Source organism: Diadema setosum, chromosome 17, assembly GCF_964275005.1.
Source record: "Diadema setosum chromosome 17, eeDiaSeto1, whole genome shotgun sequence".
NCBI classification, from domain to species: domain Eukaryota; kingdom Metazoa; phylum Echinodermata; class Echinoidea; order Diadematoida; family Diadematidae; genus Diadema; species Diadema setosum.
This window is the reverse complement of record NC_092701.1, coordinates 19,601,440-19,673,528: the sequence shown is the minus strand read 5'-3', so window position 1 is coordinate 19,673,528 and position 72,089 is coordinate 19,601,440. Positions and strand designations below refer to the sequence as shown.

Here is a 72,089-nt window from a genome sequence, read left to right as displayed (position 1 = left end):
AGATGTAAACTATTAAAAGATATACCCTGCATTGTTCTTCAGTGTCTCTTCAAATGTTTTGTTTCTCCTAATTTTCTTTTTTCTTGCAGGGCATAAGAGGTGATTTGGGCCATCAAGGACCATTGGTAAGTACTCCACAACTGGATTCACCATATAATTATGATTAAAAATTTTTATTCGTCGACTTTTGCAATCGACTTCCTCGGTAACAAATGCCACAGAATGAAAATCAGTATGAAGTTCGTTTATAGATGGGGTTAAATGTTCATGTATTTGTCATTTCCATTGTGGCATTTGCGTCAAAAAATGATTTGTGACAGCTGAGGGTCAGGGTGAGAAAAAAAAGAGTGCCAACTAAAACTAGTTAGCAAATGTCACCATAAAGCAGAAATTTCGAATTCGGCTCCCACTCAGCCGAATCATAATATCCAAATTGTACGAATGATGCGTCGTGACATTGAGAGAGCCTGTTTAATCATAACATCCATTTGAAGAAGGTAATACCGACTGTCAATAAATTGTGATTAGATTGTGATCTTTTTGGTTGCAGTCGCGAACTGATAACTTTGATGACACAGCAATACTGATCAAACTTCACATTTCTTTCATGTTTTTATTTTCCAGGGCGACCGTGGCTATCCGGGACCACCAGTAAGACATTTATTTCCTCTCTCTATATTTTTCCGCGTCATAGTTTTCATGGTTACAGTTCGTTATTCCGAAGGTTCGTTATTCCATGGGATCGTTATTCCGAAGGTTCGTTAATCCGAAAATGTGATAAGGTCTGTTATTCCGAAGGTTCATTAATCCGAAAATGAAATAAAGTTCGTTATTCCGAAGGTTCGTTAATCCGAAAATGAAACAAAGCTCGTTATTCCGAAGGTTCGTTACGGACCCTATTTCATTTCGGATCAACGAACCTTCAAAAAAACGAACCCTATTTCATTTTCGGATTTACGAACCTTCGGAATAACGAACCCTATTTCATTTTCGGATAAACGAGCTTTCGGAATAGCGAACCCTATTTCATTTTCGAATTAACGATCCTTCGCAATAACGAACCTTCGGAACAACGCCACAAATGTTCGGATTAACGAACCATTTCTCATTTTCGGATTAACGAACCTCTAGGTATAGGAAAGTTTAAGGTGATATTCTGGTCTCTAACTGAAGTATACAAACCCTTTAGCACAGTGATTTGATCTTCCCCTGCATACATAAGACTTGCGAAGGTTTATTCAGTCGCTGTGGAATGTGAAGATTGCATGTCCATGATTTGTTCTGTCTTTCTATGTTACTGCTTAAGAAATAAATAGAGTGCGTAATTAATTTTTGAAATAATTATAATGTAGACGGGAGCGTTACAAAGTTTCGGAAGATATGAGATATTCAGATAAGCGTGAAAAAAAAAATATAATAGATTGTATTTGTTTCTTCCTTTATAGGGTCCGCCTGGTGGTATATATGAGGTGAGTTTTACATCAAAGTTTTCAGTTTGCAATCCTTGCAAAAAAAAAATGCCCCTCTTGGTTACCGTTGCAATACTAAAAGTTTTTGTGAATTACAATCATTCTTTATTCTTGTGAGCAGATGAATACTTTATACAGAAAGTGATGTTATGGATGTATTTCTATGCTTACACCGATAATGTTACAATGTTACGTGTGCCCTGTCTGCATTTGAAATTGATGTTCTTGACAATAAGCATAGTAGCTCTTAATGTGCTGTACGTAATGCGGCAGTGATTGTCATTTAGCGCTTATGATAAACCTATGTTTGTTTATTTTTTTTTCTTTCAGGGTCAATTTGTGAATGACGCCGAAGCCGTAGCCTCGCTTCTACATTACTTCTTTGTTTTACCGCGACCTAAACATATAGGCGTAAGTTTGTTATTTCAATTTCTTCACTCAGCAGTTTAGTCTGTTCCTCTTTCTCAAAATTTTGGCTTTAGTATTCCTCTATGTAGTGAACAGATTATGATTTTAAATTCTGTTTGACAATCGTGTACGTATATAGATGTGTACTTTTCTTGATTATTGCATACTTCAAGATATGTTGATGATATCGATATTGATTTACTCAAGAATCAATTACCATTCACAGCAGAGGAACAAAAGATGAGGAGTAAAGTATCATGGGAGGCTGTAGCCCATAAACTATGGGATGTGTGTAAAGAAGTTACTGTGATTCGCAAAACGGGAGTTTGTTTAATGGTTTAATGGAGGTACATTAATGTGTGTTGACATTAAACGGGGGAAAGCGATGATACAAGAGATTTTCCTCTTGACCACATTGTGCAAGCCTCCAAGCGGAACTCAGCATTTGTATGATGATAACGTAATGCAATAAAGACAAAAGATTCCTGATAATACCGGCTTGTATTTTGCTTACAGGACGTTGACGTATTCTACATGATGAAGCACCTATACCGCTACATTGAGGGTATCAAACACCCTCTGGGTACCCAGGACCTTCCCGTCAGAACGTGTCGCGACCTGCTGGACTGCCAACCAGACATGGAAGACGGTGAGAGCAACCAAATGTTCTCACTCAAATTACCTTACACAGTACTAATAGTGTCTTCAATTTGACGTAAAGATTTAACGTTAAACAGACGGGCGAGATTTCAGTGAAGTGTTTCTTCGTTGTTCATCTAAACCGCTGATTATTAATTTCATTTTCCGTCCATTCTTGGTCTCAAATTTACGATCAAAATACTTGGATAGAAACTTTATTTTCTGAAGATATCATTTTAAACATCTTGTCCAAGTGTGGATGCACCGGCCATGATTCGAAACAAAGACTTTATGTTTACAGATCCTGAGCGGTAGCCACTATGTCGCGATACTCCACCAAATCTCGAAACTTGGGGCAATCTGTTATGCTCTCTTCACAGGTGAATATTGGATCGACCCCGACCTGGGCTGCTGTACTGACGCCGTCAAGGTGTACTGCGGTCTGGCTGCAGGTGGCTATACCTGTCTACTGTCACGTGATACAAGCACGGTATGCAAGAATGAGAATTTTGAATAATATATTAAATATATTTCAATACATTTAAATTATTCGTATACATTCAAATTATTAGTGCTACTCCAGAAGGTCATGTACCTACTACATGAACGGATCTTGATAAAAAATTTTCATGGGTTATGTAGTTCACTGTAGGGTCAATTCACAAATTCTCGTATTTGATAATAGCATGTGACAATATTTACCCAATGTGACAGCGGTTCACCCGTCTACGGTTGAATAAGTTCAGAATGTCGAATCCAAATTCTGAAACTCGCCTTTAGTTTCGCCTCCTCTCTTTCCCACCTAAATCAGCTTGACTACGACATCAGTAAGCCTCAGCTCAACTTCCTTCATCTCCTGAGCTCCACCGCCTTCCAGGAAATCACCATACACTGCCGAAACGTACCCGTCTGGCGGAATCGCCGCGGGAGCTACGACAACGCCCTCAGCTTCCGGGGCTGGAACGGCGTGTACTTCACCCATGATGGGCCTACAAGACCCGAGATCCTGGAAGACAATTGTCATGTAAGTCGCCCTTCCGTGGCAAGTCATCTTCCAGAGGAGGGATTCCCCACATTTTAGACTAACTGCATGGACTAGAATCAAACAGAGGTAAAAAATTATGGCATTTGCTCCTGTGACAAATTGCTCCCATGATTGCACGCTAAGCCAAACATAAAGTATACCCTGAAACATAACCGTAAATCTAATTCTAATCCTCACATCAGACTAAATATGAAACCCTATCACAATCCTAACTCGAACCCTATGTCCTTGGAAAAATATGACTGGAGCAAGTGTCGCAGGAGCAAACGTCGTTTCACCCAAACAGAACATTGCTAGGTTTCTTTAAAATCGGATAGGCTACAAAAAAGTAATGGAATTTGAGAGCTTTCCGCGATTTCCGGTGACAGTGATTCGCGTATCTGTCACAGTCGGACACGTAGATTAGATAATCGTATTATGTCCGTAATGTCATCGCTTCTAACTCCCCCATCCGCAAGCACTCAATGAATAATACTGTATTTTATTTCTATAATGTACACTTCGTTATGGATACGCAAAACGATTGAATTCTGTGGAATAGTCTATTCTATAGATGTGTAATGATTTGAACTTGAGTTTTATATAATATGATGTGATTTGATAACAAACTCATTTAAATCCCAACCCCCGAACAACTTGTGAATTAAAAGTAAAAAGGTATTTTTTAAACATCTTAGGGTTCAACACACTGTAGTTTAGAATTCATCTCTAGTCTGACATTTTTTGTGGCTAATTTTCCTTTTCAGATGGAAGATTCAAAATGGCGGACTACGCGCTTCATCTTTCGGGTTCAGGACGTGCACAGGTTACCCATTGTTGACGTCATCACAGACCCCGACGTACACCGGGTATCCGACAGCACTGGCTTCAAGATAGAGATTGGACACACGTGTTTCGATTGAGTTTACACGACTGACGGGCGAAAAAAAAAAGACACCGCGTTTGACTTTCATAGCCATTCTGTCACGGCCATCATTCTCCCGCGTGCTCACCAAAAGAGGTGAACTTCACACACGAGCCCCCGCAACACTGGATGCGGAGTGTTGGACAAGGATTCTACCATGCTGTGTTGTTGTGATAACAGAGTGGAGTTCGAAAGTGGTGCCGTCTTTTTTATTTCCTCATATTATTTTCTCACCTTTTGTCTTGTACATGTTTGTCAATTTTTTTGATCATTTTTTTTTTTACTATTATTATTCCGGTTGTCATTATTGCTGTTATTGTTAATTTTTATTGTAGTTATTAACATTGTTGTTATTGTTATTAACATTATTGTTATAATTATCATTGTTATTATTATTATCATCGAGTGGAAAAGTACACAATACAAGTCTTGGAAGTCCTCAAATGGGCTGCTGCGATCGATGTAAATGTCGACTTACTTGGTAAGTGGATCGAGTTCAGAACACTGGAAGACGGTCTAATCAAGTGGGTGCTATGCACTTCTGGTTCACACAGCAAAGTATTGTTTGTTGGGAATACCACACTTTTCTCATTCAGGAATGATGTTATTCAGGGGCATTTTCTGCCTGTATACTAAATGCTGGGAATCAATCGAGGAAAACTTTCCTTTTGATCAGGTGATTTATTCATGGTTGTGTATATAGATCGTTGTTTTTTATTTTTTGTTTGTTGTTTGTTTGGTTTCTCTTTTTGTACTCATAATTACCATATTAAACTTTTCAATTTAGCCGACTCCGCTGTTTTTCTTAACACTAAAACAGAAAAATTGTGAGTCGGTGATTAACGACAGTCTTAATGAACGAACAGACCCAGAGTCGGTAGTCCTGCCTCCCTGTGCAATATAACTTGCACATGATCGGACTGCATCTAAATACTGATGGCAAGCCATCGTCAGTAGCAAGAACAGGATTTCTGTGATGGCTGACATTTTGTTATGGTGCTCAGGGGCGGATCCAGGAATTCCGTAAAAAGGGGGCGCCTTTACAAAATTAAATTATCGTTTCATTTCTTTTGTTTTAACTAAATGTAAAGGGGGTGCGCTCCCGGTGCGCCCCGCGTGGATCCGCCGCTGGTGCTTGTAGTACCTAACAGTCATGCTAGAGTGACGGGTAGAATAATTTGTCAAAAAGCTCTTGCTTTACGTGAAGCATTTTTTTTTTTTCTGTTTCAGTGATGTAAAACATAGATGAACTTTGCATGGTCCAACATCAGTTCAGTTCTTATGTTTTATTTGCAACAGGGAAAAGAAAAGGAAAAGAGGCGCAACTGGTACTATGGAGTTGGATATGTGCTACATATTTTAAGACTAGTTCAAGATTATGGCAGATAATAATTTCCTTTTTTTTTTGTAATTACGACTATTTTAATGCCATTCTCACAGTTTGTGCTCCTCACAGTAGGCTTAGTCAGGGCTTGTAACTGGGGTATGCGAAATGATTTTTTTTTTTTTTTATTGAGAGTACTGTCTTGTTCCTACGAAAGAAAAGACAAAAGAATAACATACCAATACAACTTGCAAGAAGTTTTAAATGTTCGCGAGTCCAAGCGTTAGATTAATTTGCAATGCTGGTTAACAGAAACCGTCTTTAAATCGCATGTGATATAGTATTGTCTTTTGTAAAGCCTGAATTTGAGTTAAAATGACAGCCGTCAATGAAATGATTATTATCAAAATAATGCATTGTGTTGATCGAACGCTGTACGGCTTTATGAAGTATCTCCAAAGTGTGGGCATTAGGTACTTTACCATAATGTGTGCTAAGACCCGATTTTTACCAATGACGATATAAAGCCATTTTTATGCCTCCGCCACGAAGTGGTGCCGGAGGCATTATGTTTTCGGGTTGTCCGTCCGTCCTTCCGTCCGTCCTTCCGTCCGTCCGTAATGAATTTTGTGGACAAGGTAACTATCGAAACCTGTTGAGGTATCCTAATGAAACTTGGCATGTATGTGTATTAGGGGGTGAAGTTGTGCCTATCAACTTTTGGGTGCACATGCTCAAGGTCAAAGGTCAAAAGGTCAAGGTCAAATACATAAAATTTCACTATTTCCACCATATCTATTGAATGCCTGAAGATATTTTCTTGAAACGTAGTGTATACATGTATTACCCAATTAAGATTCTCTGGTGAAAGTTTGGGTCATGAGGTCAAAGGTCAAAGGTCAAAAGGTCAGGGTCAAATACATAAAATTTCACTATTTCCACCATATCTATTGAATGCCTGAAGATATATTATTGAAACTTAGTGTATACATGTATTACCCAATTAAGATTCTCTGGTGAAGGTTTGGGTCATGAGGTCAAGGGTCAAAGGTCAAAAGGTGAAGTAAAAATATTGAAACTTCTTTTTCTTCTCCGTACCTTGGAAAATTGTTCAAGGTATCTTCATGGAACATAGTATATACATTTACTGACTGGAAGTGATTATCTAGAGGATGTAGGGTTCATGGGGTCAAAGGTCAGGGGTCAAAGGTCAAGTGCAAGACTTCAAAATTTTACTATTACCCTCATATTTATGCAATGCCAGCAGGGTTATTTTTTTACACTTGGTGTATGCGTGTGTAACCTAATAGAAATTCTCTGGAAAGTTTTTTTTTTCTCTTTTTGCCTCAAAGGTCAAAAGGTCAAAGATCAAGTGAAAGTGCTGAACTAACTTTTTCCTCCATGTCTCGGAAGTGGCTCAAGTTACCTTGAAACTTAACAAACATATTATGCATGTTCTACCTGAAAGTAATTATCTTATGAATTTTAGGATCAAGGGCCAGATGAAAATGGTAACAATTTACTATTCAATTCAGAAATTGCACTTTTTCTCCACACCTGTACCTTGAAAATTACTCAATGCCTAAATGTATGAATGGGTCAAAGTCAAGTTAAAGTCCTTAAATCCCTAGATACATGCTCTCCTATTCATCCAATTAAACCTACGTCAAGGAAGGTGAACATTCAACACATTTGTGACAAACTTGTCATTCCAATATTTTGCCAATTTTGTGAAAATGTAATCACACAGTGTCCACATGTGCTATCTAGACCTATTGGGAAAATCATGCATTATGGCGGAGGCATACCAGTCGCCAAAGCGACATTTCTAGTTCTTTTCTTTCTCTTGTATCTCTCTGTGAAAGCAACGACAAAGGCATCCTATCCTATTCGGACAGAAAAGTAGAAGATGTAGTTAAAGTATTTCGAAGTGTGGGCATTAGGTACTTTACCATTATGTGTGCTAAGAACCGAATTTTACCAATGAAGATATAAAACCGTGTTTTTTTTTCTTTTTTGTATCTCTGAAAACAACGAGAAAAGCATCCTATCCTATTCAGACAGAAAAATAGAAGATGTACATCATTCCCTATTTTATCATGATATTAAAGGATAATTGAATGAAAGAAGGATATTAGATCACGCTCGGCCACAATGTCGCCTATTTTGTTTCAGTGTTGTATATATTCTGTGGCAAAGGGAGTGTATAAGATGATGGAGATTAGCAAATCGAATTCCAACAAAGAATCTTTTACAAATTTCTGATGATACTTCTTTGAGGCAGAGAATTTTAACTTCTCGTTGCTTATGATGATTGTTTGATGTGAATCCATAAACTGTGAGGAGCTAATTCAAAACATAGAATATATCTGATAAGTCAGAATACGAAACAGCCCGTCACATTAAGAAAATAGCTTCATGATAATTCAGTATATGTATTTTTTAGATCCTATAATCGGCAAGTGTTTGCTGTTCTGTTTCTTTATGTGATCTTCCTCGTGTTAATTCCAAAGAAACATTATTATAATCACGTGCCGCCTGAAATGAGGCTAATTCATATTTGTTTGAATCATTGTTTCCTTTACTTCAGTAAGTCTGTTAGTTTATCCTTCAAAGGTGGATGAGATATCATTTAAGAAGGGCTTGAAGTACGAGTGAAGGGTATTACAAGTATTAGATTCTGGCGGAAGCTCTATAAAACCATGTGTGTCATTAATGCCAAGTGTTCCGCGAATTTCTAACATGTCTTCCCTGAATTATCAAAAGGCATTCCAGCAGAAAAAAAAAATAGAGAGGAAAAAAAAAGATAAGTGCAAAGTTTTTAGGCCACTACTTACCCTAAACCCTAAATTTGGTGCTGGACCATTTGTTGTATTTAGACTGCCAGCACATTTTTGTTTCTTTTTTTTTTCAAGTAACAGACCGTTTATGTCGCTTTTTAAAGAAGAACAAATAATAAACTGGCAGCAAGATGTTCTTTCCAAAATGGGGTGCGCGTACTTGTACTAGTAGAATAACAGATTCGAAATGATGCTCAAAAGAATTAATTGTGAATTAATTAATGTCAATCTATTATTTCGTGAAAATGTAGTATTGAAGAATTGTACATTATTTTTCGACACTGGTATGCAAAAATGGTGCTACTTAAAATCTAGTTATTGTAAGCTAAGAATCCTATGGTGCTATTCTCAAGGTGTAATCATTGAATTTCACCACGTGTGAACTATTACTGCACTGTGTTAAGACGTCAGTGTAGACACTTTAGCCAGTATTTTGCACTTATTATATTATCAAAGACCGATTTTTTTTTATGTGTATAACTACAAAAGTTCTATGTGTGCTCGGGCGTGTAGCTGCAAAGTGAGAAATCGCTCAAATGGAATTTTTGACATCGTTTAAAGACCAAATTTTGTAAATTTTGATTTCTTCTTGAAATGTTTGTATTTATGTATTTGTTTGACATCGCGAGGAGATATAGCATTTTTTTTTTCATCATGATTAAGGCTTGCTGGAGTTTGCCAACAGAAATATTTCTTTCTCGTAGGCTGGGAGCATTAAAACAAAGGGATATTACTAAGAATTAAATGGCTGCCAAGTATTCCTCCGAAAGTTAACCTGCGAAAAAATTTGGGGTTACCTTGTCAGTATCTGACAGTATTTTATCTTTGGTACAGGGTACGTGCTGATGTTGTACATGTAACTTCTTTTGCTGTTAGCTTCCGTAGATCTATTTTTAACAGTTAACTTTTGTACATGTTTGATTATTTTCTCCTAATAGTTGCTCGGCGTAGAGACCGCACGAGTTAGATGTAGTTCCTGCGGATTAGAAAGTAGCTGAATGTTCCTGCGGTTGATATTTTGTTGATGTACAGATTATAATTATGTTCGCCGAACGTAGGTTTGGACGGAACGGAGTACCGACTGTTCGTTGTTGTCTATAGTCAATTAGAGGAAAGTAGATCCATCTTTATCCTTCGTATACTGTTGTAAATGTTTTAAATTATGTCAATGTAAGAGCAGATTCCCTTTTTCCTATGCCGATTTGTATATTTTAATGCTTTAAGCCAGACTTTCTTGTAGGATACTTCTTCATACCACCCCCCCCCCCCTTCCCAGAGCTTTAGAAGTATTTTCTTTATACATCATTTTTTTCAGGTATTTTTTTTTTCAAAGAACCGCATAAGCTCATGGATGTTGTAGCCTAGGACACAAAGGAAACGGACACTATGATGGGTATTTTTGTTTTGTTTTGCTTTGTTTTGGATTGGTTTGGTTTGTTTTTTTGGATGGAAGCGATTGAATATAGATCCCCTTTAGAGATAACTTTGGCGCTGAATTTCTCTACCTCATACTAAGATCAAACAAAAGTATTGCTGCATATTTACTCGCTTATGACGGTTCAATTATGGCATAATTTTATTTTTTCCTGTAGACACGCGCGTTTCAGTCTCAAGATTTCGGAAAATACATGTACTGTAAATTGCTCCGTTGCTGTTGTTTTTGTGACGTAGTTGTATTGTCTACGCTATATTTAAAACAACAACAATCATAGGCCTGATGGATAGTAAGAGAAGACTCTAGGTGAATCGTGCATCTTTACAATGAGTTTTACAGGTAATTAGGTTTTGTAGATATAGCAACTTCTGCCCTGAATTTCTTGTCACGAAGCAAGATCGGTGGTACACAATAAATCAAGTTAGTAGTTGTGAATAGACTATAGCCATTCTTGTGTCTGAACCAGTCAAAAATGCTTAATTCTTCCTTCTTTTTATTTTTTTTTTCTTAGCCAAGCCCGGTTCTTTTGCCGCGAGGAGCTCACTTGTAGATGTATAAATGTAGAATGGAGGTAGTGTCGTGCAAACGTGATTGTATGAATGATTTATGTTGGATTTGAATGAAAATAGAACATAAAACAAACATGATATCTTGTGTGTGTGGTTTTTGCTTCCTCAATGTGACATTTCTGTCCCGTCTTGTGACTTACGACATGTTTGATGGTATATGGACCTTCACTTTAATACCGGTACAAGCAAAGTGTTCCCCAAGTCACCAAGAGGCTTCGTGAAATCTTACTCTTCAATTCCGACAAGAATATAGGAACCTGATTAATTACTGAAATAATTTTTGCCTCTTGGAGAGACATATAGCTCATAAGTATACAAATTCCTGATTACTCTTTGGAACCAATCAATGTTGATATGTGGACGTTGGCAACACGGTTTTCATAAATTTATATCTGATGTGTGTGTGTATAGAAAGCGTACGAAGTAGATTGTATTCAGTGACGTAGCTTGTCAACAGCACTATTTATTTCCATATATATTTTTATTTCTATAAATAGTGTGGTTTGCAAGCTACGCCACTGGATGCAATCTTCTTTATTTGTACATTTATGTGAATATAAACTGTATTATGTATCTTTACACATTGACATATATATATATAATATATATATATATATGTATATTATTATAGTTAATAGCAATGGCATGATCCACTCGTGCGTAAAGTGGTACTAATATTAATAATATTAATGGTGCCCCCAACTCCAACACTCCAACACAACATTTTTAAATTCGTCTACATGACACATGCCCTGAAGTTTTATTAAATTCATTTTTGCAAAGTGTAGCAACGAAACGAAATACAGGTGAATCTCTTACAACAATTGTTTAGAGGAAATTTTAATCTTGCTCGAAAAGTTAGCAGATGTACACATAGATTTCACACAATGTTCGCACAGAAATTTTGAGAAAATTTCAAAAGATTTAGAAATAATCGCACTCAAGTACTAATTTGTGTTTGTGGTATATTTCTATTTTAATGTTTTTATCACACAACAATACCTTCTAAACACAACTACAGCAGCTGAAAAGGTTACAGTGTCATCATCAGTCGACAGTAATACTCTCCGATGTGACACGTCATAACACGCAAACACACTTTCTTGTACATTGAAAGACTGTAACCAAGATTCAGATGTTAGGAGATATGCAATCCTCGTATATGTGGAAGACTAAAAGGGTGTGTCAAACATTTAACGTTATAAGGTGACGGCATGGAGGACTCTAACATTTGAGTTATGTCTCTCTTACGTCTTTGTCATAAAGTCTTTGTCTTTGTCGAAAACATTTGAAGCATGTGCCAAACTGGATCTGCCGCGCAGATAGGAAGACAATTGACTCTAGGGAAGATATGTCTTTGTGATGGTAATTACCTTTCGCTATCCCTTCTTATGAAAGATAGGTGATATAATGGTAAAGACATGGAGATGCGCGAATAGAAATTGGGGGAAAAAAAATAATGAAATAAAAATGAAAATTACTCCAGTGGGGATGCCCGGGCATTAATCTGATATATTTATCAATTAAGAATTATACTTGTGAGAATTAGTGCAAACGTGATAAAACCGGCTTTCCAGCATGGAAGAGTTTTAAACACTTTTCTATGATACAGCTCTGATTTACACTTTTGCACACATTTCTGGACGGGATTGACTTTTGTTTTGTACGCTTTATCATTAAGTGAGATTTCATTTCATTTAATAAATAAACAAGCAAAATACAGCCAACATTATGTTAACGTTCAAAATGAATCTTCAGATTGCTCAGCAAGATGGCGGCATCGTACATTGATCATCAAAGACACAAATGCACCTGTGGAATTCTTTTGTACATCAATAGAAAACTGGCAATTGTTTTAATAATTACAGCCAGTTGGAGCTCCAACTCTTAAACCTCCTTGATCTAACTGAAGACGTGGATGACGCAACACCTTGTTTTTTCTATCTCTATTATATGATTTTTTTTTTTAATTATGATGTCCGGGAAGAATTAGATGCATATGATTACACAAAGTATCTTAAAGGGGCACTCCAGATAATTTTCCTAATTTCACACCATGTAGTACATACATCGGTAGCTCAATATTATACATTTGAGGAATTTATTGCGGTCCTTGAGCAGAGAAACCAATACTCTGAAAAATCTTAAACAAATTACACTGAACAGTGTTGATGACATAGGAGCCTCACATATTTCACAAATATGGCAGTGTTATTCCATTACAATACCGCTTGCTTAACATGTTCACCAGTGTGAAATGTATGCATGCCTTCTTCTTTTGTACTGCTTCCTTCAGCCCCAGCTCATGCATTCTAATGGTGAGGCTGCCATGTCATCATCCTTGTTCATTGCAATTTGTTTTAAATTTTTAAAACATTCTTATTCCTCACCCCAATCACTCTAAATTCTGAAACTCTGTACTCAGTTTAACTAATTTATAGTTGTTCAAATGTAAAAGTCTGAAAATCATCCGGAGGTCTCCTTTTAACTTGAGGTGAGGGATGCTGGATATCGCTACCACAATGTGGTATTAAACACTATGGAATGCCCGGAACGAATTAGATTTATGTCACGTCTGCCTTTACAACTGAGACTGATGCGCAATGTTCAGACTGCGCGTAGATGCTGATGGCACTGTACATGGCAAGTATGGCGGATGAATGGCGGGTTTGAGCGAGTTGGACAGTTGATTGCGTGGTCCTTTGTCTAGTAGACACTGTTTAAAAGGAGAGGGGGAAGAGCGAAAATTAAAGCGAGAAAGAAAAATAGATTTCAGTCAACCTTAGGCAATGTTACGAGTACAATTCAAACACTTGATTGTAAACAAAAATGGCGATATCATTCACGATCGTGATCGTGACCGTTTGTGCTAGAAAAGATAACATCACCGTATTTTCCTGTTTGTAGTGTGGTACCCTTGTCTGACTTTCTTTTTCTTTTTTCTTTTTAGGTGGAATATAGAAATTTAACTAAGCAGTCAGGTTACGAACTGCACATAAGTCCAATTTGATAAGAGCTGATAAAATACTCCTGTTGTAAATGCTTTCCTTGATACAAAACATAAGTTAACCTCACCCCACCCCCGTTAATTAAAGAATAAAAATTAAAAGAAAAAGGTTCTTGCAATATGACGACCACTTAAAGACATTGGCGTAGGGAAGGTCTGTGTATTAAAATATAACAAATGGGATTTTCTGTGAATGTCAAACGACTCAGTGCAAGGTTCCACATCGTTTCTCGGAAAAAAAAAAAAAAAAAAAAAAAAAAAACCAACCGTATAAGCAATAGATTGTATAAAGCGATGTCTGTGAAGAGAGAAGGGAGGGGGTGCATGCGAATAATAAAACAATGAAGGCAACTTAACCCGTTACCTGCAAGATTTTGAAATCGTCATAGACTTAGCACGGAACACCCATTATCCCGCAGACAAGGAATTAAATCTTGCTATTATATAACAACCAAATGCATATTCATGAATTATGATACTCACAACACATCAGTCGGGAAGTCCTCTGGAAAGTCAGTAACATTACCGCTAAATCTGTCACAAGAGAGAGAGAGAGAGAGAGAGAGAGAGAGAGAGTTTACATGAAAATAAACAACCGAAAAATAAAGGACCGAGAAAATATTTGCAATAAGTCCTTTACTACAGTATATACAATACTGCGCCGATAAGTTTGTGGTGTTAGTCTCATAACATCTCATTGATATTAAAAAAACGCCCTAATGTGGAAAACAGTATTGGATATGACCATAAGTGCGGCACTGCTCAAGACATTGTAAGAATTAAAAGCAAATCGGCCTATGCTCAATGTGAGACAGCCAGGATTATACCAGGGAGGTGTGAAGTTCTTAATTCTCTCTCACACCTCCCTGAAATTTGATGAAATTCGAGGCCCTGGGTCCCTGATTATACGAATGAATGCATGTGATACGTAAAAACGATTGCAGCTCGTCATAGAGAATGCCTGTGTGCAAGATCAAGATTTTTTTTTCTACACAGTTTTCGGCTGTCTTTTGTTATTCATTCACTCTTACTCGTTATAAAAGATGAACCTTCATTGATACGGGAAGATTGTAACAATATTTAAACACCATGTCGGTGAAGAGAATCATTTAGTAACATGGGCGACATTGGTTGAGTTGATTGTTTGTTCTGTTAAAAGCACAAACACAACAACAGAATTAAAATTTCGAACTATTGTTGGCCAAAAGTGGGAAGGGGAACGTTTATGATCTGTGTCATAATCTATCAGATAATTTTCCCTTCTGGACGGGCACCTGAAATTGCGTCAATCCGATATAAGTGCAAATAGACCGGTTGGTTTCTATAAAAAGGCTTGTTTCTTACAACCAGAAAACGTGTCCGAGTCAACTGCTAATGCATGCATCTGGATTCAAGGTACTCAAATGCACTGAGAAGGCCTATATAATTACAGTACCTGTGTACAGGTAAATGTCATAGTTTGTTGCTAGGTCCACAGAGGAACAGTATCCGAATACACTATAATGCCACTAGACCGATTCCAGTAGCGGATCCAAGGGGGAGCGCACTACGCACGCCCCCTCCCCCTTTATTTATTTATTTGTTTATTTATTTATTTATTTATTTATTTATTTATTTATTTATTTATTTATTTATTTATTTATTTATTTATTTATTTATTTTTGTTAACACAAAAGAAATACAAAGAAAAAATGGGGGGGGGGATGTGCGTGCGCCAATCTTTAATCTTATAAAGGCGCCCCCTCTTTACGGAATTCCTGGATCCGCCCCTAGATTCCGTAATGTATTTAGATTTTGTCAATGCTTTGTTCACTACCACAAAGCTTGTCAGAGGCTTGCCCGACCTAGCAACAACTAAGTGAATTCCTGCCTATGGAACGTAAAGGAGCAGGTGAATGATATGCTTCGCTAGGGTGGGATTTCACGGAGCACGCGAACGATTTGCGAAGGACGCGAATGACAAAATCCAACATTCGGAAAAGTTTTTCTCCGAATATTTTACGACAATGAAGCCGAAAAATATTCTTGCGCAATTTGTGCGAAGTTTCCACGACGTATATGTGAATGTCGTGTGTATCATTGCTAAAGTACATCATGTTACGTACACGAGAACACGCGACGGAAATGCGAACAACGAAAAATTGTCAATAATCATGGGAGAAAATGTATCCAAGGAGAGGTGGAAGCTGTCTTGAGTTGAATTTTTTTCTTTCCTCTATTTCTCCTTTCTTTTTCTCTCATTTCTCTATCGTGTGCTTGCCTACATTTTTTTTCCTAGGACATATCTCCACTAGTAAAGCCTTTGATCTTTTTTTTTTGTTGCAGTTCCTCCAACACATAATCTCTATAGTTCAAATTAAATTTTACATACTTTAGATTAATTTTAAGTGTATTCTACGATTTTTATTCGTAGAAAACGTATAGGTCATACATCCCCCAAACGTGCGCTAAACGTTCGCAAGAATATCTCAAAAGGTACGCGAACAGTTTGCGATTACGTCGTAAAATGATCGGAAAAACTTCGCAGATTTCGCGTAACATAGGCGAGACATTCTCCAAAGTTTCGGAGTCTGTTTGGGGTTTCGCGAACATTTTGCGAACATCCAAGTAGACTTTCGGAAAAGAAACATCAATAAATTGTAATGAGCTACAGGAACGGACTCTTGCGTGCCATATGTCGCGAGAACTCGCAAGTATACGCCAAGATGGGTTACCTGTATGGGACCAGATCTCTATCCCATGATTCCACGCTGTTTGTCTCCAGTGAGAGAGGGACTTCGATCAGCGGCGGGAAATCCGTAACCAGCGGCATCTCATTGTCGAGCTCCGCTGCGGTACTAGTCCCTTGCGTCGTTGAAACTGTTGTCCCCTCCGTTGTCCTTTCCGTAGTTCGCCTTGAAGCCGTCGTTTGTGAAATGGACGTCGTCTCCCTCACCGTCGTCGAGTTCGTCATTTGGGTCGTGGATGTCGTGGACGTCGTGCTCGTCGCCCTCGTTGTGTCGTATCCGTCTGTAGTGGCGCCATTTCCCTCACTCCATCGACATCTTTGCGGCCTGGAAAACACGAGCACTTCGTTGAGGTGGGGAGGACGGTTGAACGGATGATCATACGCTGGAAAAAAAGAAAGAAAAGAACACCAAAAAAAAACAAAAACGCGTTAAACCTTGCGAAACTGTGCGAAACTTTATTGCTGTCTTTGTTGGAGCTATGGTGATCATTTTGGCCCTTTAGAGATATCAAAGCAAAGATCCCTAAGACAATATTGCAGTAGGGTGTTAAGCAAAGAAAACTGAATTGCATAAAATGATGCAACTCAATATTGCGGTTTTTCTAGACTTGCTGGTTTGAATTATGTTTTAACTCTTGATATCCATTCATTACACACCGACGCAAAACTTTCATATTTTGAGATATATATGTTTGTCCCCACTCTGCTTGCATGAGCGATCAGTGTAAGGATAAACAAAAATATCAGTAGTTGATTCGATTCGTCAGTTGAACACGAGAAGGGTTTTAACCCCATAGACTTCTTTTGGCGTTAGTGCCTTTCTTGCTGTCAGCTGACGAACCATCAAACTATGAGATCTCCTCGTTTAACAAGGCGAACGGGAGCCATTATTACCTGCCACAGCATAACGATCGGGGAAGAAGCATCGTCCTTCTCGCCTGAGGAAATCTCGAAGTTCGTCGACCTTTCTCTCCACGATCCTCTGCGTGGGTCTTCCCCCAAATTTCATGACGTAGGCCTCTCTGTCCTGCACGGTGACGACCCTCAAAGACCTCTGTTGCAACACGAAATATCAATATTAATGGAAATTTAATCGAGATGCAGATTTGCTATTATAGGACAGACAGACCATATATAGGTGATAAAACGAACTTTCGAATATCACTACAAGCATCAACATTTTTTTTAAGTTTTTAAAAAGTGAAATTTTCAAAGCTGTGTGCGGGCTTCTCTGCCGTGTCTTGTCCACGTCTTTAGACAGACGACAGTCAAAGTACTTAACATTTGTAAAGAGGAAGGAGCACTCTAACAGTTTAAGAGACTTGTGTTTTTAGTTTCAAATGTGAGAACAAACACTCTGCACGAAACACTTTCAGAATCCACAGAGCAATTAAATATGGTATATAAATCACGACTTTTTTTTTTTTTTTTTTGGGGGGGGGGAGTTATCTGCAAGATAGGTAGGTCGTTAGAAACGAAGCTCATATCCGATATCTTACTTGATTATTTTTTATCGATATTATGCCCAATCAATATCTTACACTGATCAAAGAAAGAAAATGGTCATTGGACATTACAAAGGAAATTTAATGTTCAGAGAAAGATTTACAGTAATGGTTCATTCGGTATAGACAACGTCAGGCTTGCTGTTCTTCCATAGAGTCCAAAAGTAGTCCAATATAGTAATTGCCATTCAAATATTTGATGTAGGCGTACATAAGCCGATATCAAGCATACTATTGAAATAAGAAAGTGGATAAGCGACAGAGCAAAAAAAAAGGAAACAAAATAGATATACTACCCACTTGCATAAGAAATGTAAAATAGAAACCGTAATATAACTGGAACACGTACAGTTTGACTTTATGTCACAGTAGGAATCAACATACCCTCCCATTTTTTTCCCCGTTTAAACATGGTGACGTCTTGCGAACACTTCATGTATGATTCCATCAATATATCAAGCTTTCAAATTTGGATCTTATCTGGTTCCGTATCAAAAGGTTGTTATCGTCCCAAAGTTACCTTCGTCGGTTCGGCCAGTGTCTGGTTTGGCGGGAGATAATAGGCAGAGATGACCGTCTGCTTACAGAAACTTGAAGCCCTCCGAGATGGGAAGACATAGTTGATGTAGGGAACGGAGGACGGGTACTTACGACAATCTGCATTTGCCCCTGAAACAAAGCGAATATTCAAAAACATAGACGCAATGATGTTTAGAATGTATTATGTACACATGTGCATATACAGTAATACGATAGTAGATATACCTACATAATAGTGGGCAATGTATTGTATAGAATTCTTCGGGTTTTGAAGTTTTTCGATCATTTGCCATTTTTTCTCATACATGTATTTGCAAGAGTGAGTTTGCCAGTTCCTGATGCTGTTGATTGCGACAGTGATTTAAGCTTAACACAACGACAAGATGACCTGACAAATGACTGTGGCAGAGTGTCGAGTTTCACAATTCATTTATGATGAACGTGTGTGCCTTGGTGAGAAGTTACAATATTTCATTTCATTTTGCAAGACGTACCATTAAGGTATCTCTTGAGGGACCAGTGAGCTATGAGCGAAGGTGTTAGCAGCACGCAGGCCGGAGCTCTCCGGGTGATGTAGGATCCTCCCTTGATTCGACGCAGCTCAACGTTGTGACTGAGCCTCTCCAAATGTTCATACTGAGGGCATCTGGACTCTGTCCGGGTGGAAAGCAAGAGACAAAAATCATCCCTAGCAAAACTTTCAAAGCTTTAACGATATCTCATGAATAAACGCTCTATCTTTTCCACCATCTCTGACTTGACAAATGACAAAAACGCTCGATAGAAAAAAGGGGGTACGGAAAGTAACCTGTTTTATTTAAGAGGAATGAGTACAGCGAAACACTGGAGGTGACTGTCCTCGGAAGAGGTGAAAGTAGCCTTATTAGGTGGACAAATCAATGTTTGGTTTGTCTCATTTCATCGAACGTCATATTCAGCGATGGCAAGTGTATGTCGTCTGCAGTCACTATGGCCAATCGGGAATGTATGTATGTGTGTATGTATGTATGTATGTATATATGTGTGTATGTATGTGACTATGTGTGTATATAAATGATGTGTATTTTTATGTATATCTGTATTTTCACAACTCGACTTGTGTGCAAGCCATATGCTGTTGTGATAATGTGTGTGTGGATGGATGGATGGATAGATGGATAGATAGATGGATAGATAGATAGATAGATGGATAGATAGATAGATAGATAGATAGACAGATAGATAGATAAACAGGCAGATGGGTAGGTATGCAAATGAATTGTTAGATACATCATACATAGATGGACTGAGAAGAGGAAAGGAGACACGTGGAAACGAAATGTCTGGGGCTTTTTTTTTTTCAATGCTTCCTTCTGAACATGTTCAAAGAGTACGAAAACTATACCAAAACACTAGTCTGTGTTTCATGATGTACTTTCGCATTCAAGGCTATTGTAGCCAGCATAGTGAAAGTTAGGAAATGTTGATGTACAGGGATAATGCAGAATCCGTCACATTGCGCTTGAATAATACGAGGAAATAACATGAGGAAATCCCATGATACACTAATAAAGGTCACTGAACAATGAAAAACTTAATTTGACCTACTTCCGCACTGTTTTATCCCATTCTGCGGACCTTCTCTCTCCGTTTCCTGGTTGGCACACATCAGCTGTCTCTCCCCCGGCACTCCAGGGATGAGAATCTCACCTGGTCGCGGTCTGATCATCAAACCAGCAATGACGTCACTCCACCTTGAGTAGATAGACATGAACAGACAGGCAATGGCTATTCAGTATTCACGGGAATTATTTGGCAATTTCTTTTTTTTTTTCATGTATATGCATACATGTATTTCCTGACACTAAACTGATGGCATACGCAGCTGTTCTGCTTGTAAGCAACATTTCCAAAAATGTCAATAAATACAGTCCGATACGCAACTATAATCACTAATTTCACAACTCATCGCTTGGGACGATGTGTACAAATTCATATTCTACCTAAATAATTTCATACCTTCAAAACGTGACATATGAATGACTACAAAGTGATGTGAAACTGTATGATTTGGTATTTAGTGCCACGGTGAAAATAAACTAGGAAATAAACAAGGAAAGAGAAAACTCACGTTTCGTAGAATGCTGTGTGGAACAGTCCCGTTGTGATCGATTCGCCAGCAGCATCCAGAGCGTCTTGTAGCTCGAAATATTCATCGTAAATCGCAGGTGAGCCAGGCCGACGAACCGGGCGAAAGTGGGTGACGAAATACACGCGACTCGGTTCGACAGTCAGGTTGAGCTGCAGAACAAAGCGATACAATAAGAGTGCAGCTTGCAATGGCAAAGCGTATAGACTACTTGAATACAAAGTTACGCCCACCGTCTGATCCGATCGATTGTCAATTGCAACTAAATGATGGTTCAGGTTGTCCTTAATAGAGACAATGCGGTTCCTTTCGCAGTGGATACAAACAATGTTTACTGCTGTAAATGAGACAAGTTAAATCATTGTAAACAAAAAATGGTAGCAGGGTTGGTTTCCATTTTCCCCTTTAAATGAGAACTGTATATCGCTTTCATTATATGTACGCAGTACGTGTAATCATCATAATCATCATAATGAATGATGCGACCTATTTATTGTCAATGAAATAGAGGGTTCTCTTTCATCACGGATGAGATCAACGTGAGGCGGGCGTTACCATGGCGTCGAGCGGACTCGGCGGGTTGTCGGTGTACTCGGGTGGCAGCATTGCAGACAGAACAAAGCTTTCAATGGTTGCCTCGGTGTCACTAATGGTACCATTGGTACCGACCACGGTCATCCGGAGTGGACGCGACATTCGCAGCCGTAAGCCTTGGGCACAAACAGAAACGCAGTTATTTCAGTTAATATGATTCGTACGTGATTAATAGTATGACTTATCATTTCAGATGATGTTTCCAATCAGGCAATTATTTCATTTAGGCAAGCACCCAAGTCAAATCCGTGTCTCAAAGTCAATAGTTTGGATAAGTTTGGCCGCCAAACAACTATTTTAAAAGCTAAACTGTTCGGTTATATATGTATTCCGGATTATCTCTGCTTTAAAGTGGATTCCTTTTCAAATGTTGATTAGAATGTTTTAGAGATGTCACCGCACATTCCTGTGAAAGAAAACAGAAGTACTGTTATAACGAAGTATTGTATTTTCTGATCTTAGACAGACTGACCTTACACAGAAAAGCCATCAGACTTAAGGGGGAGACCTGACATATAGCCCGCTTTTATATATTCCACATGGGCATACTGAGCTGAGCCCGGTCTCCCAGAACAAGCCCTTGGAATTGTCAAAGATTATTTTCATGAGTTAAACTGAGTTTTGGATGTTACCTCTCTCGTTTTTGCCCATGAAGTAGGACTTGATTCGACGGAGGGCATCCAGACTCGAGCCGTCCGACACGGTCGCGGTGACCCACACCGTGTCATCGTAACGCCTCGCGTGGTAATGGCGCCCGCGGCACAGTGTCTCGTAGTGAGGACTTGGCGCGGTCGGACGCTCGCCCCCTAGGACAGGTCTCTCATCTACGGTTGGTTTTGGCCGTGGGGTTGGTCTAGAGGCAGTATGCGTTCCGTGATGATAATGATGATGAGGATGATGATGATGGTGAAAGTGGTGGTGAGGATGATGGTCCAAGTGGTAAATGTCATGATGAAACAGAGACGTGTGGATCTTATGGTGTAAATCGTAAAATTGCTGGCCGTGCTGTCGCATCTGTTCAAAGCTGTGGATCGGATGAAGATAGAAAGCAGAGCAAAATTATTTGGAGTAGTTGGAAGATACCTAGTTGGAGTAAGCTATTGCGCAGACTAAAAAAAAAAAAAAAAAAAAAAAAAAAAACACCTGCTGCGTCTACATTGATTACTACGGAGTATGTGAGACTTTGATTGTGCTGACAAGTACGACGCGCCATATAATATGTGTATGTATATATAATATATATATATATATATATATATATATATATATATATATACACATATATATATATATATATATATATATATATATATATATCTGTTCTTACTTCACCTAATATATCACATGCAAGATGTGTATATCCTTAGGTGCAAGATATCAAGCAATCACTACTAACTGAGAGAGCACAGTGCAGCACATTTTATAAAAGGCTTCGTTAGAATACTCACAAGTTATTCCTGAAGGCATCAAAGTTTGGTCTGGGGAAAGAGATCTCTGGTAACACGGGTTGTGGCAACATGGGTTGTGGTAATACGGGCTGTGGAAATACGGGTTGTGGTAGTACTGGCTTTGGCAACACGGGCCGGGACCAGTCGTGTGAAAAGGACCAGCCCCGTGAATTTGTACGGTCCCTTCCGCCACCAGTACCCCCTCCTACTCCACCTCCTCCTCTTCCTGCAGCCCCGCTCCATGACCATCCACCCATTCCACGGTCCCCTCTTCTCGACGAATCTAGGACGCCCTGCAACAAGTCCCGACTGGTGTCACTGAGACGCGTCAGGCCAACTCCTCCGAGACCATCAGCCCCACTTTGTCTCCTGTTCGGAGTCTGCTGAGCCCATACTTGCTGGTCCCACGTAGGGCTGAGGTCAAAGGGACTCCTTGGATTCGTTCTCTGACTTCCTTGGGTTCTTGGTCTCGCTGTTTGTCTACCGGATGTGGTATCTCTACTCCCGAGACCGGGATTGCTCCAGGAGTCGCTGAACCAGTCCCAAGTCCACTGGTTCCCGTTCCCGGATTGCCAAGGGAATCTTCGCTGTGTCGTGAGGTCGGGACTCAGCAGGGTCTGCCTCTGTTCACGGAACCAGTCAGAGACATCTCTGAAAGATGAATCCATGGTTGCGATAGTAGGAAAGTTTACTTCTGTGTGGAAGGTCCTTGGTTGGTAGTCACGTCTGCAAAACAAATAATAATAAGAATAACATAATAATATAAGAATAATGGCAGATTTGATATACACTCTATATTCTACGACAAACACAATACCGTTATGCTTTGTCCTAATTACACCCTCTCTGGTCCCCGCTTCATTTATTTTTAGTTTGTTTTGTTTTTAGGAACTGCACTTTTAAGTCTTGGAGGTTGAACACACTTATACACAGGGAAAACGTTTTTGAATTGCTTCAACTTGGTTGATTCATGCAGTGACGTAATTAATGACGTCTGATAACTTATCACATCTTAACACCAACACCATTATGACGTTGATGATGATGGTTGTGAAGGTAAAGATGATGATGGTCTTTGTGATTTGTACGTTACATGTCACATGACTTCGATTCTAGCAGTCATGACTTTCCAGATATTTTGTCCAATCTCGATCACACAAATTTTCTGTCATCTATTATTTTTGTCTCATTGCTGATAGTTCGATTTTTTCCATAATAAATTTTTCGTCCCTCTGTAACTCCTTCATGATAATCGCGACTTGGTTATGTACATTTTAGATATCTATAGTGACGATATTACAGGATGTTGTGTTATGGCATAGTGCTGGTTCCAGACAAAATATCCTTGCACAAGGCTTTGAGCAGTGGGTTGAGAGCGGGTACGAGCGTGGTTAGCAGTCGTTGTGTTCATAGATTTGGGCTCTTTGAGGTTGTTTAGAGTCAGTTTCCACGGCGAAAATGGATATGACGTCACACTTCGATACTTGCGGTCCAGATTGTAGATGTCGATTTAAATACTTCAGACGGGGTCCACAGCTGATTGCTTCATGGCTTTAGCTGTTGACATGGTAACCGGTAACTATACGTCTATAGTGTGCTACAAATGTTGCTATAGATACGAGTAGGTAACGGGAAAACAGCTGGATTCTTATTCTCACCTCGTAGAGGACTGTTGGCGATTTGTTGTCACTCTGCTCGCCGTGTTCTTGGCTTTTGGTTTCTGCGTTGTCGTCTGCCGTTCCGTTTGCCTCGCGGGCTCGCGGTTCGTCACTCTCCTCCCCGGGTTCACGATTTCGGGGTTCTGCTTCCTCGTCTGCACCTCTGGTCGCCTCGCGGACCCACGATTCGATACTCTACGCTCCGTATTCGGGGTTCCCGGTTCCGTAATCTTCGTTGTCTGTCGCTCACGTTGTCTCACGGGCCCACGATTCGACACTCCGCGCCCCGTGCTCGGAGTTCCCGGTTCCGTAATCTTCGTTGTCTGCCGCTCACGTTGTCTCACGGGCCCACGATTCGACACTCCGCGCCCCGCGTTCGGTGTTCCCGGTTCCGGCATCGTCGCCTGCCGCTCAGGTTGTCTCACCGGCTTGGCACCTCTCTCTCTATTATTCGATGGCTGGAGTCTTCCGGGAGTCCTGTCCGGTACTACTGGCCTGTAGCCATGACTCACACGACTGCTTCGTCTCCTGACATAAATGAATGCATGAATAAATGAATGAAGGAATGAAGGACGGAAGGAAAGAATAGATAATTAAATCATTAAAAATAAAAAGATAGGCCTACATACATACACACATAAAAATAAGTGAATGTATGAATGAATGCATGAATAGATAGATAAATAAATGCATACATACATACATAAAAAAGTAAATAAATAGATAAATAGATAAATAAATAGTGTATGAATAAACATATTCATGTACGATGTCAACCTGAAAACTCGTGACTGATCATTATTACCAATTAAGGGTAGACCACACTGAGGAGAAAAAAAAAAAGATGTGTTTTTGGCCGCCTGTTCCAAGTTCATGGTGTTACCACTACGGACATGTATGCTCCCGCTCAACTAGTTATACAATACGTGGAGGTTTAGATCACGAGCATATCTAAATTCGATCTTTTTCCTCGTCTTTTTCACGGATCTGTTTCACATGCAATTGGAAGATGAAATCTTTCGTACCGAAATTAGTAGGAATGAAATTCTATACAATTGTACAACGTAATAACATAACAATAAGATATTCGGCAAAAAGATGTAGCAAATAAGTATGTAATTCGTACACCCATGTTAAGAGACGGGTTACATTTCCAACACAAGAAAACGACACAGCAGTCGAATGTGAATGATGCAACTTAGATGGCTTAATAGGGAAGTTGCGAAATAGATGATATACCGAATTCCACAGTCACCGAGTCGTTATAACATAACATCAGTCTTATTGTCACTTCGATTGTTCATTTACCCTGAGGAACAATGAACGTCCTCTGTTTCTATTATTTGGCCATACAACTGGTATAAACTGAATATATGAATACTTTGTAATAATGATAATACGTATTACTGAAACGGGTATTGCCTATACAACGTTCAGCAGAATCAACAATGTATGAAGATGCTCTTCTTGAAGTCCCTTTTCAACAATATTAACTAATACACACAATCAGAGGTCAAAACAGATAAAGAATGACAAAACATCGAACAACGACTGTATATTCCTGTCCCAGTCATAGACAAAACAGTAGCAGAATCTGGTTCGCTATGAATCGGTGGGAGTGGTGGGAAGAGCAACAGTGACGCCATAATCATGACATTATCGTGCTTTTTCATCAAACAGTTATAGGGGAAGACACCGTAATTACCGCGTAGGTCGTCGTGCAAAATGTTGCATGCAGGAGTTTATATTATCGATCAGTTAAGCAGTTCGGATCCAATACGAGGCAAAACACGTTTTTATGATGCACGGTGTACGGATGTCATTTTTTATGTTTTATTTTATTCTTACTTTCTTTACAGAGCAGTGCCTTCATCTTTACATGACTACGGTTCTGAGGTCATCATTCTTAATTCTTTATTATCATCAACCAGTATCATATAGTGAGTGGGTAGCGGCACACTACAGAAGCTATATGGCCCACCTTTGCACACTACGGTGCCCGGAGCGCTGGCTCGCCACCTGCTCAGCAATGGCCGCTAGTAGCACCAGGAAGATAAAGACCTTCAGCCTCATGACTGACCGCCTTTCAATCCTGTGATGACTTAAACAAACAAACAAACAAACAAACAAATAGATTTTAAAAATACAAGAACAGAAATTTCCCCATTACAACTCTCTATAGGTGAATGGTTGGTTCTACAGGCTACGAGTGTCTCATATATTCATGTCATATTTTCACAGTAATTTATTCAAAACTGCATTGTGTGATCCGGCCCTTACCAAACTAGCAATTAAACCCTAGTTCAAACTGAATTTTGTAATCACACTTTACCTACTTGTTTACAAAATGAATGTAGGCGGTTTCGCGGCAAACGTATTTCCATTTGTATAAAAAACAATACTGCATTTTGGTCATTGCCACTCGATATACGAAAGTGCTTGTTAATTCTTGTACTCCCCATGAACATTATACAGGGAGCACTTGTACTTTACCTCGTATATGTTCCTTTCGTCACTTGAATCAATAATCATACAATATACCGGACATATCAAAATAACATAAGCAAAAGCTTTAGGGTATTCTTCTAACATCTCATGTGTGCACACACGGCTTACCTATTCACAACAGCGACTTGAACCAGAGCCGAACCAAGTTTCAGTGTATGACCATGAGCATACAGGTCCACTGATGGACACCTGTGCTGTTTGAATGAAGACAGGTAATTGTACCTCCAAATTGTATGAAGTACAGCTTTATAGCTACCTCACACCGCATGTGGTGGTAACCCTTTGTTTTACACTAGATAGATAAGCTAATTCCACCAAAGTGTGTTAACCTCCTATTGTTCCGATATGCGCGACACAAGGATGGTACGTAACATCCGGTGTCGTGTTTCCACCTCCCTAGTGTTACCATGGGAGTTAAAGATCACTGTTGTAGAGGTCGTTCTTTGTATCGTTTTTGTTTTGTTTTGCTCAGTTCTGTTTAATTCTAATTTATGTTCTCAGAATTTGCAGACCAATATCCTGGGCCACTGAACAGCACAGGAAACTTTGCGGAGGATGAGTTCAAACGAAAACATTAAAATGATACATATTCTCTAGTAAGTAAAATGTAACCCCATATGTTTGTATTTAAGAAGTGAAAACGAAACCAATTTGACTTACCAATGTTTAGACAGTAACGTGAAATGCGACCTCTGTTTTGGTTTTGCTTCGTTGTTTTGTTTCATTTCAGCTTGATGTCGAGGTGGTCGCTTTCCTCAAGGAAATATGTAGCTAAAAAGTTTTTATAGTCACAAGCAGTGCAAATGAGACAGAATGAAAAATAACTCTACTTTTTGTTGAACCGTATAACCAAGGACAGATGACGCCTCATCAAATAATGCATTATAAGTTACGGGATTTAAAATTTCCGCAACACATTGCTTTTGGCCACGGTAATGGTGATATTCTGATACACGCTAATCATCGCCTCAATAACTTACCAGAGACCTGAATTAAAATCGACATTTCATTGCGTGTTTAATGTTGAATAAACAATACAGCGATTATATCATTCGCATGACATAATCTTCGAGTGGAAAGAACTCAGAAACCGTGAAATAGAAGGTGTAGAATCCGAGGTGGCAGGTCTTGATTCATCCACTGCAAACATGCATAGTTTGAGCATGTTTCTGTGCACAAGCAACGAGGAAGGTGAAAGATGACATCATCCCCTCAGCTTTGTCATTCCATTTATGGTATTAAGTTTTCTTTCAAGCGTACAATATGATTTGTTATTCCATACCATTCTTATTACACGTTTGTTTGATTTGATATGATTGGATATGATTGGATTGGATTGGATTGGATTGGATTGGATTGGATTGGACTAGATTGGATAGGATTGGATTGGATTGGATTGGATTGGATTGGATTAGACTGGATTGGATTGGAATGGATTGGATTGGATTGGATTGGACTGGATTGGATAGGATAGGATTGGATTGGATTGGATTGGATTGGATTGGATTGGATTGGATTAGACTGGATTGGATTGGATTGGATTGGATTGGATTGGGTTTGATTTATTCTCTGCATGTAGTTGCTTTGCAGTTCCATCAAACTTCAACAAAGTCGTGAAAACTGAAACCTCTATCGACCATCTTGTTAGCTTTACATTTCGATTCATATGATTATTTATTGTAATCCATGCTTTCATTCGAGGATGCAAAAGCGATTCTACTGAGCGCGCGTATAAGAAAATGTGTTACAGTCTTTGAACGCAAAATCTTTACTGTAACTCAGAAATCATGCTTTGATTTTGACTATTTCCAGTTTTGATAAAAAAAAATAATAATAATAATGGTTCATTAAAGCCCCATCCCGGAAGAGAATAATCACAGCGGTCAAGAGGCGACGAGTTCATTGTCGCGCCTCATGATCATTGACCAAAGGAAGTTCAGGTCACCAGATAGATAACTCAAACAGCTGATAAGCCAGCAAGCTGGCAAAAGAAAAAAGGTAAGCAAGCTAACAAACAAACAAACAAACAAGCAACCAGCCAACCAACCAAATAAACAAACAAACAAATAATCAAACAAACAAAAAACAAGAAAAAAAAAATAACCCAACATTTAAAACACACAAAGTAAATAAATGATCAAGCACGCCAAATTAACGTTAACTCGCCATTTTGGATGAACAATATGAAAAAGACTGATATACAAGGTACAAAAAAAAAATAATAAAAAATGCTCGAGGATGCATAGAACAAGTGTCTTGTTTCCTCATTACTTGCACATACCGCAGACAACAGGTTACCATCAGGCCAGATCGAGATTAATGAGCTAGATGTAACCTTCAACCCTAAAGGAAGTAAGTTTAAAGGAAGACAAAAATCAGATCTCAACGAGAAGAGGAAGTTACGAAGCGAGCTCTTTCCGTCGCTAAGGCCACCAAACGCCAAAACAAACGTCGTAAATCAAGGAGAGAGCACAAAATGACAATGAAAATAAACCTTGCTCCAAATTTCGCTCGCGTTTTTCATTATACTCTGTCCCCTCTGCGACTAGTTATGCTATGCAGCGCCAACGAAATAACGCACTAGCAACTCAGAGATTCGCAGGGAGTATCCCCATCCTAGTCTTTTGACGAGGCTTCCTAGTGTGGCTACCCTTTTAAACAGCAACGAGCTTTAGCTCTACGACGCGAACGCCGCCAATTAGGCAAACAATGGCGTTCTGCACATGCGCGACACAGCTGTTTCCATTGTGCAACCCGGGAGGCTGCGTCGTCTTAGCGTTCGCGTCGCAGATCTAAAGCTCGCTAATGTTAAAATAGCAAACAAACAAACCAAACAACAAAAAAGTCAGCAATAATGACGTAACATAACTGCTTGCCAGTCACAGCTAATAATGTCAGTCTCATAGCAACTATAATTCGTCTGAGAACAGAGCGGAGCTTCAGGTATTCAAACCGTGGTAATACGACAATATGGAATCTCTGAGGAACATGAAGTGCAAATAAAGTTTGAAACATTTTGAAGCATATTTGTTATTTCACTAGACTAGCTCTCACTTTAACGCCGAAAATGAATAAACTGCAACATGTAGGGCCTTTCAACAAGGACCGCACGTGGCCTGATTGTGTTTGAAATTCAGTCAGAAGTTACGTTCGGACGGTGATCCTTATTCATCTTCGAGGCGAGGATAAACTTTATGGGGCGCCAAGTGTTGCACGGTCGATTTCCTTACGAAATACAAAGTCATTTCGTCGACAAAATGATTGATTTCGTGACTTATTTGACCGTGCGCCAGTAGGCGAACCATAGCGCTTATTCTCGAGGTCAGTTTATCCTCGAAGTTAAGGATCATATAATATCATTAGACTGCATTCATTCCCAGACACGATCCAACATCTAACCATCATGCGTCATCGCACCATAGCAATCTGAACTTCACCCTTTCCGTGCTTTTAGTTACCGATGGGCATAGAAAATCCGAGGGCTGTACATAATGTCCAAACTCCCTGGAGCACATTTCAGGGGGTTAAGGAATCAAACTCTCTTTCCCTCCTAACAATCTCCTAACCTCACTGCATCATCACCGTCACCATCACCATCACCATCACCATCACCATCACCATCATCACCATTACCATCATCACCATCATCACCACCACCATCATCACCATCACCATCACACTACATATCACGTTGCCTCGAGCACTCATGTGATAAAATGGAATCAAAATGTGGGCACATGACAGTACATGTACACAAATAAATACAGTGACTGACAACTTTAAGTTAATGCATTCATATGGAATTTAATGCACGGCGAGATGCACGTTTTACTATCTTCTTCGTTAGTCTTCCTTCATACGGAAAGGAGGGTTATTATTCACATCGTAAGGCCAAGACATGAGAGAAAATATACAGCGCTTTAGTAGTTAACGTGCATATGCACATAGATATATTTACACGGATTTGTGGTGAATGTTACCAAGTTTCTGGTGTAACAGTACATATCAAGCATAGCTATGAAGAAGGGCAAACTCAGTCTTCAAATACAAGTACTTTCCCTTGAAGCATCGAAAGCTCCTTCCAACTCCATGGTACAGTGTATCCCCACGCCACCAGGTCTTCACAACGCTCTCATGACCACGGTCTCAAAATTGTCATTGGCATTGCTTAGGTTTGCTAATGGTAACGGCCGAGTTACCATACAAATAAGTGAAAAAAAAAAAACCAATACAAAACAAAACAAACAAAAAATACATTTGAAAGATAATAAAAACAGATTTTAATCTACAGACTCACGTCTACATGGAAAAGAATGTGATGCTTTGGTATAATATTCACCTTGTTACGAAAGGGTTTTGTTATATCTGACATCTTCAAAAATATTTTCAATTTTAATAGCCTTTTTAAGTTTTGAAACTGGTTCTGCAAGCAAATAGTTAATTACATTACGAAAATGTCAGCTGTAATAATTTTCATGCCTCAGAAAAAAAAAATAATAAAGATACACGTGCCAAAAACATTCAAGTGATAGTGTTACCTGATCAAGAGGGATCAGCAATGACTATATTTGCTAACTTTGCACATAAGCTATACTTGTATCTTGTTGAAAATCCTCACTGAATATGGACTGTCAAGAGACTAATGACCAAATCCACACATATTCTAGAGCAATGTGAACACAATGTGCAGTCAAATGAGAGGTCCCCACCTTCCCTTACAATTATAGTTCAAAGTATACGTATGGCCCTTCATCTACATTTAGATTAAAGTTTCACTGATCTTGACAAGTGACCTTAAGGATAGACATGTAATCATCAACACACAAAGCAAATTGTTTCCATCATTATTTTCATCGGTTATATCACATTTCCTCGTGGCAGTCATGGCTGGAAATGGCATCTTAGGCCGAATGATGAATGCCCTCTGACTTGACATTTTAGCTTTCACCAACACCATTTCATGCAAATGATTGTATACATGTACATGTACTTCCATCCTCTACCCCAATTACATATAGCAATTGGGTGCTGGTAGTTGAAGTTATAGGTTGATATGACATTTTCGTCAAAGTGCAGTAAGCTTTACAGATCAGTGGCGGATTGGGGGGGGGGGGGTTAGCACCGGGTTTTAACAAAAAGATAAAGGGGGGGGAGCACCGGGCGCGCTCCCCCCCCCCCTTTATCTTTTGTTAAAACAAAAGAAAGAAAAAGAAAGAGTCAGCCGATGAAACCCAGAAGTGGCACCAGAAATATTTTTGCACCCCCCCCCCTTTTACGGGATTCCTGGATATGCCCCCACAGATGAACTGACAGACAATCTGAAAACATTCTACTCTGTTAAGTGAGATAGCACGCACATACTGTACAAGGGAGGTCCCTTGAGTGAGATAGTTAACACTAACATGCCTACCAGATAACACTTTACTCTTAATGGAGAGCAAGAGGCATACCAGGGTGAACATTGGCGAGTTTTGCCGATCCTTAACGGTTTAATTAAAACAAAAATAGAAAATAGAAGATACAACTGTATCCATATTATTCTGTCATATGCATCTTATGGGGTTTGGTGAGAGCAGCTTACAAAACAATTTTCCCTCATGACAGAAATGAAACATGTCACAACAGATTAACTACAGAATATCTGATCACAAACAGGCACATGACAGACAGCATTAGCTAGTGTACAGAGAGCTCTTTGTGATAAAACAACTGAGCATATTTACAATACATACTAGCATCGAAACTGCTGCATGTTTTTTGTTGCATTTCATCAGAAAAATTCATGTGGACTACGTTGACAGATTCTGCAGTTTTCATAACATACCTACAGGACATATCATACATATATATATAAATACTGCACGACTGCAAGGACACGTGATCAAAAAGTTAGAAGTGAGCAAAATCTGATATTTGTTGATGTAGCCACTTGAAATAGCCACAGATAGGGCACCTCAAATTGCACCTGTCACTTCGAAGTTCCACGCCGAAGGACCCTGTTGCCAGAATAACACTTGTCAGTGCTTTTGTCTTGCTTTGTCTTGTTTTTGTGGGAAACGTCACTAATTTCTTATTTCTTTGGAAGATTTATGAGTCAATGCATTCATGCGTAAGGGAATTCCAGCTGATGATTAATGCTTATTCATGACAGATACCACTTTTGAATTTTTTTTTGTCCACTACAAATGAAATAAATGAGATACCGGTACCTGGATGCTGATCTCATAGTTTCCATAGGATACAATCTTAGATATACTAGTACTCATTGACTTTCTGTGTGTTGTAACTGTCTTAAAACCTGTTTGATTTCATTTGTGTGCTGTCTTTAAAAGGCTTTTTATATCATCAATCTATTCAAAATACAGAGACTCCAACTCTCCCGTTTTCGACGGGAGATCTCCCGCCAAAAACCCATTTTTGCAAAATCTCCCGTTCTCCCGCTTGAGATTTAATTTCTCCCGCCCTGGCTCTGTGTCTCCCGTTGGAAAGGATTTCTTACTTATTGCCATCGTATGTTGAAAAAATAAGCCTTAGATTACACCAGAGAGCATCTAGAACCCTAGGAACTTCGCACGCATCAACTTAGAGTCTCCCGTTTGGTAGGGGTTTTGGGCGGAAGAATCTTGAATCTCCAGATCAGAAGGTGCTTGGGGTTGGAGTCTCTGAAAATAACTCTTTCTTTTTTGGTGTAAACTTTGACTTCACTGGGGATTTAAATCCCAACTTTGAAATGTAGAAAATAAAACGACAAAAACAAAAAATAAGATAAAAAATCACAAAAACAAACAAACACTTATCATGGAGCATTACACAAAAATATGCCCTCTGTTCAGTGTTTTGCCAAATATGCTTGCTCTGAAAATATGTGTAACTACTCGTACATACTTTTGTTCTGCATGGATCACATGCCACTTATTCATCATAGACTCTCTCAGCTAAAAGAGTGAATTCAGACAAATTAACGAGCCTGTGCAGCTTTCTCCAAGCAATTCAATTCTTTGTCACATCCGTGACTCCACACACAGGAATTTTTATGGTCTGTGATAATACCAAAGAATTATTTCGGCAGTACCAAGGCAGGCAGTCACATGTAAGTACAGTACAGAGAGGCCTAAGATCCCCTGCACTTCAGAACTGCACTCTGGAATGTTCTGTCTGCCATATACAAAATATTATCGGTGGCGTTTTGCAAATTAAAAAATAAAATGATTCTGGTGTTCAAAGACGTATTATGTGATATTTGACATATACCTTAGATATACCTTATTCATTGTTTTTGTTCTGACTCTCAAACTGATTTGACGTATGGACAAATCTGATGATGCCATCAAGAATTCATTGTCGTCTACGACGCTGAAACATGAACTACACTGCACCTCCTTGGGGGGCGAGTATGTGGCAAGGTGCCATAGCTAGCATCTTATCTCGCTTCCTGTGCCTTCTTCTGTTTTTCCTTCTCTTGTTTCGCCAGAGCCTTCTCTTTCGCCTGCAAAATGATGGAGAAATTAAGCAAAAAAAAAAAAAAGTTATTATACATCAGTGTGGTTTAGTGATTATATGGCATATAACTCACAACTTCTTTCTAAAGCCTGTTGGAGGCCAGTCCAGACTGTACTCGGGCAGGAGTCTGTGGGAAATGTGCGCTGCAGCAAAATCAGCATGTCCTCAACAGATTAAGCATGGGTCTATCTAACTTTTAAGCAGCAAACGGAAGTAAATGATCATTGTCAGAGTTATTGAAATGACAAAAGACAGCAAATCCAAGCATTTGTGCAAGACTAATCTAGGGCTGCTACAAATTCTCTAAGATCACTCCTCTCCAATCAAGAGATCCACATTGGCTACCAGCATGCCAGAAAATCTTGCTTAAAAAGGTTCTGTTCATCATCACAAAGTACTCAGAAGTAAAGCCCCACGTTATATTGCTGAACTGAAAAAAAAAACAACAACTCAACCCTTATAAACTCATAACCTTTGTAAGCTCCTAGAGACATAACCATTATAACCTCACAAGAAGCAAAACTAACATTAGAAGATATGTACTTTGCACGTGCAGCTCCCATAACAGTGAAATCAGTTACATCTTAGAAACTAGAAATTCAAACATCACTTCACATTTTATAGGAGTATCTTTTTCCATAAGACATTCATAGTTTGTAAAGTGTAGAACATCAGGAACCCTCACAGTCCAGTAAAATGTATATACATTTTCTGCACCTTAGAAACTTTGCACACAGTCGATATCTTCATTAAATATACATAAAAGTCATGAAATAAGCAAGGCTCTTTTCCTTGATAATCCTTGAACATAATTATAACTGAAGGATTACCCCAATTGTCTTTAGCGAGATTCTTACATTCCATCCTTGCCACACCATGTAAAAATGAGTACACAGAAAACTATATATTTTACATTCATATATATATATATATATATATATATATATATGAAGAGTTTGATTGCAAAAACCGATAAGTCCATATTTGTCAAATGGAGATATTTGCGATTGAAGGTGAAGAAAAATAAAGAGAATAATAAGAAAATTTTTGCTTCTTTTGACCATAACTTCAAAAATGTACCTTTATATGTAGTGACCAATATATCATTTAAAAGGTATTATTTTGTACTTTATGACAGAGACCGTACTTCGAAATCTTCAAAAATGGACTTATCGGTTTTTGCAAACAAACTCTTCATATATATATATATATATATATACACACATTATACATGATGATGGCAGCATGAAGACATTTTCCTTGCTGTAGCCTATATCTTTACATGTATATCAGCATTTGCTTCATCACGTTTTCCCTGTACACACTTACATGGTGGACATTGTCCAGTCTGGATTCTGGAGGCAGACTGTACACAATCCACACTCCTGTATCTTCCACTTTAGATTGGTAAGCTATATGTACTCTATGGAGACATACCTGTTGCACTAAAGGCACTAGTTCCCCTTTGCTGGCCAACACCTTCAGCAGTTCCATGATCAGCGGCAAGTAGTTGTGTTTTCGCCGAATGTTCTCCGTCTGCCAAACAGAATGATCAAATATTCATTTATCAGATACTACATTTCCAGGGTGTCTTACAGTCATACTAACATCAGGGATGATATTAAGGCTTGTTGAAAAAAATTGGAAATCAAAATTTTCAGGTGATTTTGATACATATGGAAAAGTAAAATGTGTACAGACTTCAGACAAAAAAAAAAAAAATCTGAAATCAGATTTAAATCTACAGAATACCATGCCTGTAACATATAATGTAATATCATAGTCCTACTGGTCTGCAAATAGCCCCATTGGCAGCAAGTCAAATTATTGCAATTATATTACCCGACACTGTTTGCAATAAAACCATTTTCATCTTTGCTGCATTACTCTCGCGGTTGCTTTCGTTCATATGACCAACCACTGACCAGTATCAAGTAGCTCATTTCAGGTGCATGACCATGCATCACAAAACTAACAAATACGAGAATGCAATAGAATTTCATTCTTCACGAGAAGCACACATTCCACCATCATTACTGAAATACGTCCAATAGAGGTAAGTTTCATGTGTTCTTTTATTTTGCTAGAAAAGTGAAATCATGTTGAATTTCCTTTATATTTTCTTTTTATTGTTGTTCAAAATGATATCATGAAGTGTAGAAGTCTCCTTACCCCGCAATGATGACACGAAAGCTCTAAAAAATTCAACACGTTTGAATCGACCCTCCCATTTTCTTCAAACTTTCAGGTGATGTGTTCTACTAATATTGCTGCCTTCACTTATATATTATTCAACATCTATATTTGGTTTCCTTTAATCCCTTCATAGTGTTTACTATAGAAATTTACACCCTTTTCTTTGTTCCATTCATTGCTTAGAGCAACACTGGGTGAGATTACACTTCAATAGACCCTAAACTCCAAAGCCTCTTTTCTCAGTACACAATTTTTGAGGGTGTACATTTTTTCCATTATTTAAGACATTAAGAAAGTCCACTTGTATCGAGTTACATGTATTTTTAGAGCACAGGGTCTCCTTTTTTCAAAATTTGCCCTTGACTAAAAATCAACATCAGGCGACTTGTTGACAGTTTTGCAATGCAAGGTCACATAATCATATACGGTGTATCAACTTTCATATATAAATACTCTCATACATATACATATACATACATACATACATACATAAATACAATTCATATATTACCGTACTCTTCTTGTATTCTGAACAAATACCTCACCTTGAATAACTTTATCTTTCGATCCTCCTCCTCTACAAGCAGTTGATATTTGCTCAGCTCTGATTGGATGGCTGCAGGAGATAAGGGACTGGATTGGTTGGTTTCCATCAGCTCACCCTGTTAAAATGTACATCAAAATACATGAACAAAGTAAAAACAAAGGATATGTCCATTTTAGTCTGCTAATGAGCACTTTTTTCCCCTTCTTTCCTAAATATAAGACACAGACACACACAAAAACAAACACACAAACAAACAAACAAACATATGGAATACTGAGATTGAAACAGGATAAATTTCAATGCAGAGATGATAGAAAGGCAGAATTATAAATTAGAATATTTGGAAACTGCAGACCCAACCACCACTTACAATTAAGAGAGAATGCTTTCACGAATTTTGATTACTATCAACATCCTTCTCATGCTAAGGTAACAAAGTTTGCAAATTCTTGCTCAGTAATCTTTAGAATGTCAATGACAAGAAGATATACATAGCAGCTATAGTTGTGCTTGCACATTTACAGCTTATTCAAAGCCACCTGACATTTTGGTACTGTGTCCAATGATGACATCTGCTGATGTGAGTAGGTCTTCACATCACATATTCAGGAGTTTTTTGACTGAAATATACATCAAAATGTTATGATCATTCAATAATTTCATTTTTCTGCACCCACTAAGCTCCACCCTTTAAAAATCTTTCTTGCCTTTTGTGATGTCATAAACTGTACAAAATTTAGCTAAAATAAGCATAACAATACCATTATGGCTGCCATTCTCGACCTTTTTCAAACTGAGGCCCACTTTTGTTCCTCCAATCTTTTTGAGGCACAGATTAAAATGACTGTCTTTTTTGTGTATTTTTTTTAACGACATCACAATCCTTGTGGTATACACAGCCACCCTGACATAACCATGTTTACCAGCTCACGATAGCACGACAAGTTTCACATAATATACTTCCAAAACTTTTCTTGACTTGCTCTCAAGCCAGGAACACATAAAGGATGTAAGTGTAAGGGGGACCTTTATAAAATAGCTTCCAACAAGGTCAGTTATACAAGGTACATTGTACATGTGTGACACAACATTTGCTCCTCCAACAATTGCTCCGGTCTTTTTTCTCCAAGGACTTAGGGTTAGGGTAAAAGTTGTAATAGGGTTTCAGATTTAGTTTGATGTGAGGATTAGGATTAGGGTTAGGGTTATGTTTGTAGGTAGAATTCATGTTTGGCTTAGCGTGCAGATATTTTATGGGAGCAATTGTCGCAGGAGCAATTGTCGCAGGAGCAAATGTCATTGATCCATTTCTGTACTGTATTCAAATTCTATGCATGCTTTGTTGACAAATATCGCCTACCAACTACAAAGCTTGTTAGAGGTACACCCTACCTACACTAACAACTGATTAATTATAACTGAATTCCTGCTCAAGAAACTTAATTGGATGGAGCAGATTAATAAACTGGTTTGTTACTTCACTGTATGCACAGAAACATCAATGACTTTTATTACATTACAGAATGGTCTATGAATTGTGGTTGACATGCACAGCATGACGCCACACAAACAGTGCATTTGATGAATTTGGCCTCACTTGACTTTCCAGTGTTTTGAGTTGTTCCTGCAGCCGGCTGATCTCCTTCTCGTAGATCATCCGCCTGTCTGAGATCAATGCCATCAGGTTGAAATGGATCTCATTCGCACTGTACCTGTGTGGTTCATGCAGACATGAAAGTTAGCTTCTATGTTGTGCCATACATGTCACAGACCTATTCTTGAAATGCATTCAAATACAGGGTATAACTGTTATGACAAATATGGTTACACTAAAATTTCATAACAAAGAAGTAAAAATTCAGGTCCAAAATTTATTATCATTAACATCTATGGTGCAAAATTCCCTTTAGTTATAATGAAATTTAAAGATATTGACTCCTTCCGAGGACTTCATCATAATAATAGTAGCATGCAGATTCAAAATAACTCTTTTCTGGATCTCTTGGGGAAAAACATCCAGACATTCTAGAGTACACACATAAACTAACCCATCATTGTAACATCTCTATAGCCATGTCTTGGGAAGGGGTAATTCAAGAGATCTGATATGCAATCAAATCTCCAGCTACTATCTGGTTGTCAGTCATAACAAAATCAATGTTATCACACTTTTCTCACCTTCTTATTCTCTCCTCGATGACAGGTTTCACAGTTTTCAGCCAGTCGTCATCATCAGCCTTGCCTGCAAAACAATGCATCCAGTGCTAGTTTGAGAAATATACCTCCAACATCATCAGAATTGTTCACATTGGTGTCAGAAAAATTCCTTGAGCTAAAGCTCTAGAAGTCTCACATGGCCTCCAGGACAAAAAAAAAAAGTTAAACTTATGATCTGTATACCAAGATATTACATAAATTGCACTAATCTGATTACACTGGAAAATCTGAAATATGTATGAGGTTGAAGGTAATAGCCCGTTGAGGACGGACTGATTTTGCTACAACACACATTTCTCATAGACATTTGCCAGAGTATAGTCAGGACTTGTCCTCAATGGGTTAACAAATACTAAGTGAAACCACAACTAAAAGTACACCCTGGATTGTGTAAGATATAAAGATTTAGACAAGCAGGATGTTGATTCATAGAAAATTGAATTCCATGCAAGAATTTGACTTAAGAGGCAGAATTCGTATCCAAGTGGCAATGATGCAATGTATCAATATTTTACAAGAACTTAAAAGTATGGATTTCCTTAATACACAAGTTGACAGTAATGTGTTTCAATCTGAAAACAAAGAATACAAAGTAGGAGAAAACTGAAGTACAATAGGACAGAAATGTACAGAAATGCACCAGGTGACTTATGAATTTTTACCAAGGTCAACAGGCCCATCCTTAAGTCCATCAAGTTCGTAAAGCCTGCCGTCAATCGGCATGTAGCTGACAAAATGGTACACGTCATCATCTTTGTTAGCAAGCCTTGCATCAAACTCAAACATCTGCTGCCTGTTTGAAAGGAACCATTAAAAAGAAAGTACTAAGTAGGTGTCATATTTAGTATGACACAGAACAAAGACACACATGCATTACAATGTATACTTACACAATACATACATACATACATACATTTCTGAAAGTTTTCAATTTAATATCTTTCTCATAGATGAAACAAATAGCACCCATCAAATTCATTCACTTCTGTTGGATCATGGCATTCCCTGTAATTGCTTCTCTGGATCTTCCCTAACCTTGTGATCATCTAGCACACACAAGTTTTCTGATCTGTTGTCAAATGCATGTTCACGATGAAAAATGAAATGGACAAGGAGAGATATTACAAATCACAAATCAAAACACAGAAAGCTGCTAAACTATGAAGTTCTAATAGCATCAAAGAAACACCACTATTGGTTCCTGATTCAGACTACTTCAGGCATGTAAATTGTACAAAGTCCAATATCCCCACCGAAGAAAACAGTTTTCAAAAATCTGTTCATACCTTGCAAAGCTATTGTGAACTTGTTTGATTACTTCTGAATTGCTGATTGTAAGGCCTTTCATCTGAGGAGAAAACAAGACATACATATTTCATGTACAGTGCAGACCTTATTATTAGGTGATAGTTGTAGCATACATATTGAAAGTGCAATTCTATTCCATACTCAGGACTCACACTCTAAAAACACATTTGCTCAATAGCAAAATGATAACAATTTTGCTATAATGGGACATGACATTAGAAAGCTATAAGATTTTGAATTCCAGCAAAAGTGATAATATGTAGTCAAAGCTACCATTTGCTAACTAGAGGACATGATGACATAATTGTCCCAACAGCTTTCCACTTTAATATCTGGACACTAACTAATCTCCACGAAATTTGCCAGCTTGAAATAAAAGAATGATGAGTTTATCAGCAATGCAACAAATATGTCACTCACACAGATATCTTGAACCTGTTTGCATGCATTTGTTTTATTTTGGGTTTATATCTAAACTTACAGATTCATCTGTGCTTTTCTCCTCCTCCTCCCCCAATACTTCCATACTGATATAATCCTACTGTATGGAGTACATGTGTGTGCATAGTCTGAAAGCAATAACAAGATGCTTTCATAACATCCTGATCATTCAATTATTTGGTTTTTTTTTTTCTATAAATCAACCTTGTTTATTTGTCTTAGAATGAAGGGATTTCACACTTACAGTTGGGTCAAAGCTTGCGGTGAATTCCTTGAATTCTTTGAGCTGGTTTCCAAGGGAGACGTCACTGTGGCGGCAATTCATCAGCACACTGAGGATAGCCTGGGTGGCGCATGCATTGTTTATGACCTGCAGTCAAAATACAATGAAGTCACGTGTTAGCACGACACTCCACATTGAATACATCAACGATCTCATATACTTCACAGTCTCAAGTTTTAAGAACCAGTCTCTCGGGGTGTACAGACATTAAATTGTATACAGAAGTACATAGAAGGGTTAAAATGTCTGGTAGTCTTTACATAAGTTGGGAAGGTTTTCTTTCCACTAATGCTTGCATTGAGTTTGACAACACGGGGTATACAACAGCTTGTTGGTAAAACCAGACAATGCATTCCTGGTACATTGTGACATGGCTGTATACCATACATATATACATGCATCAAGTTCAAATGAGTATAACTACCAGCCTTGTATTGCCTGTATGTGTACTGTTGTGTAATGATACTTAAATCTATTACTACCCCTTTAAATTTGTATATTCCACCATGACGACCACATCTATCTCCCAACCCCCAGCCAGTCAATGGCCTCTACCCACACTTACCTCCCAACCACTATTGAGTCACTGACCTCTATCATCCCTTGAGTATGCCACTAGAATGTTAGAATGATTCCATTCTTCCACCAACAGTATCAGACAACATTTAACAACAATTTTTTTTAACAACAATTTAACACTTGGAGTGAGAGAACATAATGACACAAGACCTCTCAAATGAAATAAACTTTAAAATATATAGTATTCACTGCATGTCACAAGCACTTCATTCAGTGTACCTTATAAGATCTAGATCCCAATGCACAACAGTACACAAATGTGCAGCACAAAGTGTGCATTTTACCTGTTTTGCAAAGAATATGTCATCCAGCCTCCTGTCTTGAACTATGGTGCCTGAAGATTCCATTCCAGGCTGCCACTTGAACAGGAATATAAGTCCATGGACTGGCCTGCAATTTAAAATGACAGACACATCAATACATAAAATTTTGAAATTATAACAACCAGAGCTCTACTTCCACTGATTATTGAACATGCTGCATTTTCACCTAAGCAACAAAATTCCAGTTACTCTACAGCAACATTACTGAACACTGAACTGAACTGGACATACTGATATTCATAAAACATTGCACAACATTCAAGAGATGCAGAATATATTCTTTCAGTGACGGGTAATTGCTAACTTCTTCCCTTGCAAAAGTTATGCCACTCTTAAGTGGCTATGGTTCTTGACCATGGATTTAACCACACCTAAAATTTTCTAGCAAATCTTGATTCGCAAAACATCATGGTTGCAAAAAGATGGCATATAGAGTTTCAATTATTCTTCCACATGTATGACATGATACTTACTTCAATTTCTCAAGAGCTGTTTGATCATCGAGTGTCCATATCTCTTCTACTTGCATTCCAGTTACTCCTAAAGTTGACATGATAAAGGAGATAAATTACACAGGCTACAACTGACATACACCTCTAATGCAAAACATTCAACTTCAACAAACCAATAATACTGGCACCTCTCTTTTATTGTGAAGTCTAGTGAGAATGAGGATAGAACTGCAGACTACCATTTTTTACCACTACTGTACATGACAAAAACCCTACAGGGTGTACATACACCCTTTGAATCTTGGCTCTATCAAGTGAATAAAAAAAAAAAGAATGAATCCGCATAAACCCCCATGTCCATTTTGTATCGTACACAATAAATACTTGTGAATGCGGCCCCACCAAACAGCGTTTATGCAAAATTGATGCAGCAGTGGGGATGATTTCCACAGCATAGCATCTTTCATCCTTCCCTTCTACCGGTTTTTCCTCTGTTCTTTCTTTTCTTTCTCCCTACTAGTACTATTCTCAGAAAGACTTCCCAATGTCCCTCAACTAATTTAACCATAAAAACAACAGGGCTGCCAACTCTCATTCAATGAGAGTGAGACTCACTCATTTTGGTCCTTTCTCTCTCCAAAACTTTATTTAATTTGCATGCATTTCTATTGATCTCACTCATTTTGACTCCTAAATTATAGCATTGGCCTATGGGAGTCTCACTCTCAACTAACTAGTTTCCAATGTTGGCAGCGCTGAAACAACCCTAACCTAACCCTTGTAAACCTAACCCTAACCTTAACCCTGCTTGCTAATGCACGGATGCACGCGCACTGCGCTGCGGTGGGGCCGATATCATGATTTTGCCACCACCATCATGACCATGCCATAAATATGGCCCCAACCACATAGAATATCTACACAGACTCATTCAGAGAGCCATCACATAACATTCCAGTATCCACATTACATACTAACCGATGACAGTATCAGTATCAGTATCTACCCAACATTAGACAGAAAGATCCATCTGTCTGGAGGAGTCTTTTATTTTTTTTGAGGTTATCACTCTCCTCAGGAGATAACTATACACACAGCCCAGTCGCTGCTGTAGTAATATTAGAGGTAGAGCAGCAGCGACTGGGCTGTGTACATGGTGTATACAGTAGTTAATTTACTCAGGAGACAGCTCGGTATCAAACTCTGTGCTGTGCCATCTCTGTGGGATATTTTTTTATTTTTTTTTGGGGGGGGGCGCGGTCTTTTTTTTTTCTTTTTACTTCATTATGTTGATTCATCATGTTGCTTTCACAACTTACAAAAAAACCACCCCGCCCGATTTTGTATTTTTGCCTGACATTCTACGCGTGTAAACCAATGCTGTGTGGTGTCAGCGTGGATTTAGTGTCCCCATGCACGGCCCATCCAGCTGTTCTACAAGCTGGTCTTGCTCGGTTCCTGCCCGGCCCGGGCGGGCGAGACGGGCACGGGCCACTCTCACATGGCCCGAGGCTCCTCGCGGGTGTCGAAATCCGCACACGTCCCATCCCACGGCATGACTTGAGATCATGCAAACTGATGTGTCATCACTGCATTTCTGTGTGATTAATATTTAAGGTATAGACAATAACAACTCAAATAAATAATACTGTCTGTCCAAGGGGATAAAATATCATCGGTTTTCTTACCAAAGCCCCGTATTAGCTCTGTAAACACTCCTGGATCACTCTCAATGAGGCACCAGTCGCCAGCCGAACCACCCGCCATGATGAAGCGCTATGGTAGTGTCACATGAATAATTTGAAAGGAAGGTATAAGAAGAAGTGCTGGCTGGGAGAGTGGTAAGGAGACAAACCTCGAAAGAAGAATCGGCTCTACCTACTGAATACAGGGTAATTTTTGCCGAAATGGACCATTCAGGTGTTTGGTTTTTTTTTTCACTGGTATCCGTGTTCTGATCGTGGCTCAATATACTGTTGCACCAACATACGAATGACGGCATTATACAGTATTGGTGGAGATGAGAATTGGGCTTTTAACTTTTTGCGAGATACCAAGTGAACACTTATGAAATAGTACAGAGCATACCATTTTAAGAGGAATTCAAAGTTTACTTGATGAAAATTGGGTTTGGAATGACTGAAACATCCAAAAACAAGGTAAAACAAAGCGATCGTAATAAAGTGTGGGTCCCACACTTATTAGAATCGCTCTGCTTTGGATATCTCAGCCATTTCAAAACCAATTTTCATCAATAAACGTCGAATTCCACATGGAATTACATGCTCTTTCATATTTCATAAGAGGTTTCTCATTATCTCACCAAAAATGTTAGAAACCTGATATTAGGTCTCAACCTAAACCGACCCCTTTAACATCACAAGGTGTTTTTCTTTTCTTTATGTTTTTATTGATTATCATGATTATAAAACAAATAACATAACACTCAGATGTATAAAGCTACAACTTACATTACAATAACAAAGGATGTTTTTTGTACAAAACTGTGAATAAACTCATGCCATCCTGTTTTAGAGACTCTTTCCCTCAACAAGAGTTTCCATATAGTTACAGCACTTGTCTGTATGTAGGCCATGGCCTATACACATCTTGCAAAACAGAATGATGTGAATACGAGTAGGTCTATAAGTACGTTTTACTGGACCAAAACTGTGGATCTCATTACCCCTACAATTGCCAGTGCCACATCTATGAATGTTAAAAAAAAAAAAGTTTTTTTTTTTAGAAATACCTGTTATCAATGCACTCTGAAAAAGTAAGATTTCCAGGATATTGTTAATACAGGGTATAATGAACACAGAAAGGCCTACCATGCCCCCCCCCCAAAAAAAAAGGGGGGGTTATAGTCTATGAACTTGTATCATTTGTTTTATTTTCTCTTATTATTTTTCTTCGAGTTCTTTTCCATTCTTTTTGGTATGCATGTAGGCCCTACGTTATTTTTGTGTCAATTTTATTCACACTTTATATATAGGGCATCCCTATATTTGTCTGTAACTTCTCAGGACATGCCCTCCTTATCAGAACACAATGAGCTATGGATACCATGCTTAATGTAATTATACCCCAGTATTTGTGACTGATCTGATAATGTAGGCCTATCTGCGTATCTGCAAAGGGTATTTTCAGCACTCACCATTCATGGGAATGTAATGCTCTATTAGTTGTGAGTGTTGATACATCATCCCCCCCCCCCCCTCAAAAAAAATAATAATGTCCATTTTGTTCAGTAGACTTAAGGTATACAGTGGAGTCTGACTCAGAACGTGCTTCTGACGATATCTGGAGACAAATGTCTTCTTCGTTGACTTTTTAGATTGACTGTGTGAGATGCATTGGTAGGCCTATATGCATGCAGTTAAATATGTATGAAATTTTGAAATACTCCAACAAAGTGGTTGTCAGAATCGAATGAATCTCTCATTGTTGTGTGGCAAACTGGTGACACCCTATTTATTCCTATGTACAGGGTTCCGCCAGCTGTGATTACTACTTAGGTATGTTTATGTATTATGTATAATAATCATATTATAATATAATAAGATGTACATTTTGCACACAAGAAAAAACAAACAAACAAACAAACAAAACAAAGCTGAGTACCGAGGCTAAGATATAATAGTGGAGAGAAAGCTGTTACACATGCTGCATATTTTATAAATATGCGTGCTACGCAATCCGCGTACACCTTCGTTTAGTTTGACAATAACGTCACAGTGGTTTTCTATTTCGTAATTCTTGTTGTCATGGAATGCGCGCAAGATATCGAGTGACGCAACAATGCCTCTGCCAGGGTTTTCAACGCTCACTTGCCAACCTCAAACACAACGTATTTGATACTTGACTGGATCAGTTCATAGATTCTCTCAATCGATCAAAATGGGTAACAATTTGACTAAAATTGACCCAAGGAATTGCTTCCGAGCATGTTCCAGACCGGAAACCGGTAAGCGACCTACAGACCGTTTCCCATCCGTAAAGCGTTCTTAATCTATGAGATAAAGGGATTTTTCGACATCATTGTACTAGCAGTAGTGTATTTGTGCTGATGTTCGCTTTTCGTAGAACATGACTATTGTAATGCGCTAACACTTCTCGAGCTCTTTGCTCTTGATGTTGCAGGAGATTAAAAGCGAAAAGGGGAATATATTGTTCAGCAGCCACATGTAGAATTTACGCAAGTAAGAGCCACACTTTTTAAAGCAAAATATGAAATAGGGAATACACACACAAAGAAATTTAGAGTATGACGAGTCTGTTAACGAACACAATCTTATTGACATTGATTGATGCGCATTGTGGGAAAATGGGGTGCTGTCGTTATTCCGAAGTTTGGCTATTCTTATTTTGTTTTCAACGTTTCTCGCACTGATGGTTAGACAATTTGTCACCATGTAGCCACCCTACTACAGGCTATATACTAACCTGTTTACACGCCTTGCCTTTTCATTGATATTAATTTCTTTATTGATGTGTCATGCTTTTTTCTTTTCTTCGTCTTCGTCAGGTCGAAAACAGAGAGCAAAGAAGACTCGCTCTCTTCTCCAACTCGCACGCCGCACAGTCATCCTTGCAGGCGCATTTGCGATAGGGTGAGCCACTATTATAGGTTATATACATCTTTTTAAAAATTCTTTTAACCGAATGCTTAAAAACGACAAAAAAGCACCATCACGTGTGGAGAATAGAGTTCTATCTGTACAGAATGCATCTATTACCATACTTCATCGTTTTGCTTTGTTCTGCAATATTTTCAGTAGCATAATTTATCGGTGGGACAATAACGTAATGATAACAATCGAATTGTCTTCTAAAACAGCTTGGTCGAGTTGACTTTGCCAATTTAGACAACATTTTGTATGTTAACATTTGCTCGGTTAAAGTTGAAATAATATGTATGTATAATCCGAAGTCATCAGATTATGAATTTGCAACTCTTTTTCCTCTTCTTTTTTATTTACAGAGACAAGCAAACACGTGGCAGCAAGCAAGCTGCACAGTGTTACCAGGTAAGTTACTCTTTCCCTAGCAAATTACCTCATATGAATAGATATAGTAATATTCAAATATGCTTTATGTAATCAAACGTGTGTGATTTAGCAATGACATAATAAATTACTAGTATATAGGTGTGCAGCGCGACATCTGCTGCCATAATGTTTCTTTGTAAACACGACATAAAGTATCCATGTCATAACGTCATCCACGTAGGCATATCAATTATTTTAATATACAGAAATACATTGGCTTTACCTGCATAAATATATTGATCTGATATCACGATCACTGTCTGTGTAAATCATCTCCTGAATTCGTTATGTTATTGAAGAACAATATTTACTTTCTATCACTCACAATATACTCCTTTCAGAAGTGAGGTGGTGTTACCGCAAGTACAAGCATTATTTTAACTTATCCTTCTTTTCAGCCTGGCGGAAGCCACCGAACTGCCGAGGACTCGGCAGCAGCCTTCCTTGATGGAGTGCTGGAGGTGAGATCAGTGTTAAATCTTAATGCAAGACATGTCATTTAGCTATATATTTAACTGATGAATATGATATGTCATATCCTATCATGCATTGGATTTCACCTGTTTCAACCTGGGTACAATAATAATGTTTTGTATGTACTTTTATTTCTAGGAGGTTGGCATCTTTTCAGATCTCAAGACCCAGGCCAAAACCACCGTTCAAAAGGTGTTTGAGGTAAGTCGCAACGAAACTCGAAGGTTTACACATTCAGATACAGCATCCTCTATAATAATCACATTGTGTGTTTGATTTATTATCTATTGACACACTAGTCTAGTATTTGACATAAATTTTATAATCAATCGCTTTATCTTAATTCACTGAAAATGATGAGAAAAATTCGTCAATTCCTTGCGACTTTTTACTTCTCATTCTCAGGCAGTGGATGTCGACATGATGGCCAGAGAATCGGCAGTCAACTTCCTTGATGGCGTTCTTCAGGTATGAATTCATGGATCTTACTTAGATTGTTCTTACAGATCAAGAAGGAATACCGTAGTTCAAAAACAGAGCTCAAAATACATTTAATGGTTTTGTTTGCTGCATTCTGTTATATTACATTGCATTTATTCCCACTTTTCTGTTTAAAATGCGTGCTGTTTTGCTCATCTCTATTCAGAATATTGGGGAGGTCACACAACTAAGAGCACAAGCAAAGATCATCGTGCAAAATGCATACCAGGTAACTATTTTGGATGCTATCATCTTTTAAAATGATTGTAGTTATAACGAGCATTAAAGAGTTTGAAAAGATATCTGCCACATATAGATCATAAATATTGTGTCTTCAGAAAACCACTTCTCTTTTATGTTGTGTTAAATGGACCTGAAATTACCGATTCTTTTAAACTCATGTTCTTCTATTACGATCATCTTAATTGAATTATCTCCCTATTTAGGCGGCTCGAGATCACAAAGAAGCTGAAGTCACAGCAGCAAACTTCCTCAACGGGATACTTGAGGTAAATCAACATTATTTTGTGTATAAATTGTGACAAAAATTACTTCTAAGTGGTTTGAATGATAGGAGCATTCATTTAGTAAAAGATGATCAACATCTGTGGCATAGTGGATTAGACTCCCGACTCCCGATCGGAGGACCCGAGTTCGAATCCCGCCCAGTGCTTACGTCCTTGGACAAGATGCTTTTACCCACCATGTCCCTCTCAACCCGGTGTATGAATGGGTACCTGGCAACGCTAGGGTAATGATAATGGCAGGGCCCTCTGGTAGAGCAGTGGTAACACTGAAGAGGCTACCCTGGGTAAATAAAACATTATTATTATTATTATTGTTATTATTATTTTTATTATTATTACTATTACTATTACTATTACTATTACTATTACTATTACTATTACTATGAGAATTATATCCTACAATCATTTCTTTATGATTTTTCTTTCAGGAGGTTGGTGAAGTGATTGAACTGCAAGCACATTCAAAGACCATTGCTCAGAGTGTGTGCAAGGTAAGTGATATACATTTATAAACAAAATACATTTGTAATGCCTGTAGATGTAATAGTACTTCAATAGAACGCTGACGATTTTCATTGAACACCTGCATTATTATTCAGTGGCTACAATTTATCCTTTGCTATTGAAGTTCACCGAGTTCACGAAACTCTAAGAAAATATCAGAAATCCATATTTGTTTCTTTTGCATTCTTGTTAGGTATAGGACATGTCACAGTTATCTTGTTCATTCTCAAAACTAGTGATAGTAGAATGCGTCGTAATACTGTTACCTCCTTGTCCAGGCTGCTAAGATCCAAACTTGTATATCATTTTGTTTCACAGAGTGCTTGGGACCACAGAGCTGCTGAAGTCTCAGCAACAACATTCCTGGACGGGGTTCTTGAGGTAAATTATCATTAATATTGCGTAAAATTTATGGGAAAAAAAACCCGTACATAAAAACGTACGATTATCCATTAGGTAAATGATAATTTGCACTTACCCACCATTTCTCTTTTGTGATACTTTTCAGGAGGTTGGTGAAGTGACTGAACTGAAATCGCGTTCAAAGACCATTGTCCAGAGTGTATACAAGGCAAGTGGTTGCATTCTTTAACAAAGTAATGCATATATCATTCAGTGGAGCTAAAACAGTCTTAATTGAACATCTACATTCTCCCTCATGCAATGGGAGAAATAGTCATCTTATAGTATTGACGTTCACTGAATTCCTCAAACAACTCTAAGAAAACATCAGAAACCTGTGTTTGTCTGATTCTTATTCTTCTTCATGTTCTTGTTTGATAGGGCATATCACAACTTATCTTGCTATTGTCAACTGTATATAAAACGTCATATTTCTATCTCTTGTCCTGGCTGCTCAGATCTGCAAATATCATTTTACTTCATCATGTTCACAGGCTGCTTGGGACCACAGAGCTGCTGAACTCTCAGCAGAAACCTTCCTGAACGGGGTTCTTGAGGTAAATTGTCATTGAAGTACTTACTTCATGAAAGCAAACTTAGATAATATACTGGTGTTTTTCTTTGACAAGTTTATTTTGATGATGATTGCCATCAAATAGCATATTATTCTATCTCAGACTTTCTCTGACAAAGTTGTCATTAAGTAACATGACCTAGCAGTATCCGTTCAGTTTACATTCACTCGTTAAAGGATGTGTACACTTCTGGTCGAGGTGAGGATTTAGCTTTTAACGTTTTGCGAGATATTCAGAAACCACTCTATGAGATGTCAAAGAGAATGCAGTTTTAAGGGGTATCAAAAGTTTATTCGATGAAAATCGTTTTTAAAATGGCTGAGATATCAAAAAAACAAGGTGAAACAAAGAGATCCTAATAAAGTTGTGGCATGTCGCCTTTTATTATTAGCACTTTTTGGATATCTCAGCCATTTGAAAACCAATTTTAATCAATCAAATAAACGTTGAATCCTTCTTAAAATTTCATGCTCTTTCATATTTCATAAGAGGCTATTCATTATCTCACTTAGGAATGTTCAAAACATGAATCCCCACCTCAACGAGTACTGTACAGTCCCTTTAATTGCCACTTACCTCTTACCACAATATCAACCTGTGTGTTATTTCATTGTCATATTTTGCAAACTGTCTTCCGTTTCTTCTGTAACACATATTTCAGAAGGTTGGTAAAGAGATCACCTGGAAAGCAAAGTCAAAGACCATCATCCAGAATGTATGCAAGGTAAGCATGTGTCCCTGAACAGTTCAATGCCAACATTGATAGTAGCTTAGTCAAAGAATTAAAATAGTATTATGTCAGAATTCTGCGCAAACCAAGTCACTTGCCAAGATCTGTACAAAGCTCCCTTAGATATTTCTTTTTTTTTTTCAGTCGAATACACTTTCATGAAAAAAAGTCACATTAATGTTCATTCTTTGTCCAGGCTGCTCAGATCCGCCTAGACGCCGAGGACTCGGCATCAGGCTTCCTTGAAGACATTCTGGAGGTAAGGATACTTTTCCTTTTGAAGGAAAGCGTTTGAAGAATGTCGGAACTGATATCATAAAAGCAATCAGCTGGGAACTGAAGTTCGTTTATTTTTCACCTAGTGTTTCGTCATGCTGTCGCTGGTATCATGAATAATAATGTATTGTGCTGTTTTGTTTTACAGGAGGTTGGCAAAGTGTCAGATCTGAACTCTCGAGCAAAGACCATCGTACTGAATGTATACAAAGTAAGCTGTCATGATGTCATTTCCTCCTGATCCATTTCTCATGACTATGTTGTTCCTGTCGTCTGTTGATTCTGTAAGTGTTCCATTAAGAATGATATATAAACAATCTACCTGCGCGAAAGATCTACCACATTTGTTGTGATGGTGAAATTATATATTAAGTGGCATTAAATATGCGTGATTGAAAGCTCTCTCTACTATCATATTCGTCTCATATGATGTTATGGCCATCATCTCCCGATTTCCGTTGATTGTGATTCATTGCAAGAAGGAAAGATAAATTGATTACCAACTAGTAATTACATTACTATCGAGGGGTTAAAGTCGTGCACGTTGACCCCTTGAAGAATAGCTTACCTGCATTAATGGTCTTTTCAAGTTGGGATATAAACAAGGACTTTAAATCATTCCTTTCTTTGACATTTCATTTCTCTTTTCCAGAACGTTGGCAAGGCGATCAAACAGAACGTGCAGTCAAACATTTTGTTGCCGATCGACGATAAGCCGAAATGGAACAAGACTGCCGGGAAGGGGATATACCACACCATTCCACTGCCACCATCGTCGATCGTCCTGCCCCCACCGCCGCCTCCTCTTACCTACCAAGATGTCAAAAACCTCGAAAAAGTGGCACTCCAGAAAATCGTAAATGGAGAGAAAATACATTTCCCTCCTCCCTACCTCCCTCCATCGCTGGCTGCAAACATTAAAAAGTTTGGCGGGCATCTCTTGACAGTTCCACCACCTCCTCACCCAGTGGTGCGTGCAGCTCCACCTCTTCCCAATGCCGACATAGAAGCTACCGTCTCAGCCAGGTTTCTACTGCCTTCTGCCCCTCCTGTGTCACCAGTGGTTCCTCCTCCCCTTCATCCTCCGCCAGTCGAAGTTCTATGGACATTGGGGCCAGCAAGAGGCGTCCGACAGAACATTTCTCAGGCTCCCATAAACTCATCTCCACGACATGCCAATCCCAAGGTAATTAGATAACAAGTCATGCAGTTGATCTGTAGTAATTTTTATTAGTTAGGGTAAGAGGGAAGGTGCAATTTGAGTGGTAACCTTCCTGAAACTTTATAGCTCAATAGATCTCAGGCAGTCGTGATTGAACATCTACATTTTCACTTATGGCATAAATCTTTTTCATCCTACGTTGTTGAGGTCCACTGAATTCGGCAGAAAATTCTCTAAATTTGTCTCTTTTTTCCCTTCTTCCTTTATAGGGCATGTCACAGCTTATCTTATTTATTGTTAACGGTATATATAAAGCGTTGTAATACAATATTCTTTCCATGTCTAGGTTGTTAAAATAAAAAAAAAATATATATCATTTTGCTTCATACAGGCTGCTTTTGACCATCGAGCTGCTGAAGTCTCAGCAGCAACCTTCCTAGACGGGGTTCTTGAGGTAAATAATTATTAAGTGCTTACTCTTTGAAAACAAACTTTGATTTTAAGTTTCTAATGGTACTGGTATTCTTTCCATGACAACTGGTGTTGATGATGATAACCAAACAGCGTAATTTATCTTGAGGCTTTCTCTGACAAATAACGAATAAGGCATGCAGTGTAAGTTTTGTTGGCATTCGCTTGCTACTTCCTTTTAGCCACGATACATGTATTAATTTGGATATCATTTCATTGTCATATTTTGCTAACTGCCTTATTCGGGAAATATGCAGACATAAAATCAAAGTCAATGGTCAATAAAACACAAATTTTCTTTGTCTTTTGTAAACATGTTTCAGGAGGTTGGTGAAGAGATCGAATTGAAAACAAAGTCAAAGACCATCATACAGAATGTGTACAAGGTAAGTAACGATCAGAGACTGAAAATAATTTTACTCTCAAATTTCCTGTGGGTTAAGTAGAAATCATGTCTATTTCAAAACCCTTCAAACCAAGTCATCAATTTGCCAAGATGTGTGAAAAATCCCTAACTTTTACAGTATATTTTCTTCTTTCGTGTCTGTCAATTACATTCTCATGAAGAAAATGTAACATTAATGTTTATTCTTTGTCCAGGCTGTTCAGATCCGCCTAGACGCCGAGGACTCGGCATCAGGTTTCTTTGACGACGTTCTGGAGGTAAGGAATACTTTTGAAGGCAAGCCCAATGAAGAACATTGTAACCGAAACCGATATATTGATGAAAATCAGATGAGGAATATTATATAGATGCTTTTCTTTCTTCAAATGGTGCTTCTTCATGCTGTCGCTGGTATAATGAATGATTATGTTAAAACTTTGGTCCTTCTTTGTTTTACAGGAGGTGGGCAAAGTGTCAGATCTGAACTCTCGAGCAAAGACAATCGTACAGAATGTATACAAAGTAAGCTATCACCAGCTTTGTCCCTCCTAATCCATTTGTCTGTGTCGTTCCTGTCGTCTACATTGTGTCTAGGTATAGAATAATAGACAAGTACCTACTTGTGCAATAGAATATACTATACATACCAGTATGATGAAACGATGTTAATTTTGAATGGCAATCAAAGTCCTCGTTTAAATTTCATAAAACGCGTGTCTGAAAAAGCACTCAATACTGTCTAATTCGTTTCCAACGATGTTCTGGCCACCTCCTGATTGCCGTCGAGTGTGATATATCACAATGAAAAAATAATTTGATTACGTGTAGTAATCACATTGTATTTACTGGGTTAAGTCGAGCAATTTAGCCCCCTGAAAAAAAAAAGAAATAAAACTTACCTGCATCGGTGGGAAATGGCAGAAGTGTGTTGGGAAAGACCCAAACGTATTCATCAATAATTTTTAGATGGATGTACAGTATTCATGTAGCTCTTCAACTCAACATTCTTTTCTTTTTTGTTCCTTTTCCTATTCCTTTTATATTTTGAGCGACATTAGGATGAGAGAAAACAAATTCGCCCAATGACTAAGATGAAACTGGTCTTTTCAAGGTGAGGTATAAGTTAGATTATATATATATATATATATATATATTCAATTCATTTCTCTTTTCCATGCAGAATGTCAGCAAGGCGATCAAGCAAAACGTGCACTCAAACATTTTGTCGCCGATGGACGATAAGCCGACATCGATCAAGACTCTCGGGAAAGGAGTACAAACCATTCCGCTGCAACCGTCGTCGATTGTTCTGCACCCAACGCCTCCTCCTCTGACCTGCCAGGATGTCAAAAACCTCGAAAAAGTGGCACTCCAGAAAATCGTAAATGGAGAGAAAATACATTTCCCTCCTCCTTACCTCCCTCCATCGCTGGCTGCAAACATTGGAAAGTTTGGCGGGCACCTCTCCAGAGTTCCACCTCCACCTCACCCAGTGGTGCGTGTAGCTCCACATCTTCCAACAAGTGCTTACAGAGGATCAACCGTCTCAGCCAGGGTTCTGCTGCCTTCTGCTTCCCCTTTATCACTAGTGATTCCTCCTCCACTTCGTCCTCCACCAGACGAGGTTCCATGGAGATCGGGGCCGGCACGAGACGTCCGACAGAACATTGCTCAGGCCCCAATAAACTCCTCTCCTCGACATGCCAACCCACAGGTAATTAGGTAACAAGCTATTACGCAGTGTCGATCTGTAGTATGATTTTCACTTGTTAAGGTAAGAGGGAAGGTGAACTTTAAGTGGTTACATTCTTAAAGTAATACCAATCTATATAGCTCAATAGATCTCAGGCAGTCTTGATTGAACATTTACATTTTCACTCTGTGGCATAAATCTTTTTCATCCTACGTTTTTCATCCTACATCTTATTTCTGTATCTTCGAGTTCTGTATTTCCACTTGGTGTTAATTCTGTTAAAAATGATATCGTTAACTTCAATTGGTGTTAAATTGGACACGGTAGTTTTCTAAAATGCTTAACATCAGATGCAACTCTGTGCTATCTTTGTTTTAATGCAGTCTTCCTGTGGCTATCAATGGGGGCGTTCTCCTACCAGTGGCGTGGGCAGCGACACTTGTGGGAGAGACTCCAGTAGGCCGCCCCGAAGCCATCATCACAGGAACCTGCGTCTACCATCACCAAGACCACACCCACCAATGATGCGGCAACACTGGGAGCACAGCATATGTAATCGCCCTCCTGACCGGAATAGAGACTTCACTCACTAAAATGACAAAATGACCAATGATGGACTTTCGTGGAAAGCCATGCAATATTCAGGCAGCCAAAAGACACACATTATGCTTCATTAACATTTTCTTTGTCAGATCAATCTATTGTTAAATAGAAAGCTCTCGTGTATTTGTAAATGGAAATGAATGTTTGTGATGCCTGCAGCACTGGGTTCATACGAAAATAACATAAAATGAGATGCACATTGATGAGCAAATAGTGCAGAGGATGATAAAGTCACGAGAAGACAAAACAAAACAAAACAACAAACCAGGGAGTCTTGGCCTACATCAGATATTTCTACTCATTAACAATAATTGCCGATAATAATACCAGAGGTCTGATGGATAGTGCCCTATCCAGGGGAAAATCACGGGGGGGGGGGGGGCAAGCTACCGCAAAGTGCACTAAATGATATCACCTCGTTGGTTTTAAATGGTCTCAGTGCTGATCAGAGCCCAAGTAGCTGTGACACCCAGTACTATATTATGTAAAAGGGAGAAAGATATGACCAAAAATGATTATATTGACAAGCTGCATAGGCATCACAATGTGAGGACATTACATAGTATGGGCGGGGGGGGGGGGGGGGGCTTGGAGTAAAATAAAAAAAAAATGAAAGTGCTTACAAGCAATTAATAAACGCTGTCCCTGTATATAGTAAACTTTTGATTGTTAATAAAATTATTTAAAAAAAGTTTCTTCTGTTCCTTTCTTTCATTTAATGGTTCTCTTTGAAGACGCTGTAAACACAGTAAAGCCGTTTGGTACGTCTTACGTAGTAAATCTCATCATTGTACAAAGGTCAATGTAAACAAAATTTGTTAGTCCGTTTAGTGGCTGAACATAGGTTATCCAGCACTGTGAAGATGACACTGTTATAAAATGAAGTCTGTTCATTTGCAGAATCATCAGCTCACAAAGATCCCTTTTTGTGGCTGTAGAAATTGCGCGAATTAACTTTGGTTTTGACATATTCACTATTACACAACTAAGAAGATGATGATGAGTTTATAGTTTCTCATTAATCCAGCAGGATTTGTCAATGGAATCATCATTGTCCTTTGGAATGATTAAGTCGAGGATATGACCACACTCAGTGGCGGATCGGGGGTGGGAGAGCACAAGGTTTAATTACGTTTAAAAAAAAAAGCGCACCGGATGCGCTCCATTTGATTTTTTATACCAGAAAAATTTGCACTTAAGGCTTTTAATTTTTACTTGATATGTCAGCCGATTAAAGCCGGAGGTGGCACCAGAAATATAAACTGTTTTGCCCACCCCCCCTTTTTTTTTTACTGGCTCCGCCCTTGTCACACTGTCTTGTGGGTAGGACCTTAGATGTGCTGGTAAAAACCTGCTTCATCAAGAGGTTTGCTGGGAATGCCTGTCTGAATATTGAAGTCTCCAACAAGAAGGATTTCAATTGAACGTGTAGAAAGTTTTGGGATCTGTTCATCAAAATCAGCTAGGAAATTACTAGTTTTAAAGGGTATTCCGCATAAATTGAACCAAGGCAATTGTGTTTTGATTTTTGTAAATGTTATGTTTTGATATGGAAATAGATGAATGAATAAATGAATGTGGTCGCCTATAGATTACAACATGGGTCCACCATGTTTATAGAATCAGTATAAACACACACCAGGGGCGGATCCAGGAATTTCGTAAAGGGGAGTGCCTTTGCGAAATTTCTTTTTATTTTGTTGTTTTAACCAAAGATAAAGAGGGGGCGCGCGCCCGGTGCGTCCCCCGCTGGATCTGCCAATGCAGACTCGTTCATAAGAATCATGCTTGAATTCAATTTTTAATGACAGACATATTGATCTCAGTTCAATAAATAACAATTCTACCACAGACATCATCTCTCCCCGTGGTGCACTGATGAATGTGTTTCCTGATGGAGTAATCTCACTAGTTATTACTGGATTCTCACTCTTTAACCACGTTTCAGTCAGAAACATGATATCCCGACTGTCAAAATTGTTCCTTTACATGTAATCAGTTAATGAAATTTTCAATTTCTGAGTGATTTACAATTCCACACAAGGACACTGATCTATACCTCTCTCTCTCTCTCTAAATGGGCAGCAAATTATTAAATGCAGCACTTCATTTATTTTAATAAGATGGTCTTTTACAAGAACTTATTTAAAACGTACTGTCATTCTCTTGACTGTACACAGGGGCCCTAGGAAGGGGGAGGTAGGTTGCACCCCGGGGGGGGGGGGAACAAACAAACAGAGCAACAAGGGATGCGTGGGGTTACACCCCATCTACCCGCAGACCCCCCTCCGACACACACGCACACACGCACACACACACACACACACACACTAAAAACGTTCCGCAACCCATGCTATATACGTACTCATCCTAAATAGCCGCACTTACATAATATTTCATTTGTATCAACTTTTTGGGGAAAAAAGGGCGCAATCATACTAACTCAGGGTATTTGATTTATTAATAAAGTATCATTAGCCAGATGTTACTGCAGACAACAACAAAACAAACAAAACCAAAACGAAAACAGTATAAAAACCGCCACAGTAGTTCTTGTTTCGTAGTTCCTGTTGTCCAACCGGCCTTTATTATTTCATGTTTTGTTTCTGTAAAATCTCTGTGATCTGAATCAATAAATAAAAAGTGCACGTATAACGTCATAACGGAGAGAATGTTTCATGCGTGCTGCACAATCCGCGTACATGTATAACAACATCGTCACAGTGGTGTTTATTTCGTAATTCCTGTTGTCATGGAATGCGCGCAAGAAACGGAGTGACGTAACAATGCCTCTGTCAGGGTATTCAGCGCTTACTTGCCAACCGCAAACACAACGTATTTGATAGTTGACTGGATCAGTTCATAGATTCTCTCAATCGATCAAAATGGGTAACAATTTGACTAAAATTGACCCAAGGAATTGCTTCAGGGCATGTTCCAGACCGGAATCAGGTAAGTGACCTACACAGTGTTACCGTCCATAAAGAGTATTTCGTTTATGAGATTAAAAGATGTGTTTCGCAGTCGTTGTTCTTGTGGTTGTATTTGTGTTGATATTTGCGCTTCGTTGTACATGTAATGCGTTAACATTTCACGCTGTCCTTGCTCCTTTAATGTAGTAAGAAATTAACAGATTAAACGGTAAGATATTGTACCAAAGTTACATCGACGTCATACGTAGTAAGAGCCAAAGACCTAAAAGCAAAATATGAGATAAGGAATACAGTTCAAATCAAATTACATTTGATTTGAGAGGATAGTGTCTGTTTTTCTTGATATCGTTATTACTGTATTATTCTTTTTTGTCTTGGTCAGGTCGAAAACAGAGAGCAAGGAAGACTCACTCTCTTCTCCAACTCGCACGCCGCACAGTCATCCTTGCAGGCGCATTTGCGATAGGGTGAGCCACTATTTCATCTAAATTATTTTAAAGAGAGTTCTTTTCAACGGAATACTAACAAACAAAAAGGATGAAAAAAGGAAGGTAACAACATCACATCTGAAGAATAGCGACCTCTAGCTACAGAATACATGTATTACGTCTCATCCTAGTATCCCTTCCTTTTGCTTTGATGTGTAATATTCTCATTTACATAATTCATCGATTTATGGGACAATGACATAACACCAACTATCGAATATGTTTTGAAACAGCTTGATCGATGTTGACTATGCTAATTTAAAGCCGGTATTTTGTGTTTGATCATGAAGTTACGCGGCTATCAAAAATTGACATAGGTAGCTAGACGTGTTATGTATAATTACAATCCGAAGTCATCAAATGATAAATTTGCACTCTGGTTTTTTTTTTCTGTCTTGTTTTCAGAGACAAGCAAACACGTGACAGCACGCAAGCTGCACAGTGTTACCAGGTAACTTACTCTTTACTCAGCAAAGTACCTCCTCATTATGAATACATCATCATGAACATGTGCATACATCATCGAAATTATAACGCTGATTCGATTAAAAAAAAAATAGGCCTACCAGAATACTCCTTCCCTATGTGCAGCGCAACATACTGACATAATATTTCTTTGTGAAAACGAAGTCTATATCATCACATCGTAACATATGAATATAATAGGCCTACTTATCTTGATCTGACATCCATCGTAATCACTGTCTGCGTCAATCATCCTATTAACTTTCGTTGTTTAAGAAGAATTCGTTACTTCTTGTAACGTACAAATACTTATAGACGTGAGGTGGTCTGATCACAAGTGAAAGCATATTTTTAACGCATCTTTCTTTCAGCCTTGCGGAGACCACCAAACTGCCGAGGACTCGGCAGGAGCCTTCCTTCATGGTGTGCTGGAGGTAAGATCAGTGTTAAATCTTAATTCTATACATATGTCATTGAGCTATACATATTTAACTGATGAATGTTAAAACATGTCACATCCTGTCATGGAATCCACCTATTTCATTCCAGGTACCGTCACTTCGTTTTATGTACACTTTTATTTCTAGGAGGTTGGCATCTTATCAGATCTCAAGACACAGGCCAAAATCACTGTTCAAAAGGTGTTTAAGGTAAGTAGCTTCAAAACTCAAACGATTATACTTCCAGATACAGCCTCGTCCCATTACATTCTCTTCCTCGTGTGTGTCATTTTGAACATGGACACGCTGGTCTAGATTGTCATGACCTTAGAATGATTCACTGAAAAATGATGGGAAAATAATACTTAAACATTGTCATTTCCTTGTTACATTTTGGTTGTCATTCTCAGGCAGTGGAAGTCGACGTAGCGGCTAGAGAATCGGCAGCCAACTTCCTTAATGGCGTTCTTCAGGTGAGAATTACTCTTCTCTCTTATACTGTTCTTACAGAAGGCGGGATACCATAGTTCAAGAACAGAGCTCATCTTAAAGCCTTATTTGCCAAATTCTGTAACATTTACATTGCATTCCCTTCCACTGTCCTGTTTAAGATACTGACTGTTTTTCTCATCTTTATTCAGGGTATTGGCGAGGTCACACAGCTAAGAGCGCAAGCGAAGATCATTGTGCGAAATGCATACCAGGTATACGTATTTTTGATGCTATCATAATTTAAAGTGATTTTTATTTGAACGAGATTTAAAGAGATATAAAGCTGACTGCATTATATACCACTACCTTTTTCATGTTGCGTTTTATGCACTTATAACACGTTTAACATGATTGTCTTATGCCATATACTAGCACATAATCATCCTAACTCAATTATCTTCCTATTTAGGCGGCTCGAGATCACAAAGAGGCTGAAGTCTCAGCAGCAACCTTCCTCGACGGGGTTTTTGAGGTAAATTATTATCATTTTGTGTGTAATTTATGAAAAAAAAAACTTCTAAGATTTTGAATGATAGCAATGAAAGATGGTCTGCATAATGTATCCTCCAATAATCTTTTATGATTCTCTTTTCAGGAGGTTGGTGAAGTGATTGAAGTGCAATCACAATCAAGGACCATTGTCCAGAGTGTGTGCAAGGTAAGTCATTACATTCACGAACCAGGTAATGCCTAACTGTATATAGCTCAATAAAGCTCAAACAGTCCTTGGTCAACATCTTCATTATCACTCAATGGCAAAAATATCAAACAATTAAGAAAAACTTGAAAACCTTTTCTATGTCTCTTTTTTCCTTCTTATTTGATAGAGCATGTCACAGCTTCATATTCCTATAGTATATTCCTTCCTAGTCCAGGTTACTAAGATATTAAAAAATATCAATTTGCTTCATACAGGCTGCCTGGGGACAAAGAGCTGCTGAAGTCTCAGCAGCAACCTTCCTGGACGGGGTTCTTGAGGTAAATAATCATAATTTTGTGTATGATTTATGACAAAACTTACATTGTACATCTAAGAGGTAGATTGATCCATTTAGTAAAATAATATTAAGAGTATCCATTTAGTAAAATGTCATCTACAAAATATATCCTCCAATTATCGTTTATGATTCTTCTTTTTTTCAGGAGGTTGATCAAGTGATTGAAGTGCAATCACATTCAAAGACCATTGTCCAGAAGGTGTGCAAGGTATGTCATTACATTCACGAACCAGGTAATGCCTGACTGTATATAGCTCAATAATGCTCAAACAGTCTTTGGTGAACATCTTCATTATCACTCAGTGGCAAAAATATCAAACTATTGTGAGAAAAAAACAAACTTTTCTATGTCTCTTTTCCCTTCTTATTTGATAGAGCATGTCACAGCTTCATATTTCTACAGTATAATCCGTCCTAGTCCATCTTACTAAGATATAAAAATGTCAATTTCCTTCATACAGGCTGCTTGGGACCAGAGAGCTGCTGAAGTCTCAGCAGCAACCTTCCTGGACGGGGTTCTTGAGGTAAATAATCATAATTTTGTGAATGATTCATGACAAAACTTACATTGTACTTCTAAGGGTTAGATTGATCCACTTAGTTAAATGTTAAGAGTATCCATTTAGTAAAATGTCATCTACAAAATCATTATTCTCCAATTATCTTTCATGATTTTTCTTTCAGGACGTTGGTGACGTGATTGGAGTGCAATCACATTCAAAGACCATTGTCCAGGTTTGTATAGTGATTACATTCATAAAGAAGGAAATGCCTAACTGTAGCCCTATAAAGCTCAAACAGTCTTTGGTGAATATCTTCATTATCACTCAGTGGCAGAAATATCAAACAATTGTAAGAAAACATCAGAAACTTTTATATGTTTCTTTTTCCTTCTTATTTGATAGAGCGTGTCACAGCTTCATATTTCCATATAATATTCCTTCCTAGTCCATCTTACTAAGATTAAAAAATGTCACTTTGCTTCATACAGGCTGCTTGGGACCAGAGAGCTGCTGAAGTCTCAGCAGCAACCTTCCTGGACGGGGTTCTTGAGGTAAATTATCATAATTTTGTGTATGATTTATGACAAAAATTACATTTTACTTCTAAGGGTTAGATTGATCCATCTAGTAAAATAATGTGAAGAGTATCCATTTCCATTTAGTAAAATGTCATCTACAAAATATATCCTCCAATTATTGTTTATGATTCTTTTTTTTTCAGGAGGTTGGTGAAGTGATTGAACTGCAATCACATTCAAAGACCATTGTCCAGAAGGTGTGCAAGGTAAGTCATTACATTCACAAATAAGGTAATACCTATTAGTATATAATATAGCTCAATAAAGCTCAAACGGTCTTGGTTGGGTATCTTATGCCCAACCAAGACTGAGTATCACTCAGTGGTAGAAATAATCTGTAAGATAAGATAAGATAAGATAAGATAAGATAAGATAAGATAAGATCTGTAAATAACTGTAAGAAAACATCAGAAACGTTTCTATGTCTTTTCTTTTTCCTTCTTATTTGATAGAGAATGTCACAGCTTCATATTCCTACAGTATATTCCTTCCTAGTCCAGGTTACTAAGATATAAAAATATCATTTTGTTTCACAGGCTGCTTGGGACCAGAGAGCTGCTGAAGTCTCAGCAGCAACCTTCCTAGACGGAGTTCTTGAGGTAAATTATCATTAATTTGCGTAAAATTTATGAAAAAAGTACTTAAAAACGCACTAGCATCCACTAAGTACGTGATAATCTACACATATCCATGTATTTTCTCTTTTATATTTTTCAGGAGGTTGGTGAAATGACTGAACTGAAATCGCGTTCAAAGACCATTGTCCAGAGTGTATGCAAAGTAAGTGGTTGTATTCTTTAAATGTCCATTTATATTTCTACAGTATATTCCTTCCTAGTCCAGGCTATTAATCAAAAATATCATTTTGCTTCACAGGCTGCTTGGGACCACAGAGCTGCTGAAGTCTCAGCAGCAACCTTCCTGGACGGGATTCTTGAGGTAAATTATCACTGAAGTGTTCACTCTGTGAAAACAAACGTAGATTTGTAAGTTTAGAGTTGTACTGGTATTCTTTCAGCAACAAGTTCATGTTGATGATTACCATCGAAACAGTACAATTTTGTCTTAGACTTTCAGTGACAAAGTTTTAATTAAGATACGTGACCAAGATGTATACGTTTACATAATAAGATTCGCTCGCTACTTTCCTCTTGCCGCAATATCAGTTTCTGTGTCATTTCCTCGTCATATTTTGCTAAGTGTTTTCTTCGGGAAGTGCTGAGATAATGTCAACGTCATGGTCAGTAAAACAAAGATCTTCCTTTTCTTTTGTAACACATGTTTCAGGAGGTTGGTGAAGAGTTCGAGTGGAAAGCAAAGTCAAAAACCATCGTACAGAATGTGTACAAGGCAAGTTTTAGTTTCAATAGCCAGTTAGAGACTAAGAATAGTTTTCATCCGGAAATCTCCATTCCGTGAGAAAAGCAGATTTGTGTTCATAACAAAACTCTTAAAACCGAGCGATTTGCCAAGATCTACAAAAACTGCTTGGAATATGCTTTTTATTTTGTCAGGTACACGTTCATGAAGAAAATGTGATATCATTAATTTCATTCTTCATCCAGGCTGCTCAGATCCGCCTAGACGCCGAGGACTCGGCATCAGGCTTCTTTGAGGAGATTCTGGAGGTAAGGATAACTTTCTCTTCGAAGGAAAGCATATTAAAATATTGGGCCTAATATCATAAAAGCAAACATGTCGGGAAAAGGAATTAAGGGACTTTAACCCGTCATCTACTGCTTTAAGGTGGTAGTGTCGCTGCTCGGAAAGCAGTAGATTACAGGTTTGAGTCCTGTGGTTCTTTTCTATTTTCCCGACATGTTTGTTAAATTACAGATCAGTGAGTTCCGATCTTACGGATTTATTTTGCAGAGGGAAAAAAGTTGGAGAAAATTCATCACTCAATCTACACCCCTCTGATTAATATTTTCTTGTTGCCATAACAGCAATCGGCTGGGAACAGGAGTTAAATTATTTTTCAACTCATGCTTCGTCATGCTGTCACTGGTATCGTGATTAATACTTTTTGTTCTTTGTATTGCAGGAGGTGGACAATGACAATGTGTCGGATTTGAACTCTCGAGGAAAGATCATCGTACAGAATGTATACAAAGTAAGCTATTATGATTCCTTTCCCTCCTGATCTATTTTCATGACTGTTGTTTATGTCATCTACACTTATATTAGGTATTCTATTCAGAATAAAAGACAACAAACTCTAGTTCATTAGCAAAAGATCTACATTTGTCATTATTATGAAATGATATTTGAAACGAAGTCCTTTTCCTTTTACGTTCTTTGAATGAGAACTATTTACAGTTCTTATTCGTTTTCCATGATATTATGGCCACCTCCCGATTTCAAATTTCAAAGTATCAAAGACAATATCAACTAACTAGTGATCACACTACTATCAAGGAGTTTCACAGCGTGAGTTCACAGCTTGAAGAAATATTAAAATAGTTGCATTAATAAGGAAATAGCAACCTAGGTGTATTAGACAACGTTTTCTTGCTTACATGAGGCTCCATTAACTCAATAATCTATTATTGTCTCTTTTTCTTTTCCTTTTCATGTCTTTCTGACATTCAGATGAAAGAAAAAAAATGGGTGAAAGTGGATTTTAAAGATGGGGTATAAATAAGAACTTTAAATCATTCATTTCTCTTTTCCAGAATGTTTGTAAGGCGATCAATCAGAACGTGCAGTCAAACATTTTGTCGCCGATGGACGATAAGCGGAAATCGATCATGACTATTGGGAAAGGACTACATAAAGTTCCACTGCAATCATCGTCCATCGTTCTGCCTCCAACGCCGCCTCCTCTTACCTACCACGATGTCAAAAACCTCGAAAAAGTGGCACTCAAGAAAATCGTGAATGGAGAGAGGATACATTTCCCTCCTCCATACCTCCCTCCATCGCTGGCAGCAAACATTGAAAAGTTTGGCGGGTATCTCTGCAGAGTACCACCTCCTCCGCCTCCTCACCCAGTGGTGCAGGCAGATCCACCTCTTCCCAATGCCAACAGAGGAGTTCCCGTCCAAGCCGGGTTTCTGCTGCCCTCTGCTCCCCCTTTATCACCAGTGGTTTCTCCTCCCCTTCGTCCTCCATCAGACGAGGTTCCATGGAGATTGGGGTCTGCACGAGAGGTCCGACAGAACGTTGCTCAGGCTCAAATAAACTCATCTTCTCGGCATACCAACCCACAGGTAATTCAGTGACAAGTCATGATGCAGTCCATCTGTAGTAATTTTTCATTAGTTATGGTAGGTGGAATTGCATTCTTAAACAAAGCAAAGCCTGTAATTATAGTGTAGGCCCTATAGCTCAATTCATCTCAACATCTACGTTCTCACTCAGTGGCAAAAATCTTATTCCTCCCTTGAGGTTCACATAATTCGCCCAACAACTCACAAAACCCCCCAAAAAGAAACCATTTTTTGTTCCTTTTTACTTCTTGTTGGAGAGGGGATGGCACATCTTATCTTGTTTATTGGTATGTATAGAAACCGTCTGCTACCATTAGGAACCTACTTACCTCCTAGTCCAGGCTATTAACCAAAAATATCATTTTGTTTCACAGGTTGCTTGGGACCACAGAGCTGCTGGAGTCTCAGCAGCAACCTTCCTAGACGGGGTTCTTGAGGTGAATTATCAATGAACTGCCTACTCTATGAAAACAAACTCACGTTTTTATATCATTATGAATGATACTGATATGCTTTCCATGGCAGATTTACTTGTCAGTGTTTTTTATGCAATGTTAAAGAATAACAGTATCATCAAACAATATTTTAGACTTTCTCTTGCAATGTCCTGATTATGGCATGTGGCCAAGCTGTATAAGTTTAGTTAGCATTCGCTTGCTACTTTCTTCTCATCAGTAAATCTGTGGGCATTACATTATTTTTCTGACTGTGTTCTTCGGGAGAACACAGACATAAAGTCAAAGACGACGCTAAATAAAGCACAGATCTTCCGTTTCTTTTGTAACACATGTTTCAGGAGGTTGGTAAAGAGGTGGAATGGAAAGCTAAGTCAAAGACCATCATACAGAGTGTGTACAAGGTAAGACAGTTTCATAAATGAACAGTTTCATGCCAACATTGATAGGAGCTCGGATAGAAAACGAAAATAGATTCAATCCGAAAATTCCATTCTCTTGTGGAAACAGAAATCTCGTTTGTGTCAAAACCCTGCACAAACCAAGTCATTTTCCAAGATATGTAAAAACTCCCATGAAGGATTTATGTTCCTTTTCCATTACGATTTTTTTTTTCTGTCGATTACAATAATTTCACGAATGAAACGCCACACCAATGTTCATTCTATATTCAGGCTGTTCAGATCCGCTTGGACGCCGAGGACTCGGCATCAGGCTTCTTCGACGACATTCTGAAGGTGAGGAAAACTTACGAAGAATATCTAAACCAATAATACAAAAAAGAACAATCAGCTGGGAACTGTACTTTGTCTATTTTTCGACTGGTACTTCCTCAAGTTGTCGATCATTACCATGATCGATACATTTTGTCCTTCTTTTTTTATTTTACAGGAGGTGGGCAGAGTATCGGATTTGAACTCTCGAGCAAAGACCATCGTACAGAATATGTACAAGGTGAGCGATTATGATCCCTTTCTCTCTTCAACTATTTCTCAAGACTGTGTTTCTCAAAAATGTTTCTCATCCTTGCTTCTCAGAATTCCATTCAGAATATACGAGATAAAGAATCTGCCTGCGAAAAAGGTATACTACATTTGTCATTATGTTAAAAGGATATTTCAGTGGCAACTAAGGCCTTCGTTTACATTGATTAGAAAAACTATATGTTTAAAAGAGCACTCTATTACCGCCCCATTCGTCTCCTATAATGCTATGAGAATTTTCTTTTCCATCAATTGAGATAATCATAAGAAGCAAAGATAGTTGATTTCAAATATGGGTGTACAGGAGAACTTTAAATTATGACTTTCATTCGTTTCTCTTTTCCAGAATGTTAGAAAGGTGATCAAGCAGAAGCTGCAGTCGCATATTTTGTCGTTGATGGACGATAAGCCGAAATCAAACAAGACTACAGGGAAGGGGATAGCACATACCATTCCACTGTCACCATCATCGACCATTCTGCCTCCAACTCCTCCTTCTCTTACCTACCAAGATGTCAAAAACCTCGAAATAGTGGCACTCCAGAAAATCGTAAATGGAGAGAAAATACATTTCCCTCCTCCATACCTCCCTCCATCGCTGGCAGCAAACATTGAAAAGTTTGGAGGGCACCTGTCCAGAGTTCCACCTCCTCCTCACCCAGTGGTGCGGGCAGATCCACCTCTTCCCAATGCCAACAGAGGAGTTCCCGTCCAAGCCGGGTTTCTACTGCCCTCTGCTCCCCCTTTATCACCAGTGGTTCCTCCTCCCCTTCATCCTCCACCAGACGAGGTTCCATGGAGATCGGGGCCGGCACGAGACGTCCGACAGAACATTTCTCAGGCTCAAATAAACTCATCTCCACGACATGCCAATCCCAAGGTAATTAGATAACAAATCATGCAGTTGATCTGTAGTAATTTTTATTAGTTAGGGTAAGAGGGAAGGTGCAATTTGAGTGGTAACCTTCCTGAAACTTTATAGCTCAATAGATCTCTTGAGGTAAATAATTATTAAGTGCTTACTCTTTGAAAACAAACTTTGATTTTAAGTTTCTAATGGTACTGGTATTCTTTCCATGACAAGTGGTGATGATGATGATAACCAAACAGCGTAATTTATCTTGAGGCTTTCTCTGACAAATAACGAATAAGGCATGCAGTGTAAGTTTTGTTGGCATTCGCTTGCTACTTCCCTTTAGCCACGATACATGTATTAATTTGGATATCATTTCATTGTCATATTTTGCTAACTGCCTTATTCGGGAAATATGCAAACATAAAATCAAAGTCAATGGTCAATAAAACACAAATTTTCTTTGTCTTTTGTAAACATGTTTCAGGAGGTTGGTGAAGAGATCGAATTGAAAACAAAGTCAAAGACCATCATACAGAATGTGTACAAGGTAAGTAACGATCAGAGACTGAAAACAATTTTACTCTCAAATTTCGTGTGGGTTAAGTAGAAATCATGTCTATTTCAAAACCCTTCAAACCAAGTCATCAATTTCCCAAGATGTGTGAAAAATCCCTCACTTTTACAGTATATTTTCTTCTTTCGTGTCTGTCATTTACATTCTCATGAAGAAAATGTAACATCAATGTTTATTCTTTGTACAGGCTGTTCAGATCCGCCTAGACGCCGAGGACTCGGCATCAGGTTTCTTTGACGACGTTCTGGAGGTAAGGAATACTTTTGAAGGCAAGCCCTATGAAGAACATTGTAACCGAAACCGATATAATGATGAAAATCAGATGAGAAATATTATGTGGATGCTTTTCTTTCTTCAAATGGTGCTTCTTCATGCTGTCGCTGGTATAATGAATGATTATGTTAAAACTTTGGTCCTTCTTTGTTTTACAGAAGGTGGGCAAAGTGTCAGATCTGAACTCTCGAGCAAAGACAATCATACAGAATGTATACAAAGTAAGATATCACCAGCTTTGTCCCTCCTAATCCATTTGTCATGACTGTGTCGTTCCTGTCGACTACATTGCGTCTAGGTATAGAATAATAGACAAATACCTACTTGTGCAATAGAATATAGTACATACCAGTATGATGAAACGATGTTTGTTTTGAATGGCAATCAATGTCCTCGTTTAAATTTCATAAAACGCGTGTCTGAAAAAGCATTCAATACTGTCTAATTCATTTCCAACGATGTTCTTGCCACCTCCCGATTGCCGTCGAGTGTGATATATCACAATGAAAAAAAAATAATTTGATTACGTAGTAGTAATCACATTGTATTTACTGGGTTAAGTCGAGCAATTTAGCCCCCTGAAAAAAAGTAATGATACTTACCTGCATCGGTGGGAAATGGCAGAAGTGTGTTGGGGAAGACCCAAACGTATTCATCAATAATTTTTAGATGGATGTACAGTATTCATGTAACTCTTCAACTCAACATTATTTTCTTTCTTTTTTTTTTGGTTCCTTTTCCTATTCCTTTTATATTTTGAGTGACATTAGGATGAGAGAAAACAAATTCGCCCAATGACTAAAATGAAACTGGTCTTTTCAAGGTGAGGTGTAAGTTAGATTTTATTTTAAATATATATAATTCCTTCCATTCATTTCTCTTTTCCATGCAGAATGTCAGCAAGGCGATCAACCAAAACGTGCACTCAAACATTTTGTCGCCGATGGACGATAAGCCGACATCGATCAAGACTCTCGGGAAAGGACTACAAACCATTCCGCTGCAACCATCGTCGATTGTTCTGCACCCAACACCTCCTCTTCTTACCTACCAAGATGTCAAAAACCTCGAAAAAGTGGCACTCCAGAAAATCGTAAATGGAGAGAAAATACATTTCCCTCCTCCATACCTCCCTCCATCGCTGGCTGCAAACATTGGAAAGTTTGGCGGGCACCTCTCCAGAGTTCCACCTCCACCTCACCCAGTGGTGCGTGCAGCTCCACATCTTCCAACAAGCGCTTACAGAGGATCAACCATCTCAGCCAGGTTTCTGCTGCCCTCTGCTCCCCCTTTATCACCGGTGGTTCCTCCTCCCCTTCATCCTCCACCAGACGAGGTTCCATGGACATTGGAGCAGGCACGAGACGTCCGACAGAGCATTGCTGAGGTCCCAATAAACTCCTCTCCTCGACATGCCAACCCACAGGTAATTAGGTAACAAGCCATTACGCAGTGTTGATCTGTAGTAGGATTTTCACTAGTGAAGGTAAGAGGGAAGGTGCACTTTAAGTGGTTACATTCTTAAAGTAATACCAATCTAAATAGCTCAATAGATCTCAGGCAGTCGTGATTGAACATCTACATTTTCACTCTATGGCATAAATCTTTTTCATCCTAGTTTTTCATCCTACATGTTATTTCTGTATCTTCGAGTTCTGTATTCCCACTTGGTGTTAATTCTGTTAAAATGATATCGTTAACTTCAGTTGGTGTTAAATTGGGCACGGTAGTCTTCTAAAATGCTTAACATCAGATGCAACTCTGTGCTATCTTTGTTTTAATGCAGTCTTCCTGTGGCTATCAATGGGGGCGTTCTCCTACCAGTGGCGTGGGCAGCGACACTTGTGGGAGAGACTCCAGTAGGCCGCCCCGAAGCCATCATCACAGGAACCAGCGTCTACCATCACCAAGACCACACCCACCAATGATGCGGCAACACTGGGAGCACAGCATATGTAATCGCCCTCCTGACCGGAATAGAGACTTCACTCACTAAAATGACAAAATGACCAATGATGGACTTTCATGGAAAGCCATGCAATATTCAGGCAGCCAAAAGACACACATTATGCTTCATTAACATTTTCTTTGTCAGATCAATCTATTGTTAAATAGAAAGCTCTCGTGTGTTTGTAAATGGAAATGAATGTTTGTGATGCCTGCAGCAATGGGTTCATACGAAAATAACATAAAATGAGATGCACATTGATGAACAAATAGTGCTGAGGATGATCAAATCACGAGAAAACAACACAAAACAAAACAAAACAAAACAAAACAGGGAGGCTTGGCCTACATCAGATATTTCTACTCATTAACAATAATTGCCGATAATAATACCACAGGTCTGATGGATAGTGCCCTATCCATGTGGGGAAAATCACGGGGGGGGGGGGGAGGCAAGCTACCGCAAAGTGCACTAAAGGATATCACCTCGTTGGTTTTAAATGGTCTCAATGCTGATCAGAGCCCAAGTAGCTGTTACTCCCTGTACTATATTATGTAAAAGGGAGAAAGATGTGACCAAAAATGATAATATTGACAAGCTGCATAGGCATCACAATGGGAGGACATTACATATCAGTATGGGCGGGGGGGGGGGGGCTTAGAGAATGAAAAAAAAAAGATGAAGGTGCTTACAAGCAATTAATAAACGCTGTCCCTGTATATAATAAACTTTTGATTTGTTAATAAAATTATTTTTTTTTAAAGTGTCTTCTGTTCCTTTCTTTCATTTAATGGTGCTCTTGGAAGACGCTGTAAACACAGTAAAGCCGTTTGGTACGTCTCATGTAGTAAATCTCATCATTGTACGAAGGTCAATGTAAACAAAATTTGTTAGTTCGTTTAGTGGCTGGACATAGGTTATCCAGCACTGTGGAGATGACACTGTTGTAAAATGAAGTCTGCT

General features: G+C 38.6%; 3 protein-coding genes and 2 long non-coding RNA genes across 5 annotated transcripts in view; 3 read left to right on the top strand and 2 right to left on the bottom strand.

Annotated features, from left to right (window-relative positions):
• The window catches only part of LOC140240505 (uncharacterized), a 29,402-nt gene extending 24,939 nt beyond the window's left edge, over positions 1-4,463 (top strand). The window contains exons 22-29 of the mRNA XM_072320275.1: positions 90-125; positions 625-651; positions 1,446-1,469; positions 1,800-1,880; positions 2,394-2,526; positions 2,897-3,006; positions 3,328-3,540; positions 4,308-4,463. Coding sequence (XP_072176376.1) covers positions 90-125; positions 625-651; positions 1,446-1,469; positions 1,800-1,880; positions 2,394-2,526; positions 2,897-3,006; positions 3,328-3,540; positions 4,308-4,463 — 780 coding nt within the window. The remainder of the gene's footprint in view (positions 1-89; positions 126-624; positions 652-1,445; positions 1,470-1,799; positions 1,881-2,393; positions 2,527-2,896; positions 3,007-3,327; positions 3,541-4,307) is intronic.
• Positions 4,464-14,119: 9,656 nt separating this feature from the next.
• On the bottom strand, positions 14,120-26,314 carry LOC140240503 (uncharacterized). Its single transcript, XM_072320274.1, has 12 exons — positions 26,223-26,314; positions 24,242-24,769; positions 22,584-23,309; positions 21,768-22,159; positions 21,097-21,251; positions 20,524-20,693; positions 20,001-20,146; positions 18,908-19,066; positions 18,394-18,542; positions 17,263-17,422; positions 16,355-16,751; positions 14,120-14,174 (listed from the first exon to the last, which is right to left on the bottom strand). The coding sequence occupies exons 1-12, from the start codon at positions 26,312-26,314 to the stop codon at positions 14,120-14,122; spliced, it is 3,129 nt and encodes a 1,042-aa protein (XP_072176375.1).
• A 5,704-nt stretch (positions 26,315-32,018) lies between these two features.
• LOC140241243 (ubiquitin carboxyl-terminal hydrolase isozyme L5-like) lies at positions 32,019-44,368 on the bottom strand. The gene is made up of 11 exons (XM_072320995.1): positions 44,284-44,368; positions 42,617-42,683; positions 42,105-42,210; positions 41,203-41,328; positions 40,496-40,557; positions 39,872-40,002; positions 39,171-39,234; positions 38,590-38,704; positions 36,991-37,107; positions 35,687-35,785; positions 32,019-34,235 (listed from the first exon to the last, which is right to left on the bottom strand). Exons 1-11 carry the CDS (start codon positions 44,360-44,362, stop codon positions 34,170-34,172), a joined length of 1,032 nt encoding a protein of 343 aa, XP_072177096.1. The 5' UTR covers positions 44,363-44,368; the 3' UTR covers positions 32,019-34,169.
• Positions 44,369-46,524: 2,156 nt separating this feature from the next.
• Positions 46,525-47,625, top strand: LOC140241006 (uncharacterized). The gene is made up of 3 exons (XR_011902050.1): positions 46,525-46,562; positions 47,124-47,208; positions 47,580-47,625. It is a non-coding gene; the product is annotated as an uncharacterized lncRNA (long non-coding RNA).
• A 1,156-nt stretch (positions 47,626-48,781) lies between these two features.
• LOC140241007 (uncharacterized) lies at positions 48,782-49,613 on the top strand. The gene is made up of 3 exons (XR_011902051.1): positions 48,782-48,829; positions 49,047-49,109; positions 49,556-49,613. It is a non-coding gene; the product is annotated as an uncharacterized lncRNA (long non-coding RNA).
• The last annotated feature ends 22,476 nt before the right edge of the window (positions 49,614-72,089 follow it).

Bases quoted from the DNA above. Each gene is read 5' to 3' on its own strand.
- LOC140240503 (XM_072320274.1), bottom strand. From the start codon at position 26,314: ATGAGGCTGAAGGTCTTTATCTTCCTGGTGCTACTAGCGGCCATTGCT. The intron at 19,067-20,000 runs GTAGGTCAAATT...CCACCCGGACAG, and splicing joins TGGGATAAAACAGTGCGGAA to AGTCCAGATGCCCTCAGTAT. The intron at 16,752-17,262 runs GTAATAATGGCT...CTTTTTTTCCAG, and splicing joins CGATCGTTATGCTGTGGCAG to CGTATGATCATCCGTTCAAC.
- LOC140241243 (XM_072320995.1), bottom strand. From the start codon at position 44,362: ATGGCGGGTGGTTCGGCTGGCGACTGGTGCCTCATTGAGAGTGATCCA. The intron at 39,235-39,871 runs GTAAAAATTCAT...ATTGTTTTGCAG, and splicing joins GGATGGGCCTGTTGACCTTG to GCAAGGCTGATGATGACGAC. The intron at 38,705-39,170 runs GTGAGAAAAGTG...TGAACCACACAG, and splicing joins ATCGAGGAGAGAATAAGAAG to GTACAGTGCGAATGAGATCC.